Source organism: Falco biarmicus, chromosome 1 (assembly GCF_023638135.1).
Source record: "Falco biarmicus isolate bFalBia1 chromosome 1, bFalBia1.pri, whole genome shotgun sequence".
NCBI classification, from domain to species: domain Eukaryota; kingdom Metazoa; phylum Chordata; class Aves; order Falconiformes; family Falconidae; genus Falco; species Falco biarmicus.
Genome location: NC_079288.1, coordinates 19,685,752 through 19,739,994, shown reverse-complemented (window position 1 = coordinate 19,739,994; position 54,243 = coordinate 19,685,752). Strand labels below are relative to the sequence as shown.

At 37.8% G+C, this 54,243-nt stretch overlaps 1 protein-coding gene and 1 long non-coding RNA gene across 4 annotated transcripts; one reads left to right on the top strand and one right to left on the bottom strand.

Moving 5' to 3' along the window:
- Window positions 1-614: 614 nt before the first annotated feature.
- Window positions 615-50,828, bottom strand: LOC130160038 (uncharacterized). 3 transcript variants are annotated; one of them, XR_008825925.1, is made up of 8 exons: window positions 50,281-50,828; window positions 41,007-41,274; window positions 36,195-36,338; window positions 35,326-35,476; window positions 34,186-34,249; window positions 32,494-32,547; window positions 23,464-23,567; window positions 615-1,356 (listed from the first exon to the last, which is right to left on the bottom strand). It is a non-coding gene; the product is annotated as an uncharacterized LOC130160038 (long non-coding RNA). The 3 variants fall into 3 exon arrangements; XR_008825930.1 differs by lacking the exon at window positions 36,195-36,338 and having other exon boundaries at window positions 50,281-50,827; XR_008825929.1 differs by lacking the exon at window positions 36,195-36,338 and having other exon boundaries at window positions 616-1,356; window positions 41,015-41,274; window positions 50,281-50,826.
- Window positions 23,514-47,408, top strand: FOXN1 (forkhead box N1). Its single transcript, XM_056361896.1, has 8 exons — window positions 23,514-23,633; window positions 25,361-25,864; window positions 28,128-28,238; window positions 33,966-34,093; window positions 34,904-35,000; window positions 41,094-41,301; window positions 41,837-42,364; window positions 44,366-47,408. The coding sequence occupies exons 1-8, from the start codon at window positions 23,514-23,516 to the stop codon at window positions 44,629-44,631; spliced, it is 1,962 nt and encodes a 653-aa protein (XP_056217871.1). The 3' UTR covers window positions 44,632-47,408.
- Window positions 50,829-54,243: the final 3,415 nt, after the last annotated feature.

Here is a 54,243-nt window from a genome sequence, read left to right as displayed (position 1 = left end):
AAGATAAAAAGCAAGTCCTGACTACTATTTAAAGGCAGCACAGCAGACGGTTAAGTTACACCCAGGTGTGTCTTCCCTCAGGTGATCCCAAGGGAGAGATGCTAGGCCACTTTTCCTATTTAATGGTGGCAGAATAGCTGGTTAGATTACGTCTTAAGTCATTTTGTAAGCTTATCATCAAAATGTTAGGATACAAAAATTGTAAGCCTACAAAGCTGTTTATGATAACAAATAGTGCTGCCATCACTGCATAATAAAATATAAACAATGTATTAAAAATAAGCCATTATCCCACTACTAAATTAAATAAGAATATTTAATCAAAGGAATGAATTTATGCTCTGGCTGTGCACAAAATGAAGAAAGTTCATAGGGAGAACTCCTCACTGACAAATTTCCAGATCAACAAGATGGTTCTTGCCAATTTTAAATAGCAGGAGGAATTTATAACGAGGTCAACAGTGGTTTTCCATGTAAGGGAGCCCAAGAACATTTTATATTAAAATTGATCAAACATTCTGAGTTGGACATGAAGTGTCATGCACACCTTTGAGCTCAGCTTATCCATCTCCAGTGCTCTGCTTTGAAAAGCACTAGCTAGTCCAGGAAAAACTTCTGAGACAAGGATCAAACTGTGGAAAGATATTTATATTTTTCCAACTTCTATTACAAAATAGCCACATATATCCAAGATACAAAAATACTGCACTACAGGAAGCAGATCATGCGGGACGACTCTCCCTAAGGAAAGGAAACAAATATGGAAGCAGGCTCTTGAGCCGCTCATTCTGGGCATATTACAAAGACAGTCATGCTAGTTATGCAGACTGTCATTTCTTTTCCCGCTGCAGTACTGCCTGTATGGAAGTACCAAACAGCACTGCCACTTTAGTAATTTTCATTGGGCAGCTGAGGTCTCATGAAAGCAGATAGAAACCATTTCCACCTGCTAACATTATTACTTCAAACTGTAGTCTCAGTCAGACATCACTGAATTGGTGCTACTGACGTGCATTTTGAATATTTACTTTGCAACCTTGATGGCTGCAATTGTTTTGTTTTCTTCTTAACCAAAAAACGAAAGATCAGATCTGGGAACAGAATTCAACAGTTTAGAATAGCTGCCAGTACACCAAATAAACACCTCAGTCTTTCAGTAAAAGCTCAGACCAAGAAGAGATATAAAGTTAACTTATTACAGTATTCTAGTCTGTGTCTAAGTGTCTAACAAAACTAAGTTGTTTCTGATGTAAGCCTCTTGATCTCTTCTGTTCTTTGCTTGTGGCATACGGCTTCATCTCCTTAAGAACAAACTGCTTTAGTTGAACAAAACTCTTCAAGTTGGCTGCAAGACAGCTGTAAGGAAAAAAAATACAGACTTTAAATTCTACAAAACTATTTTGCCACTCAGAAAGAGAAATACTACAAAGCAGTGCTGCTAGGTGAGTTGTGCTCTTTATGTTCACTAAAGTAGATGTTGGTATAAGGCTGTGATACACATTGGTAAAAACAGGAAAAGTCTGAAGCCAGTACTGGCATCCCCCTTTCCTCTAGGTATTTCCTCCTGATAGTAATCCCAGGGAAGAAGAGATAATGCTTGACAGTCAGTGGTTCACTTTCATTCAGGATCTTATCTCTGCACTGCAATCGACCTGTGACGCCAGCTCAAGTAAACACACCCAACAAGTTAATGTTAAACTAGCTAACTTAGGTACCAATAACTACATAGCTGCAGCAGTCTGGATTTCAGTGCAGGCTGCAAAGCTCGCTACAGAGACTGGGTTAATAATCAGGCCATTAGCCTACTTTGTCTCTGGGCTACTGCAGTTTGTGCCTAAGTTACTAACATAAAACCATCTCAGATTTATCTCTCTCAGTCATCAGAGTAAGAATCGTAAATGGATGGTAGTGCAGAATTTGGGAATAATTAAGTAAAGACGTCGTGTGTAGCCCAAACCATCTCAGATTCTTCCCCACCAGCTTTAGACATGTAACCCTGAGGAACACCAAATCTGAAAGCCCTTGGAAAGGATAAGTAATTATCCAGCACTATCTCCAAGATCTTCCAGACAGGAAAGAGTATATCCACCAACACTCCATGCCCACTATCTCTACAAGATCCAGCAGATAAATTGACAAAGCCTTCATTTCTAGTATCAGAAGTTCCTGATGGATCTAATAAAATCAAACAGGCAGACTCTTGGTAGGAAATAATTCATCACAGGTAAAAACATGTCTTTTCTTCTGCCAGTCCTATTATTATGACACGTGGATGCTGTGGTAGAGCTTTTCTATCACAAATCTGGTAAAGCATTCTGCAACAGGAATCACAAAAAAACTTCATGAATAGCATGAACTTAACATGAATATAAATATGTCCTCCAAAGCAGAGAGCATGTTTTTATCAAAGCTTCAAGACCTTATTCAGTATCTTACCATAATCGTGGGAGATAAACATGGGTGTACCTATACAATAACCTGGGGGCCGCAAAGATGTTTCTACTGTTTTGTGGAATGACGATAATTATATTTAGCACTCATTCAAGGCTTTTCATCTTCAAAGCACTTTACAAACATTAATTAATCCTCACAACACCCTATGAGGTAGGTAAGTATTATTATAGTAGGTGTGATCAGGTTTGTGTAGGGGACTGTAGAGTGTGCCCAAAGCCAGGTAAGGGCAGCAGAAATACATATTCCTGCAATTGCACATTTAAACTCATATTCCTCTCTACATATCTGCACACAAAAAACAAACCTCTCCACATAAATATATATACATACATGCCCACACAAATGCATACACTCCTCCAATCTAGTTCTATTTTTATGACTGTGCTAAGGCACTCTGGTTTTGGGAAGGAATATTACCCTGAGTGTACTGGTCTTGTAGTGTTCCTCTTACATTTAAATGGTACGACATGTTTTGACACTCTATGGTGGAGCCACAGTTCCTTTCCATTGTGAGAGTTGAGGCTGAACAAATGCAAGTTCTGGTAGCTGAATGCTTTCTGATAGCATGGCAAAATCCATGCCAGGAAAGAGTGTTTTTAATAACCACAGGTGGATAATAAGTTTGTAAAACACAGTAACAGATGAGTATTTTAAATCAAAAGAAAAACAGAGAGGTTGAGAGGGAGCACTCTCTTTCCAGACAGTTAGAGCTCAATACCTGCCCAACTTCTCTGAAGAATTACTGAGAGCATAAGGAAAAAAAAACTTGCAGCTTAGTCATATTTGTATTCTTATTAAATGCAGGACTGCCTGAGGCGAACAAGAGCTGATATCATAATTATTGGCTTGCCTAGCCAGCTGCCTTCTCTCACCTGATGTAAGATCAGATCTTTCCAGCCTTTGGAGACTCTGTACCGCTGAGCCTCCACTCTCTCTGCAGGGCTGTTTGAATGACCTAATCCTGTCCTGGAGCAGCAGCACGCCGTTTTGCTTCAGTAAAAAGGTAAGAGGAAACCTCTGACAACTTCATATAGCTTTTTAGAATTCAGCCGTGAAAGCCAAACGGAAGGGGGAGCAGAACTCTTTTGCCTTGGCTCATCTATTTAATCTGAAGTCCCTGAGGCTGACTTTGAAGAACTTTAGGCTGAGGGAAGGGGAAGGTCAGCAGCTACATCCCATTCCTCAGCAACTCCTATAGGTATTTATCAGCTGCAAGTGAAGGGCAGCAAGAGAAGGAGTCAAGAAAACACCAGGTAAGTTAATAGATCCATTGGTCTAGTACTGGGAGAAGTGAAGACTGTAGGTGATTTCCCAAAGGGAAAAAAATAGCTTTTCTTGTCTCCGGTGTATACCAGCTTAATCTAAGCTACTTTCTGTTCCGTAGTTACAAAGAAAGCTGGAAGTGTTTACCTTTACCAAAAAAAAAAAAAAAAAAAAAAAAAATTAAACAACAGAAAGACAAACCAAAAAAAGTATTTCTAAAAAAAAACATTGGGAAGTCTCATGTCTCACAGATGCATAATGGATTTGTTTCAAACTTTGCCAATGACAAATCAAAAATGTGGGAAGTTTATGTTTTGATATCAAGCTTGCTTTTACTACGGCCTCTGTTTTAAACCTGTTACTTTTGCCTCGTGTGTTTTGTAGTAGTAGATAAAAGTTTTATTCTGGACTTACTCCTATATTGAAAGGTGACTCAAGTGACATCCAGACAGAAGCTAGGATGTGTTAACTGCAGAAATTACTAAATTTGAGAACTGCAAATGGGAACTTGTTTCTTTATACACAAGTTTCTTGTTTCTTATACGTGCAGGCAGTATATCACTTTCTTTTCACTTCTTAGTTTCAGACTGTTAGATTTCCAGCAAGAAAGGAACTGTTTGTGTTACAAACACAATAATTATCAAACCAATAAATAACAACTAGCCATCATTCACTCTTGGCCCTCCTGCAAGTTTACTGGACATCAGATTAAATCTTGGGGAATTAGGCTTTATTCTATAAATGTTTCAGTTTGGTTTACCTGAATCATATGTATCCAGCTTGAATACTGATATAAGCTAGTTTGAACTGTATATGCTTTAGGCTGAAAATACATGTATTTTCTTCATAACTAATTAGGAGCATAGAAGAAAAATATTTAATATCTAGAGTGCGTATTTCTTAAGGAGTAAAGGATTGTGTAGTTTGCTTTCAGCCAGTTGGTACCCTGTATTATATATGCAGCCAAGAAAACATGCAACTAAAGCACATTGTTTACCCTACATCCCGGCGAGGGGAGATGAACATGGGTAGAAGTAGTTTGAATGTAATGAAATAAATGAAAGTAAATGAACTAAGGGACTAATCCTGGTAATTTGAGCATCTACACTCACCTCAGATGTTATAGTGTAAGAAAGTACTGGCTTGTACATGAACACAGATACTTCCATAATATTGCTGTGTTCCTAGATATAACTGGACCCACATGTCAGTTACTGAGATAGGAGTCAGTCAAGTACTCCGGGGAGTAAATGGAAATATCTACATGCCACTGTGATAGGTGTAGTACAGGAACCTGCCAGGAGCACATGAAGACACTTGCCATTACTGCAGAACACTGAGGTAAAAAGAGGAAAGCATAGAACGAGGGTCATCTACATGAAGCAATGTCTTTCTGATCCATTCCTTGTAATAACAGGCTTTTCTAGGAGAATAGCTTGCTGCTCAAATACAGTTTTGGAAAGGGATAATGAGAAAGACAGATAATAAAACCCAGAAAATTCACTATGTCCTTTCAGAGCATCTATTTTGTAAAAAACAGAAATAAAAAGAAAATATAATTGTTTAGGATTTCTGGAAACTAAACATTAACCACAATAACAACATTCCAGTCTCTTTGGATGCAAAGTCCAGAAATTTAACACAAGAAGTGGTGTCATGCACAACTACTTTCAATCACAAAATCAATCCCATAAGTTTCATAGGCTGTTAAATGACCAAGGACAGGGAGACAGTGATACAGCCTCCAAAAAATCTGAAACAGAAATTTCAAAATCCTGCAAAAAATATTGACAATTGATTCACATTAGAACCAAAAGGAGTCTTTGATTACAATCCAGAGTGACCACAGACAGATCTGAAGTCAGAAGTTCTGCAGTAATCCATGCAATAAAATTTAAAATGCATAAAGTTGCAAAAAACCCCCCCAAAAAACCCCCAAACAAATAAACAAAAACCCCAAACCACCATGTACTTAGCCTTTAAAAGGTAGGGACTCAAAGCACTGCAGAGTATATAATGGAGAATTTTTACATGTACTATTTTGTCCTGCCTATAAACCAAACAATTACAGATGCAAAATATTCTAGCAGCTTACACCCCACATGCAGAAACTTTGGAAGCTGGCTCTTTCTGACTGTGTCCATTGGAAAGCAAGGGAAAGTATTGTTGTTTCAGATGGGGCAGAAGCAAAACAGTACTTGGTAGGTCAGTGTCTATAAGCCGTAGAAAGTGTAAATGGAGATAAATTGCAAGCAGATAGGATTGACTGTAGCCATGTCCTCTATCAGTCAGAAACCCTGAGCTTTATGATTTGGGTCAAAAACTCCTCTGCTCTCCTGCATCTCCAAAATCATTCAGTTGAAACACAAAGAGATTTATTATGGAGATAATGCAGATTAAGCTAGAGGTACAAATAAAATCCTCCTCTCATACATCTGTGAGTATGGCCAGTGCCACATCTTTCCAAGGCATTTCTTCATTTAGCTAAGATTTGAAAGCAAGGTGGCAGTTCTTAGAAGCAAGGTCGAAAGAGGCTGGAGTACCTTGAGTAGGAGCCCACTAATGGCATCAGAATGGCATCATTCTGTCAACTTTAGGAAGCAGAGCTGTGAGGTGCTGCTCTTTCTTCTGAGTCACTACTGAATCAATCCCCTAACATGGTGCTAACAACAGGATACTGCTTACATTAGGGACTAAAAGCAAAGTCTTGGCCAATTCTATGTATCAAAGACACTATGCCACTTCTAATAAGATCAGGGAAATAATTAGCCCTTTTGCCACATTTCAAACATAAATTCAAGTCATGCCCTCATAACCATAGCCAGCTGCTCTGCTACTTCCCTAACTGGCTCCTCACCCCATAGACAAACATCCTGGGGTTTCGTTGTTTTCTTTTAAATCAATTAAGTCCTGTACAACACCGTTCATTTTTTGCACACCTCTTGTGCAACTAAGTCTTCCTGGTCATGTGTAAGATATTACCAGGGGTTTCTTCCATAATGCTGAGAAAGCTGAGAACCCTCACTATAATGCAGCATGCTGTGCTTGCTAGCTTCTTGCAAACACGCTCTTCTCAAGTGGCCTGTATGCCACTATTCTTCCTTCAGATCAACACTTCAAAGAGCCATATATTCCAAACAGCTGGGACAGAATAAATTGTTCTTTATTTTGTTCAGGATGCAAGACCTTTAGAGTTGTCCACAGAACAACAATGTTACTTTTTGAATTATATAAACAAGATAATAATACAGAAGATTATTATATGTATTTTACCTAAATTCCCTAACATTTTTAAATGAAACCTGCATTCTTTGTGCCCTGTTAAATGTTGCCAAATACTGAAGGGAGCTGCTAAATGTGTGGTTAGTAAAGTGATCCTTGTATAGCCTTTACAAATCTCAACAGTGTCTTTTGAGGCTTAGTAAATATATGTAAAATCGTTTTAAGATGTTTGGATGAGACAGGGCTACTGCAATCCACAGCATTATTATCTTTCTGTTGGTGAAGTGCTCAGAAATGAATGAAGCATATAGGGTGAGGTTCCATCAGAGTCATGTAATGAAGCTAAACATGCTGTCATTTTAACCCAATTTGTTTCCCTCTGTACTGCTGCCTCACCAGTTTGTTAGAGCCTCTCAAAGGAGCTCATCTAGTGTCAGCTTACAACTTCCACACCTAGCCCGTACTTTACTCCTGGAATGGGTAGGTATCCCTGCCCTGCAAACTCTTAACTGCTGGTTCAACAGACCTGCCAGGACAGGTCCCTGCAACATTCCCCTCTGTGGGCAAATGGTAGGATGCCAGAAATATTAGACAGGAACCTGTTCTCCCAGGAATGTAAGTAATTCATAGAAGGAAATAATTTACTATTTTCCCAGCTGGAATAATTAAACAGCTAGGCACTGTCCTCCCGAGCTGCAGAAAAGAAGAGCAAATGAGAGGGGAAAAAAAGTGCTGGAATGTCCTTCAATATAAATTCTCTTCCAGACTAAACAAACTTAATTCTGTAAATCTTTGCTCATAAACCACATTTTCTAGGCATCTGACCATTTTCTCTCCTCTCCTATGGACTCCAAATTGGAGTCCATTCCTTCAAAATGTGGTGACTGAAACTGGACACAAACCTTCAGCTGATACTTTACCAAGACCAAGAAGAGTTAACTTCACAAGGCTCACAGAATGTATTTCTGTAAGCACCTTATACGCGCTAGCATGTATGCCTTTTTCATTACGGCATGATGTGGCCGATTTAGGTTCAGCTTGTAACCCATTAAAAACTCGAGATCGTTTTATGCAGAATTGCTACCTAGTCACTTCTTGTCATTCACTATCTGCAGGGTTTAATATTCCTGCCTAGATGTTGAACTTCATTATCATTGAACTGCATTTTATTTTCTTCAATTGATTTTTCCTGACTTTTTTGAATATTATCCTGTCCTTTAAATACCTATGCAAAGCCTTCCATCTTCATGCTGTCTCCAAATTGGATTAGTGCTCCTCTCTAGTCTATCACTCAAGTCATTAGTGAAAATACCAAGCAGCATCAGACTCTAAGAAATCCACTCAAAACACCCTTTCATTCTGACAATCAACAGTTAGGAACTACTCTTAATGCTCTATTCCACCCAGTTTTACCTCCTCTCTCCTAGAGTTTTATCTAAAATAAATTCTCTTGGTTTGCTTATGAGAACAAAATGGGAGACAGCATAGAAGCCTCACTAATGTCAAACGGTATTACCTGTACACCTCCATTTCTTGCAAGGCCAGTATACAGGGAAACTACACTGGTATGAAAATTTCTTCTTAGCAAATTTATAATAGCTTTTACTTTTGCCTTTTGTTTCCTCAGTTTGGCATTTTGGTGGGGTTTTAATTTTATACTTTTCTGGGAATTAAAGTTAAATATGCCATCTGTAATTCCCTCATACTTTCTAGTTTCAAGACAGGCACTATATTTACCTCCTTTCAGTCTTGTATATGGCACTCATACTCAGTGAATTCTCAAAGACCTGCAGCTCTGCAGTAATTTCAGCTGATTCTCTAAATTCACTAGAATGAAATTAATTGGGGCCACTGAACTTGAAGACGTCAAAAAGCCTCAGCCCTGTCCTCTGGGAGTTGAGAACACACATATTCTTCATTGTATGAGATCACAGGCAAACATCATTTAATATTCCAGAATTTCTCATACTCTGTCTTGGCATTGCCCCGTTAGTTTTCCATTGTGCTTTAAGGTCACTAATTAATGTATGCCCTACTTTTCCACCCAGGAATAGATTTGGGATGGGTTTTTTCCTTTGAAATGCAGAGTGTCTAGAGAGCACCTGAGCTACCATATGGGTTTGAGGTCAGGTTTGTGCTATCTGAAATCTGTTTTGCTGAGGCACAAGAAATATTATTGTCTAACACCTTTCACATGAACCTTTCAAAGCACTGAAAAACTACATACTAGGACCACAGTTTTCAAGATTAGCCATTAATGCAAGGTCCTCTGTTTGAGATAGTCTGCATATGGTCTTCCGAGGTGTTGAGCAATAATACCACTTATTTAAATCTATGGAAATTCACTGTCCATAAGTATGTATTAGTTCAGTACACAGCTTAAAATACCTGTACTTCTATGGAAAAACTCCTTGCCTCACAAAATTTTCAATGGTTAAGACTCACTAGTAATCTAGTAATGGCTTCCTAGATTTTTGTCCATCCTCACATCAGTGAGAGCTCCTGCAGCCTAACTTGACATGCATTGGCTCGCTGTAGTTTTCAGCAGACAAACTTCACAGCTAAAAAACAAATGGGGCACAGCATAATTCAGTCACAACTTTTTTCCTCTCTGACTCTATAAAAATACAACAGGGGACTGTTTTCAACAGGGAAAAGATGCACAGATAAATCTGACTTATATGTGCAGAGTGGCTCAAGAGGAGGGCAAAGGGGACTGCAAAATTTGGCTCAAAGTGATGGTGTTCCTTATTGTTGAAAGCCTCCACAGAAAAGGTAATTTTTAAAAATAAGACAGTCAACAAAAATAGGAAAAGATCTGTTATAGATGAATAGAAGATTTTCCCACATATAACATTGCCCACATATAAAGACACTGTTAAGCTAAAATTTAAGAGAGAGTGAAAATATAGAAGATGGAAATATGCATATACTGAAACTGAAGGTAGGATGGACCAGGAGTGAACTCCTTGAATTTAACAATATGGATAATCAAATCTTATCATCATGGAATTTTGAAGAATAAGTGTATGATGGATCTATGATACTTGCTTATAGTTCTGGACACTGTAAGAATCAAGTTTCCACCTTTATTTCATAACTACCAATGCAAAAGTATGCATTCTTGGCAAAATAAAAATTGTGATTCTTGTACACTCACTATTCCAGCAGCACTGAGTTTCTCAAAAAATGTAAGATATGCCAAGAATCACAATTAAAAAAGTGATAACTAGCAATATCTAACTTGGAAATAGATAAAAGAAGGAATACTTTACAGAAAGACCAAACAAAGAGAACCCAGAAGAGGAATTCCTTTGTCCTAGTTTAGCAAGTTGGATTTGATGATGTGTTCATTAGTGATGTTTAACGTTTAAACAAACATGCATGTTCATTGTAACAGACACAGGGCTTAAATTTCCCTGACAGAAGAAACTAGGCTTGGGCTTTTTATATTTTAGCTGTTTTCCTGCTGATACTCTTCTCTGCACTTTAATCTAGCTGAACGGGCATTGAGCAGAGTGAGTTTGAGTAGATGATCCCCTGAGGTCCCTTCCAGCCTCAGCTTTCCTGTGACTCTGAACCTTTCCAATGGTATTTCTGCTATATAGATCTTGTTATGAATTGGAAACAATAGCCGTGAAAACCAGGAACCTTATAGCTCTGCTCTACAGACTCCCAACCATGGAGAAAAATGGTCTTTGACCATAGCAGGAGATCTGCTATAGGAAGCTACTGTCACCACACAACAAGTTGACAAAGCAAGGTATGAGATTGTTTCCAGTAGCTGGCCAGCCTCTTCACCGGCAAAGAATAACTAAAGCTGACAAAAGCTTCTCACAGAAATTCGTTTCACTCAGCCTCAGATAAAACCAATCCCAGACACAAATCTTTTCCTTCACTGTAAAACACATTCTACACTTCATAACTGACAGCTACCACAATATAAAATTCTGGGTACAACAGGAAAAAAATATTAAATCGGAGAGCATAAATATGTGAATGCAAAAAAGCTTAACGTAAAACATTTTCTTCAATGTCAAGACATTACTTCATGAAGTAAATAACTAAAAGGCCTCCAAGCGACATGGTCTTTGTTCAAAACTCTGCTTTCCTTTGCTGACATCTCTCTTGTTCTACGGAATCTGTAACACTATGTTCTGTTAGTCCCCCAAAATACTATAATATTATAAAATTAGTCCTACACTTGTTCAGTCAATCTGAAAAAGCTAAAATGCTGGAATGATTGAAAAAGTACATTACACATAGAGGTCTTTAGGAGGAAGTAAAATGTTGAGCTGTTGCTGTTATCGATGTTAATATAGATTTGCAGGGGTTTTATAAAATATAAATCTATTTTAATATATCAATTCTCTTTTTTCTCTGAGGACAAAGTCAGCAATAATATAAAACAGTACTTCTAGTCCCTTAATGAATATTCTTTATCAGCTGTGCTTTAAGCGTTGGAAGCAAACACCTATAAAAAGTTTAATTTGCATTATTGTTTTATGTACAAGAAAACAGAATGGTTTTTGTAACATGTTTAGTTTTACATCTCTTTCTTTAATGTGGTAATCCCCTTAGATCGGTTAATTATGTTTTATGTATCACTGAAATTTAATATTTTAAGAGGAGAAGAAACAAGCATGGTTTCAACCTCTTTATAGCTAGTTGCTCCCAAAAATGTAAGATTCCATTTCAGTAAAGCAGTTAATTTTTCACTAAGGAGAGAATGGACAAAATCCCTGTTAGAGGGGGCATGAATCTCCCAAGAGGAATCTCTTGTGCTTCATAAGCTGCATGGTGATGTGTGTCAAATGCAACATGAGTACAGGGGAAAAATGCAGGACTTAAAATGATTACTATTTAATTTTAGCCTTTTTCTTGTTTCTAATTTTCATCTCTATTAAGAATTTTGTAACAGGATCAAGGATGTGTATATAATTCAATACACTTGCTTAAACAATACTTCCTCAATGAAACAGAGACTGTTTATTCAGGCTGTTTATTGCAAAACTGTTTCTGCATACACAGTTTTTTGATGTTTGCCATTTCTGTGAAATTCCTATCCTTTCTTTCAAGGGTGTTATTACCTCATGTTTTCTGGCGAAAGAGATTTCTGTTTTCTAAAGTCATTGAGGCCTTGCTGTAAGTGAGAGGCAGGGAAAGCTACTTATTGTGTAATAGAACCAAATTTCTCCTAAAGAATCTGTGAACATCACATTTTCTAGTTTTTTGTCATTTATTTAATCTGGTTTTCATTATTTTTTTAAACATTTTGCTGTAAGATATTTTAATTAACCGTAATTTGGGACAGAAATTATTAAAAGAGTATTTGTGGTCTCAGTTATCAGTATAGTAGACATGCTTACCCTAAAGTGTGAACTTGGTAGATGGATAGACACACAAACAGAAAGAACTCAGAATTTGTTAACAAACAGAGGAAAGTAGCTACCCTATTTTGAATGCATGAATAGCTCTTGAAGGAGATTCTCTGTTGCTTCAGATATTCATTAAAGAGTCAAAATATTTAAGCAGGAGAAAGACTACTAACACGGTCTCCATTTCTTAGATACTTTATTGATTAAATACTTTTGAGATTTAAGACCTGAAAAGGTGCACTTAAGCCCCTGAAAAGGGGTATGCATACCACAAATTTGTGCATTTTCTTTTCAGTGGTTTTGCTGAGCACAGGGACCATTAAATACTTAGTACTTGTTCAGTCAGATAATGGCCAAATGAAAAATCAATATAAAAGCACCTCACATTTCACAAGGCAGATGAACCTGGCTAAAAAGTTCATCCTAGATGAACAAATTACATTATTTTGCAAAAATTTTGCAGTGAGCTTTTGCCAAGCTGGCTTGAACAATGTGTTTTTAAACAGCCAGGAATGAGCAGAACTGAGGGAAGAAACTTGGCTCTGTTTTGGTCTTCTTTTAGAAGAAACAGTTTTCACCAAGCTTGAAGAATTTTCCTGAAAGAGTTAAAATAGATGAAGAATTAAATAAAATTAACTTAAAAATCAAATAGCTGCTCTTGCCGCTTTTGCTTTTAACAATGAGGAAGTAGTGTTTATGAAGCAGAAATAGACTCTAGGAATAAATTAGGCATTAGGAAAACAGGTGGGTGTAGCAGAGGAGCGAGCACTTGGAAAGTGGGGAGGGTAAAGGGGAAGAACAGTCATTGGTCACTTTGCAGTAAAGTGGAGAGAAGGCTAATTGGGTGAACGAACTTTGATGCAACTTAGTCTGTCAGGTATGTCCATATTTACAGTTTTTAGAGACCCTTATGCTGGTGGTATCTTATAACTGTAAATAGGGACAGGTTTAACTGTGCCTATTCTCTCACAACTTCCCTCTTTTTCAGGGGAACTTCCTTTGTATTTATATTAACAGCAGACATTAACTTTTCCAAAGCTTACAATGAATCAACATAATCCTTCCTGGGAAGTTTAATGCCTTCATGCATGACTTCTTGTTTTGTTCACCGTATTTGATTTAGTTTTTCTTCCCTCTCCCCGCTTCTTTCAGTCTTTCTAATTTCAAGTCACTTGTATCTCATCTTGTTCTCAGCAGTTATTCTTTCCTAAAGGATTAACGTATTTGTATGTTATTCATTTTGCAAAAAAATCTCAGGCCATATTTTCCTATAAGGTTCTTTAATCTCCAGACTGTCCCTCATTTATTCTTCAGTCTGTCTGTCTCTTGCTCCTCCTGGCATTCCAAAGACAATGCTTTAAATTACAAAACTAAGTTCTCAACTTGATGCTGGGGTGTGAATGACTTTGTAATTTTGGGGCAGGAAGACAAGAGTGTTGGGATAATCAGGCATTTGCCTTTTTATTTCTTCACCTAAATTTTTTCTTTCTCTCTTTTCCCTAACTAAAGTGCTTGCTTCTGCAGGTAGGTAGCTACAACTCTCTGGAAATATGTTACCTTTTAGACTGCAGGGAATTCATAGCATTGAAACACAAAACATTCTCTGGGTTTATGTGTTTAAAACAGAGTGCCACGCAGCGCACATGATACTGAAATGCATCCATCCTGGGTGAAACCAAAGGCCCACCACCCAGCCCAGTATCCTATTTCCAGCAATGGACAAGACTTAATGCCTGGAGAAAAGCACAGAAACAGCAAACAATAGCTTGCAAGTCACAGACCTCTTAAGTCAGAGCTGTTGTCCATCTGTTTAATAAGCCACAACGGATTTTCCTTTCCATTAACCTGTCCAGCCATCCCTTGAATCCATACAAATTTTTACATCTACAGCACTCTGTGGTAGGGGCTTGCACAGGGCAGCTACACGTTGGGTAATAAAGAATCACCACATTTTGCTAGTTTCTGGCATTCAATGCCAGTTCACCCTCTCCATAGCACCTGTGATTTAATATATCTCTTCCATTTTTTTCACCACCATCAATCATCTTTTTTCCAGACCAAAGCCCACTTAGTCATTCCACATATGGAAGCTGGTGTGGACCTTTGATCAGACTTGCAGCCCTTTCCTCAACTGTCTCCTTTTCCAGATGGGGAGACCCAGAACTGCACGCTGTTCAAGACAGCAATGCATCATGGAAAAAACGTTTAGGCTTGTTCTGGTTTTCCCTCACAATTCTTAACATTTGATTTAACTTTTGTGATTGCTGTTATCCTTGAGCTACTGTTTTCATGGAACCATCCATCACCACTCTTTCCTGACTTTTAATGGTCAGCTAAGTGCCTTTATTTTTTATTTCTTTTTAAAGGAAGTTAGGATTTTTTTCGGTAAACAAGGTTTTTGTGCTTCTCTTTAGGTTTATCTGTAAGGTTAAATGCCCCATCACTGAATCTCATAATGTCTTTTTGCTGTTCCTCCCAGTCAATCTTCATCATATCTATTCAGAATAACAGTTATTATCTGCAAATTTTGTCATGTGCTTTTCACCTCTTTTCCCATTTTTTTGGTGAATACAAAGTCTCAGCAGATCCCTAAAGATCACCCCCAGCACTGGTGACCTCCTTCCTCATGCAAACCAATTACTCAGCTTTACCTTTCATTTTCTATCTTTTAACCAAATATTTATTCATGCTAAGACCTTTTCTGTGAATAGTCAGGATTTCGGTGGATAGTTCCCTTAAAACCTTGTGATGAAGCATCTTGTCAAAAGCTCTTTCTGGTAACCTTAGCAAATTATCAGGCCAAATTCCCCTGTATTCCTGTTTGAAATACTTTAACATGCTAGCCAGTATTGATGGCTGCACATACAGAAACTACACTTAAGCTTTGTGGACAGAAAGGCTATTGCTAGGAGTTGAGGGTGGGTTCCCTCCAGAGAAATAAATATCATTCTCCATTACCTGTTCCTCCATCTTTACTACTTTATATGCAACATTTTTCATGCATGCCTAGGAATAAGTGTCAGCAGAATACATCATTTCAAATCAGCTGTGCTTCTGTGAGCTAGCTGAATTAGTTACTAGTTGCTAAGTAGATGCTGAAAGACCTTTGATCTCGAGAAGCCCAAGTAGGAGCTTGAGTCTTGGGGGTTTTTTGGGGGGGGTTTTCTTTTCAAAGGTTTTTCCAAAAACAAAATACTTGAACTAGTGCTGCATTACTTCTGACTGCATACAATTTCTTTTCTTCACTGAGAGTCTTAGAGGCCTGTGTAAACTACACTGCATAACCCAGACTAAACACGTAAAACAAGTAGCAACTGCAGTTTGCACTGATTCAATGTAAAACCAACAGAAACTGTTCCAAACAAAACTGTAACTTAAACCAGCTTTGCCTGCTAACATTAAGAACTCAGAACAGTGATAACAGGTGAAATTCCCCTTTGTATACATGTATCGTAGTCAGACATTTCCAAAGCAAAAACTCCAAAACCACTTCAGTTAAACAGCCCCTGAACTTGGTTATCTGTCACTCTGCTCTTTCCCTACTTAACACATCACTGCTCAGTGAATCAGTCATTCAGAGTTTTTTGGTTTTTGTTTTAACATACTCAGCTTACGACTGTGCAAATAAGATTCCCAAATCCATTCCTCAGATCAAATAAAGGTAATTACAGAGCTTACTGTGGGCGATTCCCAGTGGGAGGGTGGGAGTGGCCACGGGTGGGGCTGCAAGGTGAATACTGTACATGCACAACAGAGAAAATGGGAATGTACCACACCCATCATAAAACATGCTGCCACAGCCAGCAACAGAAACCATTAGGGTGGATCATCATACACACCTTCTCATAAAGACAGAAAGATGGCATGAGATCCCAAGATGAACTCTCAAGTCACAGGGAGATGAGCATGACTCACAGAGAGAGAAAAGGAACGTAAAACAAATTATGAGACTACTGAAGGATCTATGCCATGTGTCCCCCACGTTCCCCCTATACGATGTTCCCCAAGGAGGATTATTAGCGTATGCCACTTTGCATACAGCTCTTAACCTACCAATAGGTAATTCATGGGAACAGTTTACTATTAATCACATTTATTACACCAGCACATAAGCAGCAAGGAACAGGGCCACAATGCATTACATGTTGCGTAGCTGACAGTTCCTGACCCATGTTACTTATATCATTCTGTGACTCTCACATTCTTTGAAACGTTAACCCATCTCATCTCTTAGCATTTGTCTTTAAAACCAACTGACGGTTGCCATTCAATTAAAATTTAATGGTGAACACTAAAAAAAGAGATTGTTTAGAAAATATTGTGGATAACCTGTAAATCACTTTGGAAACCAGTAACTAGAATAGCCATAGTAGAAGGGAATGGGACACACCGGAAGAGATCAAAAGAACTAATAACATGATAGACAGAAGTAAAGTGACTGTCATGGTTTAGCTCCAGCTGACAACTATGTACTACACAGCCGCTTGCTCATGGACTTTCATTGCAGGGGGAGGAAAGGAAAGAGAACAGAAGAAGGAATACTTAGAAGGAGACAACCTACGTAATTATAGCAGAAAGGAGGAAAAAAAAAAAAGGTTATGCGAAACAGGGCTATAAAACAGGTGAGAGTGAAGCACAGATGCAGGGACTGTGAGGGATACCTGGAGAAGAGCAAAATGGTAATTCCCTAATATATTCCTCCAGCTTTCAGCAATCTATAGTTCATTAATTTTTGAGCCAAAGAAGCTATCTCCTTATCTACCATTCAATTTAATGGCTATAGCTACTTTTTCTTTCCTTCTGCCTATGTTGGTTTTTTTTTTCTGTCACATGATTGTACTGAAAGCTTTCCATTCTTGTTGCATCTATACATTGCCACTCCCCAGACCTGCTGCAGAGTAAAACTTTGAATTCAGCTCAAAGAATTCAGTTACATACTTGCTATGATCAACCCGTGAACAGACTATGCCGTTATCTCTTGTGCTGGTTTGACCTGTCAACCAAGCTGGTTATTCATGAAAGAATCACACAGTTTCTGTATCATATTAACTACTTCAACTCTTGGAACTGTGTCTGACTTCATGCTTAGATGTCTTGTGTAAAGCAATGAAATTTCATATTCCTCATTCAGGAAACAGCACAATCATTCATCCAGAAAACAGGACAGAGTATATGCAAAGGATAAGGTTTTGAAACATACCATCAGAGTTGCAAAGCTGGTAGGGAGAGCTAACATCTTTTTTTATTCAGTTAACTGGTGTAGTTGGAAAGATGTATTAGTGCTTATTATGATGAGGAAAAAGGTGTGGGGAAAACCAAGGCCAAATGACAAGCTCATTTACCTTAGCTAAATTTTTGCATGCTTGATTTCTGTTCAGTGCTCAGTTCCCTTTCTGCTGAGCTAATTATATTGGTTCAACACCAAAGTGAGGGACTTTTCCCTGTCAAGGGCTTCCCAAATGATGGGTCTGCCCAGTCTACAAGAAATACAAAAGTTCTTACAGTGTTGTTATCTCAGCCATACTGCATGAATTTCTGCCATGTTTTCTATTTATGCATAAATGAATACTTTAGCATTAAAGATAAAATACAAACCCAAAACAAACAGGATATGTAATGCAGCTGAGGAGAACCCCCATGATCTGCTTTTCTCTATTTTGAGTGAATTGCTGTATACTTGGAGAATACCTGCTGTGTAAACTCCATGGTTTGCTTACATCTTGGACACTACATGTAATTTTCATCCTCCCATCCCAGAAAGTTCAACTACAGGTTGTTCAGGGAAGGGCTGCAGATATAACCAAAGGTCTGGAATGGCTTCAGAATGAGAAATTAGTAAGTAAGTTTTAGCCTGGAAAAGAGGAAAATACAACAAAAATGTAATAAATCAGAAACAAAAAGTCCTCTGCAGGGATAGTCACATCCCTCCTTCCTCACAGCTGGTATCAGAAGTAATAGATGCAGGATAAAATACAAGCAAAAAAGAACAGCTAAAATGTCCACGTAAGGATGGGAACCTGGACTAAAGACTACAGTGACAGTAACATTGCCTGTATATTTTACTGTGTTCAGCCATGCAAAGAAAAGTCCTGGATCTGCTTCTTAAAATACTTTTTCCATACAATAGATTTAGGACAAATGCCTTTTATTTTTTCTTCTTTTTTTGTTTGAAAAATATTTGTTTATACAGATAATTGTAGTATTTTATGATAATGCTCCTATAGTGGATTAAAAACATGCTGCAAACACTCCACTTTTCTCCCCACCTACCAGGAAGCACCTGGATATTTTAAAGCTCCTAACCAATCCTGCTTGAGTGCACATCTGGACATGGTGGCAATTACCCTAAGTCTTTATATAGTACATCGTGATCACTTGGTATTCAGCCTTGCCTACAGGTAGCCCTTAATGAAAAGAAAGAAATCCTGATAATTCAGGAATGATCTCATAAAAAAATGGGACCTTTCTTTTATGTGAATTCAGTACCTTGATGTAGGTGACCTGAAATTTTGGTAGACTTCTTAATGGTCTGTGATACTGCAGATCACTGTGCTGCCTATTACTCTTAAATTTTTCAGAGAATTGCTAGTTCCAGGCTTCTGCTTCATCTTCATCATTTTTCCATTTGTCATTACATCTTTTGCTATTTCATAATGCCACGCCACTGTGTTTCTAGCACCCAATTCCCTTTGGTAATATTTGTCTTAATTACTACTACATGTGGATGTTATCAATTTACTTTGAAATCTCTAATGAAAATAATAAATTACTTTAGAGTTAATCCTAAACCCTGAAGTACCCCACTAGACAGCTTGCCCTGTTCAGATTTATCAAATTAAGTTCATCATTATTCTAGTCGTGTCAGTTTACATAACAAGTCTCAAACCCAAACTCCCATAGAATTATTCCACAACCAGGTCTACTTAAGTAGAATCTACATTTCCACAGAGTTCTGAAAACCAACTACCTACATGTAAACTCATGCAGTGTTGTAGCATTCAGGTTAGTTATATCACTCAGAATAACTATTCCATAAGAATTGATTCACATGGAGAGATGTAACATCAGGCAAGCTGTAATGCAGCTGTAGCCAAACCCTCTTGCCTCCCTGACAGTTACTGTTAAGGGAGTAGCAAACACATCCCCTGTAATATGATGCAGAAAGGGTCTCATGGTCACAGACTTTCTTTGCCCATACTTGAGATAATTACTGCTCTGGCCCTGATGAATTAAGCTTATTTTTCATCTGCTCCCACTAAATATGCAAAAGTTATTTCCAGAGATAGCTAAATGTGGGCAGCAACCACTAGCTAACCAGGACAGAATTGAGCTCAGAACCCTTGAATAGGAAAGCAAAAATAGCATAGTTAAATTAAACAAAGACTGACAAACAGATCTAAATTCAGAAGAGAAGAAAACACAGTCCTTAGAAGCTCTGTAAAAGCTATTCAAGTATCCTATAATCAAGGTCCAATACATACTATAAAGCAAGAAAGCAGTAAGAAATTGATGTGGCTAAACCAGCATTTACTGCTGTGCAGATTGAAATCTTGCTCCTGAAAATGTCTTCTAAAAATAGGGCAAGCCTTAGTGACAAGAATGTTAGAGATGAACAAAGCAATTACAGCTATCACCAGCCATGATCCAGCACAGCCTTTGGTGTCAATCTGTCAGGAAAGAGCTTAGAAAGGTCTTGCATTCATTGTAATCCACAAAATTTTCTGATTCTCATTAATAAATTCGTTTTCCTCTGAAAGTCTCCCATACAAATAATTACACTTAGAAATATTCCTCTATACATGGCAAGCACTAGTCACAAATTTTTGGTCACTTCTACAATATTTGGAACTTGGCATTATTAGGAGGCAGATTTCTAACTATAAACTGAGAAATGGAATTCTAAAACATCATGGCTTCTCTGATTCCTTTCTCATAAGAGACTCGGGGGAAAAAAAATCTTTCTTACTTTGGAAATCATCAGTGTGAATTGGAAAGGAAAAAGATGATTTAGTGTTTTGGGGAGGGGGCAGAGATGAGAGTAGATCACACAAGCAAGTGTCAAGCAGGGATCAGTGAGATGCCTAAGGCATGCACAAAGAATGAATTATGGATTGGGGAACATCCAAACACACCTTCCTTTCATGAAAACTGATCTCAGCCCCAAGGGATGGAGATGGCATTTACAGTAACATACAGCGTTTAGAGCAGTTCGGATTGCTTAGACGGCCCAGTGCCGAGTTCTGGTGAAGTGTATCACCGGCAAAATGCCCTCCAATATCCAGAAAAGACACAAAACCAAGAATTGTTTAAACTATGGATTGCTGCCACAGGACTCCAGTCATGCAGAGCTAATAGATCAGCTGCTGCTACCTTGCTTATCCAAACACTCAGCTGAGGTTACAGTTTCTCATTAATTTATTTTTTTAAAGATAGTTATCTTATCATAGGAGCCTAGGGTTGTCACGCAACATTTACAAAAGTATGACATGGGCTGCGGAGAAATGGTTCCAGCTACATCTGGGATAATCAGATACCTTTTTCCAAATCCAAGCATCATTAAACAATGCTTTTTATCTTTATGATCTTTAACACTTCCTACATCTAGTCAACCCACAATTTCCTTAAGTTCTCTGTCTCCAAGGAACAGTTTATGGTAAATGATTTATTATAATCCTGATTATCGACAACCTTCACTGACTGTAATTTCTTCTCTCTTAAAGATTTGTCAGTAAGTAGCCTGATTTCCCTTTGCTAAAATCTGTATTAACAATGCAAAGTGGTCGATGGGGTTTTTTTGGTAATGTATTATTTCTACAAAATATAGTGTCTCTAAGGGACATTTTAAATACTGTAAATGAGATTTAAAAGAAAGCAAAGATTTTTCAGTATGCTAATTTGGCAGTTTCTACTTATCTATATGCATAGCCTGCAGTGATACATATCAGTGAAAGTCAAATTGCATATGGCTTTTGGAGCAAGAAGTTTGGATTCCAAGAAAAAAAGCCAGAAAGTCAGAAGTACATGGCCAGAGGTTTTTCTCTAACAGGAAGACATACCCACAGCATGCCATTTCTAGGATAAGGATAACTTGGAGAGGCAGTTGTTACTGAGCTCCTGAAGAATGGCGCCTGTCTTAATGTGAAAACTGAGAACAGCACTGTGATCATAGACTTGGGATTTTTACCTGTATGGGAAATCCCTCTGAAATGAATCCTCAACAAAGGCATTAAATAAGCACCATTGAATGGAGATTATCAGCTTGACGTTGTTTTGGTACAAGGTTGCTTCTCATTTAATACCCAGTAAAACACTTCAACTATGCAGGGGGAAATTTTTATAGTATGAAAATGGCAGTAAGACTTCTCCTTTCCTACCAGCCTCCATGAGACAGCAAAATGAAATTCATAAACAACCTGGGAAAAGTCTTGGACAGGAGGGACAATAATAATTGGCTTCTCGTGGACCTTTTGTATTAACTGTCCAAAATAACCATGATATAGTCACTTTGTTTTCAGATTGCCTTCAGTAAGCAGAGCCAGACCTTTCTGACCTGCTGAATTAACCCTTCTTTTTATCTGGTTCTGTCACAGATCCTAATGGTACACATGAGAACAGAAAAGCTTCAGGCATTACTATACTCTGCCATCAGAGCTTTTTGACTTACCTGTTTTCTTATTTTCATTAATCTGATTTTCTTGAAAACAAGCCTCTCCTTTCTCTTCGTTTGTGATCATTTGTCAAATGTCTCTTGCAATGCAAAAGTCATTAGGCAAGAATCATAACTGTACACAAGCTTTTAATAAAATTCTAATGCTTAAGACCACAAATTAGGCAGCTGGGTTGAAAAACTGCAGTATAAAAGAGAGGTCAGACACAGCTTTGTATAACCTGAAGATAAGTGGGAAACCAGCACTAAGAAGGCAGACAGTGTGAAACATTTACAAACATACACACACATATATTTCCTTGTTGTCAGTTTTCCCACCTGCTTCTTTCAAGATGAGCATCAGTTAGAAGTATTTCTCCACATCAGCCTCCAGTTAAGCTACTGGGAGGAGAGTCTGTGCCTAAGACGTTTCTGAACTTTATCTAACATCATTTTTTCCTGATATACTACTATAGGTCTTATACCTGATTTCCAAGCCCCATTGTGCTTTATCCCCTCGGGCAGTGCAGTCTTACTCATCATAAATATAGGTATCTCTTTGAACTATAAGGGCAAGAAAGGTTTTCTACATTTTTAGGTAATACATCTTTGTTAACCAAACCTAATAAACCTCTTAGTTATTTACCTAACAGCCATTCAAACACGTGGCAAAGACCTTGCAAATTAACTCTTGAAGTGGGTTTTTTCCCCAACTTGTATACCTGAAATCTAAACTATGAACACAAGACATCTTTACACAGGCACACACTTGGTGCAGCATTATGTGTGTGATATAAGAGGATGCAAGTTCTTCTTTTGTAGTTTTACTATATAGATACAGCGAACAAGGATTGGGGAAAAAAACATGGTAGAAAACAAAATACTAGCATATCAAATTTATTTCTCTGAATCCAAAGAAAGCTATCAGATATGTCTCATATATCCAAAGATCAAAGATCAGGAACTTGAGAGGAGATGTAACTAACAAAAATAGGTATGGAATGATGAAGTTATTTACATATCTCAGATACATTTAATCATGCAAAACAGAATGAAAAGGCTGAAGGGATTGGTACTAATAAAACAACAAAAGCAAAAATAAAGTCTGTAGCAACCAGTCTAAGTAATGATAGCAAAAACCTCTTTTATTGTATATAGTCCCACTGTAATAGAAATGGACCCCATTTGCTTTCAATCTCTCAATAAAGCAATAGTACTAAATTTGCATAACCCCAAAGCAATATATTTTCATTAACTTATGAACGTATAGCAAAGTAATGACTTCTTTTTATAAAAATTGTGTGGTAAATCCATATAAACTCTGCATCACATCTTCATTGTAATTGCATCTACAGAACATTTCTTTAAGAGCTAAAAAAAAATTAAAATTCAACTGTATTAGGAATTCTTGCTCATTTTAAGATAAGGTATCATTCAGTCTAGTCATTTGCATGTAACAAGATAGTTTCTTCTACATTTTAAGTTTTAGAAAATACTTACTGTAATTTGATTTTCTCACAACAGGAATCCTGTCTGACGTGGATTTGGTAATGGTTTCACTACTCCAGGATCAATCTAATATTAAATTTTCTTCTTCGGACACTCTGGAAAGGGACCAACAAGACCTCATGAAGACACAGGGGGATTCAGTATCCCCAGCTCAGCAAACTGTGAGTAAGATGGCCCAGTTCTATTCCCTTTCTTCAGAGGCACAAGTTCAGATACAATATTCAGCAACTGCCTTACTAAATCTCAGCATACTTAACTGGTAACAAAGTAAACACTGAAAGTTTTATTCTTGAAGAGTAGAAACCTGAGTTACTCTTCTAGTTAAATCTTAAGCTCCATGCTAAATTTCCTATTTGATTGCTTAAAAAATCCTATTACTTTAAAACAAATCAGGCAATTCATCTAGTAAAAATGCTACATTTAAAGAAATCCTCATCCTGTTTCTAAAATGAATAAATAAATTAGAAGACAGAGACATCAGAACCTCTTTTCTACTCCCCACCAATAGAGTATACCTTCAAGCACTTTAGAATTCCTTGGGACATTTTTTGGAATAAAATGATCTCTCTCCTGTTGCCTGTATATTCATCATAAAAGTACAGTTCAGAATAGTGGTTTTCATCAAACAATGGCAAAATAAGCTTTCCCATACTCTTATTATGAAAACTTCAGATGGAGAAGTGGAAGCACTGCCATTCATACAGCTTTAACTAAATATAGAAAGTTTTTAAAATTCTTATTTAACAAAAGATATCATAAATACATGTATTAAGGCTATAGAGGAGAGCAAGGAAGTAAGAATTCAGAAATTACAAGTTTGTGTTCATTTGAGATGCCAAAAGTGTCATGAGGTCGGATTTGCTTTCTGCAGAATCCATGACAGAACAAAACATTAATAGCTTTAACACACAGACCCATGTGCAAATGAAAAAAACAGTTCTGCCATGTTCCACTCTGCAGAAAGCACTGACTTTTATGCAAAATTCCCTTTGGGGCTTCTTGGAATCTGATTGCTCCATGAAGGCATATATTCCTTTATCTGTTCTCCTAAAATACTATAAGACCAATTTGCATTTGGAGGGGGAAGGAGGAAAGGGGCCACTTGATAATCTGGTTTGACTTTTTGTGTAACACAGAACATTATATTTTCCCCTCCACTGAACACAATAACCTACTCTTGACTTAAGCATGTCTTCTCAAAAGGCACCCAAGTTGTTACTCATCCTTGATGTCCGGGAAAATATGCATAATTTCTATGCTGAATGTGTTCAGCTTCAGGATCCAGACACTGGTTCTCGTTAAGTCTTTCTCTTCCAGATTAAAGAGCGCTTTAGTAGCTGTTATTTTCTTTTTGCTGAAGTGCAAAAGGGAAGGGAGGAGATGAGACAGGAGGAAGGTTAAAATGTCTGCCTAGAGCCTACCTGTCTCTCAGAGCGAGTGTGGCTATGTTAATGAAAGGAAGTGATGTAACTAGCAACATATCTGGCAGCTTGTAACACCACCAGAGAATGAGATCAAGCTTATTTGACTAAACTTGTATATGACAAGACTTGCACTTATCATATTCCTGCCATTTAATCTTTCATCACTTGATCATACATCATCTTTTCCCTGACATTGTCAGACCAACTAGTCAATAGTAACCTAAGACATCCTGTTTTTCCAGGTTAGTTCAGTCTTTTCAATGCTTGTATCAATTTAGTTTTGAACAGTTTTGAATACCAAGTAACCAAAAACCCTTTAGATCTTTTAGGGTGTGAAGGTGGCTAGGACTAGTAATTTTATACTTCTCATCAATAATATATTTTTAATGTACTTTTTTTGTAAATAATTAAAATAAGATATTTGCTCATACTAATCCTAAATAAATGCCAATAATTCATTGCAGGATAACCCCACTTACAACTGCCAACCATATGAGTCAGACAGCAGGACAGAAAGAAAGAGCTCAGAGTCTTCTCACAGCCCCAGCCCTGCTTCTCCGGCCCAGGACCAAATTCACGGAAGATACCCTACAAGCCAAGGAATTCACTGTGGCAAGAACAAATTTAAAGCATCTTTCAGTACTGAAAAATTCAGACGATATAGTTATGAGGAAAGTACTGTAGGAAGTTATGATAGGTTTCTCAAGAGCAGCAGAAACCCCTTTCACCCTTACAAGAGGCAGATCAGCGAAGATGTCTTCCAGGAAGCACACCAAGCCCTCCCACCAGAAGGTTCACCGTTCAAAAATGCTAGAAGCATTGATGGGTTTGAGAGTCTACCAGGATCTACAGGTCCTGACGAGTCAGAGTCATTTCCTACACACATTCCGAATATCTCTGCAGAACAACCATGGTGTAACAGCCTCCAATACAGCACCACGGGTCAAGATCATGGTTCACAAGTCATGGTCAGTATTTTTTCTCATTTTTTTTTCCTGTTTTCAATGGCAAATATATACTTTCGGGATTATTTTATTATTTCTTAACATGGCTAAATGGACATTTAGTCTCTTGTCAAGTTGCAGGCAAGAGCTTGGGATAGGCATCCATATTTATTTGTCAAAGTTCTCTATTTTATGGCCTTTCCCTACTGAAAAAATCCTCAAAGATGCACAAGGACAAATGATTTTCCACTAGACAAGACACATGCATCCTAACAATCCAAATCCTTCCTGACAACAGGGTTTGTATCAGTAATTGTCATCAACTAGTATTTTCAAGGGACAAAAGTTCACAAAACAGTATTTTTCAAGCATGAGAACATGTATATCAGATTTGTTACAACACATTGGCTGAGCTGTATTTTTCTCAACACAAATAGAAGAGAAACTCTAAGACATCAGTACTACTTACAATGAAATATAAGATCTGTTCATGGTATGTGCAGTGCAAAGGTACCTGGGCTAATTTACATAATGGATAAAGGCAAGTGCCTATTTGGGGCAGCACAGAGATCCCTGAAGGGCAAGGTAAATTACCCTTCAGTATCTGTCTCCACCAGATATCTCTACTGTGATCCAAAGTAGTAAAATTGTATCTTCATCATCTAGTGCAGACAAAACCAGTGACTACATCTGCCAGGAGAGGGCCCTAACCACTGGTTCTAAATTGCTGTGATGCAAAGAATTTAAGGGTTACCAAAAGAAAGAGGGGTTAAAAAAAAATAAAATCATCTTAATTGGATTAAGACAATTCACCAGGGAATGGCAGGATGTTGTCAGGGTACATACCTGGAGATTGAAGCCATTCAAGTTAAGGAGGAAATTGAACTAGATCTCTTATTTCCTGGATAAATACTCATCTAGGTCAGATGAGTTTAACACAAAACCTATAAGCAGTTGATGAAAAACATTCCCATTTTCTTCCCCAGATCCCTGTGAGATGTAGAGAATGTCAAGATTAGCACGGCAGGAGCCCCTTACCAAATACATGTGACTACTCAGGAAAAAAAATTTCTCCCACTGGTTCAGTCAGCATGCAACTTCAAAGCTCTTAAATAACTTACACACTGCTGGTGTAAGTTATTTAAGAGCTTTGAAGTTGATATTTCTGAAAAAAAACATCATCTTATGGTCACCAAAATAGCACGCACGTTTATTAATACTGGATGTGGCATTTGCTTGGTGCCAGGATATCAAATCAAGTCTAATATGTACCCCTACACTACTCTATACCATAAAAGATGGTCATTATGGCTTTGCTTTAAAACAGAAGGATAAGTGTTACTAGCTCCTTGAAATAATAAGACGTCTATAACACCAGCTCTCAGAACAGAATTCCTGTCCATGGGTGTTAAGTGGGGAAGGAACCAGATGCACAGATAAGGACGCTGTTTAAGACACACCATTCCCTGCACTGTTTATTACCAGCTAGAGCTCTGTCTAGCGCTCTGCTTAGCATGCAGTTTGTTTGAATTGCTCTTCTAAAGCAGAGTGTTACCACACAAACCATATGGTACACTCAGTGTTCTAACTAAAAACCAGCAACACTTAACATCCAGGAGCCTGAGCCCTTAACAGAAGATTCAAGCCCTATGTGGAATCCAGGACAGGCAGCTGGACAGACCTTTGAGAAATTAAGACTTGATTAACCTAGTTATGTTTATTTCCACACCTGGGGGGGGGGGGGGGGGGGGGGGAGGAGGATCACATTCTTACTATATTTCCTGTATCTTGATCAAATTCAGTAGTCAGCCTAGTTTGATTCTTCTCTGCCACCTCTTTCCTGTGCATTATAAACCTCGCTCTCTAGCTAATGACAAAACTCCAGCGCCAGCTTGAGGTACTGACAGTCTGCAAGATAAAACCAAGGAGTATTAAAAAAAGAGAGAGAGAGAGACATATGTGCATGCTCAGGAATCCAAGCTGGAGTATGGGGTTTGTGTAAGTAGGGAAAAAAGATAAATGGAAACTGCTATTTTCTCAATTGCTCTTTGCATGGAATTTGGACTGGGATTTCCTTTTTTTAAATAGTTAATAATATGAACACAGGAAGCAATGTTTCTTCTTGCACCACTAGAACATAAAACAAATTCTGTGTAACACACACCGTGACAGAATCAAGTCCAAAAAAGTAATAAGTATATTGAAAGACAAATCAGAACAATGACTAACAGTTCTATTCTAAATTGACGTGTTTTGTCTTATAACTCCTCCCTTAAATATTTTCCAGCAGGATTCAGACATCAAGCTCAGGACATCCCCACTAGAAGGGCAGCCCGGTTTATACTGCTATCAGCCTCAAGTGCAGCAGACGTATTGCCCCTCACATCCTTTCCATCAGGTCAGTACAATATGCAGACCAAAATCCCCTGTATTTCTAGCACCATAATGGTATGGTAGTTACGGTAATAACACAAAAAGACAGATGAAACAATACCTGCTTAATTTGTGTTTGCAAGGCCATGTTTGGATACACACATTTTGCTTATGACAATGAGATCTTAAAAGCAGCACATCTAAATGCATTTTTCAATCATCATCCAGAAAACAGAAAAAAACCCACCACCCAACCTTGTAAAAATTAAATCTTGGAACTGCTTATTTATATTTTTACCATTATGATCAAGAAAGTTGGCTTTGAAACCAGACAAATTATTAACATAACCGTTGGCATTTCAGGATCCCAGGGAATTAACTGTGCTTTAACTTCAGAATAAAAAACTAAATAGATGTGGCTGTATACTTAAAATTCAGATCAAACATAGAAAAGCACTTGTAAAGCAAAATTTTAACAGATGATGCTCACTTTCCTTGTGCTTGATGGCCCACACATCTCTTTTGCAATCTTTTGACTATTACATCATCCCCAGTGAAAGATTATTCAGCTGAAGCATAATTGACAATAATGCTGATGATGCACGAGAATGTACAATATTAAGGTTGCTCTTTTGTAATGTAAGCATATTGTTAATGCTAAAAATGCACAGGAGTAACTGACACCTTGTTTTTCTTGAGTGTGTTTAGGTGTCATTTGAATACATATCAGTTCATATTTTCAAAGCAGCACACATATTGTATCTTTGTAAAACCAAACATACATACCTTAATCTTACATGTGATCCTAATACGTATTTATAGAGGCTGGCAAGTGAGGTCTACTAAGCTTGGAAAACTTGGCATAGAGGGAGACTGCGTACCACAGAAAGTAATTTTCATTACTTTGAAATGTATTTAAATAATTTCCTTTAGTTATAAATGGTGGTGCTGTTCAATGCATTGAAATTTTTCTTTTATGCTTAGTTATCTGCAATGTACAAAATTTTCAGTAAGACAGATAGTCGAGGAGGTAAAAATATGCTTGAAACACCCTATTAACAAAAAAAAACCAAACAACAACAAAACCCCAAAACTTATTTAAGGTGAAATTAAGGCAACAAGGATTTTTCAGATAATCAGGCAGAAATCCATATACAAAAAGAGCACAACTACCAAAACTCCCAACCATTAGAACTGAATTAAATTAAACTTACAGGGAATTCATAGATAGAAAATACTTGAGCATAAAAGCTCACACTTGAGTTACGACTCCTTTGATCCCAGTGACTGATGACTGATGTTGTGAAATCAACTATACTATCTTATTCAACTTGCTCAAGAGGTATAAAAAATGTGACTAACAGAGCAGTGATTTAAAACTGTGCAAAGAAAAAACAGGTTACTCTATGTTATTTCATAGGGATTGTTAATTCATATGGTGTTACTAGTCTGAGTCGTTGGAATAGTAATCATACCATTCATCACCAGGATTTAGTCCCTCATGAGGAAAAAGAAAGGTTATTTTTGGCATGATGTAATTTAAGAGGAAATTTAAGTAACTTCTGAAAACAGATGCTGAATTACCATAAAAAAACCAAAAATCTTGGAATTTTATGATCATTGATAAAATTAAATCATCTGTCACAGATGACTTTTTAGGAATTTCATTTGTTAGTGCAGCAAGGCAGCTCAGAAAGCATCTTCAAGGACCCACACCTGCATGAAGTAAACTTCTAAAATCAGGTTCCTGTTACTGTCATCTTTCTCCTCCTGCTCCCTCAGCTGTGGCCAGCCCCTGACCACTAACTGGACTTTGTATTTAAATCAGCTTAGGAACTCAGGGGCATGGAGGTTCTTCAACTAGGTGTTGCACAAGGACAGACCAATTTGCTTAGGGCGTCCAGGTATTACTGAAGTTCAAATAGTTTCAATATCAAGGATTTTTGTATCCCCTGTCCTCAGTGGATTGCCTTGTAAAGCTTGAGAAGTGTACAGATGCTGTATAGGTGTGAGAAGGCACAGGTAACAGAAAGAAGCGGTTCTCCTACACTGCATCAGGAAATATGGCTAGAGAACATCTCACTCCTGGGTTTTTCTTTTACCTATCTCCCCAGCATTCCACTATCCAGAATTTACTGAACCATTTTTTCCCCCCTATAATGTGGCAAAAAAGTAACTCCATTTCAAGTTATCAAACCCACCATAACTATTTACTTGTTTTTTCTTGTTAGCCTAAAACTCAATAGAAGGGATAAAAGTTAATAACAAAATTAAAATAGAATGAGAAGAAAGGTGATATTACACTACCATTCTAACTTACAAATTGATTTTATTATTATTATTATTATTTCAGAAGCAAAGGGTCCTAGATGGAAGATTAACTTGACACAAAAGCTCTGCTGCAAAGATAAACTAGTTCCCCACTGAGACTGCAGTACACACATTGTGGATGTGCCATACATCTCACACGCAGTATAAATGTCAGGTTTGTGTGGTGCTTTAGCAGAAACTCCAGTTAGCTTGTTAATTCATTTGAATATTTTTTAATTTCTTTATTCATTCTGAAGGAGGCATCCTTCCCCGTCACTGCTGATTTGAAACCAGTACTATTACTATACATTGGCATTAACCACATTCAAAAAAACTACAAAAATTAAAGCTGAAATACACCACCTGCGAGCTGCTAGGCAAGATACAACAAGCACTAAGAGGAAAGTCTTCCATCCACCTGCAGGCTGGCACTGTGACAGATCTCTTATACGCAGCAGGTTTCTGTTAGACTTTTCAGTATTTGTGCTTCTTAGTAGGAAAAGCATGGCAACATGTTCTACTACTCAGAGGAAAAAAACAACAGGTATGAGCAGCCAAAGTCACAACAGATAGAATTGCTGTCTGTGTGCCATAATCAGATACTGGGAAAAGAAAGAACATGTGATACTAGACTGAGAAGAAGTGGAATAACATCTTTTGCATGAAGCAGCTCCAGCATTAATACTTTACGTTTCAAATTTGAATGGAGCAGTGCAATTTAAATCACTAGGAAGTAACACTCAGGAGAACAGGCCCTTTAGCCTGAAGTGAAGGATGTTCAAACTACACCTCACTTTTCATTAGAGGGATGAGAGAGATCAAACCCTTTGCTAATTTTGTCCAAATGATAAAATGGCCTCACCTTCCCCTTTGCTGGACACAACACAAATGGTGACTCACAAGAAAAATTACTTCTTATTGACCTGAAAGAAGTAGCAGACACTTACTGAAGTCACTTACCCACCCACCATAAAACACGGACATCTTTCATGCCAGTTGACTGTAAAACCAGCTCAAGCCTGTCATACCAGACCATTCCCCAGCCTCTGTATCCCTCAAAAAGGAGTAATGAATCCAATAAAACAAAAATAATCCTTAAAATGCCCAGTTCTTGCCTTTGGTGATGACATCACAACCAGCCCCATCTTAGTATTCGTTCGGTTCAAAGAGCCACTAAACCAATTAAAATCAAAATTATTGTATGAATTGCCCACTTTTCTGCTCTAGTGAAAAAATATACACACGGAACTGCACAAGGAAATCAGTTCACAGCTGCTCTGGAGACTGCAGTTTTGCCCAGTATTTAGTTCAACAAGGCAGGACATGATTAATTATGTACATCTCATTTATTTCATCCTGCTTACTGTAGCAAACAAATGAGTGTATTCAGAATGTTTTTCCACATTCCATTTCAGGCAGTTCAATGTTAGAAAGGTACAAGCAGACAGACAAAAACCCAAGCAACAACAATAAAGTTACTGAGAAACTGAAATAAATTATTCACAATCCAAAATAAATAAATGAACTATGAACACTTTGCAAGCACATAACCTCTCGCAGGCTTGCTTTTTTAAGGGGACAAAGACCAAGAGCAACAGAAGCTATTGGTCTGAAAATAGGAATGACAGTAAGAAACTGAAGAGACATATAAACTAATTGTCAAGGAAATTTTCCCAAAAAGTCTTGCAAGCTATATTTATAACCTTTCAAAGGAACCCATAAAATCATCATGACACAGGACTTCTAGAGCTAAGCAATAAAACACTAGAACAGGGCTCAGCAACCTTTGAGTACTAAGGAAGGCATGCAGGTATATTTTTTAATAGCATATGACATGACTCCTAATTTTGGCCATGCCCTAGCCCTGGCATCTGGAAAGATTCATCTGTAAGAGGCAGGAATTCCTCTCACACAGAGCTGAGTTCAGTGGGAGCCTTTACCTCATGGAGAGCCAACTGATGGTATCTTACCTTAGCAGGATAGTGTTTCTTTGTTCTTGAAAGTTGCTTGCCAGCAGGTTTAAACTATAATTTGGAAAAGAAAAATATGTCACCAGCTGCTGTGTTAAAAAATTGAGAGCAAACCTACAGAAACTGATGCAATCGAGGCTATCTATCAGCATTATCTCCCCTCTTTTACCTATTTTATTGCATTGGCATATTTCTATCATGGCGATTGCATGATAGGCCAGCCATTTCTTTACTGTGTCTTGAGGGCTGGACAGGCGTAAAGATCTCTTGAAGAGATAGCTTAGCATTTCAGTCTCATGTAGCATTCTGCTGCGTTTCCCCAGGGGTGGGGTGACGGTAACATACATGCTATCCGATTTTAGATGTCCTGGCTATTCCTTCTAGCTTTCTGATATAGAACATGGGGGGGGGGGGGGGGGGGGCGGAGCTAAAAAGCTGCTTGAGGTGGTGGTTAACAGCATAAACTCCTGGCCTCCTGGAGAAGCCTGTTTCTTGTCATTGACTGAGGGAACTGAGAGGAAGCAGCCTCACAGCTTCAGTGTGAGTCAGGCAATATGAAAACTGTCTATGAGAAATGTCTCATACACCACTCTCCTGACCCCTGGAATGACATTACTAACTTATTCTATAATAATACATTTGCTTTATATATACTCTGATGCCATCTACTAAAGCTTTTGTTGTTATTTTTGGGGGGTTTTACTGCCTTGCTTGATAATAGCAAATTCAACTGATGCTTTGGGATGCTAATTTCTGGGAGTCGATTTTATACACTTTGAATTTTTGTCTTGTTGTATCCCTCTCCAGCTAAAACATGAAAAACAACAGCACACAAACCCAAACAAGGCTCAGTCAAAACTTCACTTTCTTCTTCTTTTTTAGTGGCTTTGCTTAATAGGCTTATTTTTCTATGGTGCACATTGTTTGTTTTATTTTGATTTTTTTTAATGTATATAAATAAAATTACAGCATTAATTGACTTGTCTGCATAGTGCAATGTTCAGGGGAGGCTGAGTGGGCTAAGGTACTTCAACCACAAAAGAGATGGATGATACACTTTAGGTCTATAAAATTATGAATTATCTGGAGACAATTAAAAAGGTAGTTTCTCTTTTTTCACAAGAAATGTGAATGCTATGCCAGTACCATAGCAGGCAATAATAAAAGAAAGTAGTTTTTTACATCCTTCAATTTGGAACACAGTGCAACAGGATCTGGTAAGAGCCAACATACCAGTGAGCTCCTCCTCATATGTGTCCTGTTTCTTATACTTCTTAAGCATTGACTAATAATATTAATGTTTTCGAAAACCATGATAAAAAGACTTCAGGTCTGAATTGGCGTAACAGCCATTGAATGTAGGCAGAGGACAATATCCTCAGAATTTCATAGTTTAATACTGTTTTTAAGAAAGAAATGTTTTTGACAGCTTGTTGCTAAGCCAAGTAACATCTCGTTTATTGTATCACCAGTATCCCTCAGGAGGCAGCTACCCTGTGACTTATATTACTTCATCACACTACCCTTACCAAAGAATTGCTCCTCAAAGCAGTCAAGAATCCCAGCAGCCTCTGTTTCCCAAACCCATCTACTCCTACAGGTAATAAAATATTTTTTCAAGTCCTAGTGTTACAGGAAATACACTGTTTACCCATGGCCTATTTCCAGCATAATTTGCAATAACATACTTACTCGTATTTGTCTTGTTCCCAGTGCGCTCTGTCCTGTTTGTATGAATCACAAGATGTTCCAGACTCTGGGGCCAAGGCAGAGGGAAATGAAATGTTGTAAAGCATGCAAACAGTCTTGATCACCCCCATAAAAGCTAGACATTTCTCTAATAAAAAAATCTTAGGTGTTGCAAATTTCATCAGTGCAAGACTAATAACACTTAGTTGTCTTTTCTAGGACCTGTATTAAAACTATTTTTTTTCTCCAGTTACTAGGGGGAAATGCCTAGAAAACATATCAGATATGCAAGTCACCACACAGGTTTAGTCCCCAAATAGCAGTCTAATAAAGTAGATCAGATAATTAAATTTCCATTATACGTCTTGTCACCATCAATTTGATACTCTCTTTGTGGCCTTTATCAGTTTGAGCTTTCAAACACAACCTTAAATAAGTACACAATAGCAGGACTTGAAGGCTGTGGTCTTGATTCCACTTTCTATTACTTTATTTTAAACCCAGGTTGGGCCTTCTATATGCACTTCGAGAGCTACCTCTGGAAGTTAAGCAGTGTAAGGAGACTGCTTGTAAACAACTGAGTGGCAACTTTAAGCATCATCAGTATTCATGCTATGATAGTGAAAGCCAGCGTACCTACACACACTGAAAAATAGGGGGTTTTCTACTTCTGAGGAGTCAAGCAGAACAGGCTAAAATACTTTTCTTTCTCTCCCTAAAGCATCCTGATCTTCATGGCACTCAAAAACAGCAAGACAGGGAGTTTGCCAGTCAGTGAGATTTACAATTTCATGACGGAACATTTTCCTTACTTTAAGGTGAGTTCCACAGGGAGGGGGGGCAAATCTCTCTCTAAGCTTACCTGGCAGCAGAGGGAATAAGGGAGGGGATTCAGTCTATGAGAAGGAATAATTTCTTAGTAGATTAATATCAAATCAATTATACACGATATACCTTCATGATCATAAATCACCCAGCATTTTAGGCCTAGGCAGAAATGTTAACACAATATGTGGTAATATTTAACACAAAAAGATATTAAGAACTGTTCCAGCTTAGAGTTTGTGCAGGTAACAGTGGCCATTCCTCAATAAAAACTCATAACAAGGATAAATATTTCTAAAAACACATCCATTCCTTCACCTCAGATCTCAAATACAGGCAGAACTGGTCTTGTGGCTTCCTCTGCCATCAACAGCACCTCCAGACTCGTGTGGAAGCAGAGGTTCAAGGTTATCTTGCTCTGTTCTGGAGCTGGGACATCCGTCTTAGGCAACTTCATCACTTGCATACACTGTACAAAGTATAAGATGTGATAAATGGTACTAAGCTTATAATTACACAGTAATGTTGGTGAAGGTAAGGTTGTATGGTTTGCAGCAGATACTATTGAAATTTAAATCCATGCTATAAAAGAATGGTTTCTTGCACTTGGAATGCAAGTGGAAAGAGTTAGTTAGCGCATGATCCAAGAGCAGAAGGATTACAGTTCAGGTTTTGAAAAGAGCTATAATAGAATCACCAACTGCTGCTCAAGACAGAGCTTTATGATGCTGATTCTTCAAAAACTTCTCACTGGAAGTCCAGATCAGGTGACCTGCAACTGCTAGCAAGGCCCAAAAAAGAAAATAAAGCATCACAAGTCTGTCCTGTTTCCTATTGCAAATAAACACACAGCAGTTAAATTTAAAGCAACTACAGAAAGGCAATTGAAACATTTGTATTAAGAAAAGAACACTAAGAATAACTAAAAATAAATGTTCTGATACAATTTTGCAATGGTTTTGGACCACTGAGGGTAAATAATGCCCACCAAAAAACAAACAAACAAACAAACAAAAAAACAACCACAAACCACTTGTCAGTAATCAGAGGAAAAGAGCACACATTATCATGAAGAACTGTTAGGATCCATTACACTTCTGTATTCCCAGATTTCCTCCCAAAGGAATCACTAGCTACTCAGTTATTTGTTACAAGCAAGAGAAGAGAGAAAAAATAAAGAAACCTACCCTCACAATTCAAGAAGTATTCCATCACAGCATGACTGGTTACAATCCACAGAAACAAATCTGAAGCACTCTAACTTTGTTAAGTCACAGGGACACAACTGATTTTTAGGCTAAACACACATGAAATTAAGCAATGACAGTAATCTAAACAGGGAAAGGAAGAAGGATAGAATGACACACAAGAACACAGCAGCTATACATTTTCTTCATTTTCAGAACAAGAATAAGTGTAAAGATTTGTATTTTGTCCCTAACAGAATATTAACTCTATTTTCCATGCATTTACTACTAGTTGCAAGAAATATTAATAATCCAAAAGAAAATAGTTTGAGGACTATGAAAAAGGTCCTGGGCCACATCATCTTGAAATTGATGTTTTGCAAACTATGCTTCTTAGCATAACGCACAAATCATGTGATCCACAGCAAAGAAACACATTCTTATCTGATTAGTTTTCTAGAAAAATAGCACAAGTTTCAAGCAGAGAGGTGGGAATATTAAAGAAAAGTTTTGCAGGCATGTCCACATTTATTCATCAGACCAAACTGAAATTAATTCTCCTCTGTCTTACATCACAATCGATTATAAAATTCAGCAGCAGCTTGCAAACCAAATGCTGCAGCTGCCACCATGCACAGAATTCCTCAGACACAAGACTGTGGCTTTGCTTGGTGTCACCTTCCTGGTCCTGAAGTTAAAGTTATTCTGACACAGCAGAAATGATAGGGTGATATACATCCTTTCCTCAACTACATATTGTGTGTAAACATTGTGGATCATATATATTGTGATATTTTCTGTGAAAATGTATAGATGTGTGTGTGTTCATATGTCTGCCTGCATGCATACATACATACATACAGATGTGTGTATACGTATGCTCATCTGTACAGTAGGTATACTCCTGCCACAGCTTTAAATAACTGGTTTATACCTAATCTAAATTTTTCCCTTCTTATCAAAACTTGCCTGTTCCACAGGGAGTGGGTTTTGGTGGTGGGTTGTTTGTTTTGGGGTTGGGTTTCTTTTTTACAGATTCTCAGGTCTTTTTCTTAATTCTTTTAAAAATTGATGAGAAAGAGGTTACTGCTGTCATATACCTTATAGTAAAAGAATGGTGCAGGGAGTACTACTGCCTTCGCTGTTTTGAGACGGCTTTATTTTTGGATTTTACTTACAACTACAGTCAAATGATTGAGTAGTTCCATCCCAAACACCCTTAAAATAAGCAGGGGAGCATAAGCAAGCAATTATTATGCTTACAAGCACTAAACCCTGCCTACCTCTGGTCTTTACAGCAGCCCAAAAAATTATCAGTATATGACAAAAGCTAATATCCTCTATCCTCCCTTTTCTGCAGTCTTCAGCAAGACAAAGTAATATAAAAATCAGTGAGGAACATTTTATTGTTGCTACCAGAACTCACTAAATAGCAGGAGACAACAGGGGGAGGGGAAGCAATTTAAGCTGGAGAGAAACAGAGTACAAGTGTACACAGAATCTTGCTGGGAGACATTAGATGATACAAGCCTAGTCAAATTAACTTGTATTCGCTGCCACAGCAAATTTAGTTTCTATGATGCAACAATCTCATTTCTAGTTGAAACAGAGCAATCCAACTCCTACGTCCTAAAAAAAACATCTACGCAGCTAAAGTTGAATTACTCTTTGATGTACCTCTCCCTTCTCTTGAGACCTAGATTTAAAGAGAAAGGGTTTTGCAAGATCACTGAACTCTTTAAACTTCAAGAGGCGGTCAGGATCAATGGGTCTGTACAATAATATTTTTCGCCTGTCATCCTTTTTTTTTCTTTGTAGTGATTAGTGAGTCTAACAGAAAGCTTTAATCTTGTTAATTGGAGTTATTGCCAGTGGTCCAAGAGGTTAGAAAGCTCTGTGCTCTGATGGAACTTAAGAGCAGCAAGTATTCTCTTGCAGTGTCCAGCTCCACACGGCTTCATCCACACTACGCTGAATGCAGCAATGGCAAAAATGAGCTATAGCAAGGAGATTCCAACTATAGGAGAGCACCTTCAGTAGCCAAAGCTCAGTTTATTAACAATCAAATGTTAACTTAAAAAACTGGTGACAGAGTTGTAACACACACACACTGCCAGAGTGTTCCTTCAGGGCCTACCTAGGTAAATGACTATTTTTTGCTGCTCAGCAATACCAAGTTTAATGCAAGAACCTGTTCAACTCTTGGCAGCAGTCTCCAGAATAAATCTGTGTACTTTTCGCTCTTACGTTTTTAAAACTATCTCATAGTTTACACCCCCACACATTCTGAAAACCTCTGAGAAACACATGCCACTCCCAACTTTCTGGTGCTTAGCAGAAACACTAATTATCCTGTCTAGATACAGACAGAGGTATATGTAGCCTCATGTGCAGAGCAAGAAACATGAATATTCTTTCAGGTCAGCGTATTCAGTAGCTAAGCACACATCTTACCTAGGAGGAACAGTTTTATTTACTCTTAGAACTGCCAGAAAGCAACTAGAATATGATCTGCAAGGCAGAAAAACTGATTCATCATCTTTAGTATTACCCTGTGGCAGAAAGAGTTTTAAAGGGGGTTTTGTTGGTTTGGTTTTTCGGTGTTTTTTGGGGTTTGGTTTTGGTTCGTTTTTTTTTTTAATAGGAATGCATGTGGTCTCACCTGTGGGACTGGCTAACAGAATAGTGAAATGCTGACATCAGGCGGGCCAAAAGGGTAGAAACTGCACTGCTATGAAGGGAAAATAGTTTCTTTTTTAGTAAATAACATGTGTTTAACTCACACAACGAATTAATTTTCTTAATGAAGAAAGCAAGTATTAAATTCGACCCTGAAATTCTTCAGTAAGGCTTTCAATACCTTAACCCACAAGATAGTCCTTCATAAGCTAGGAAAGAACAGATTTTACATTCCCGATAAAAGTAGAATTTATGTCAAAGTATGTTCAAAAATTCATATTGTATCATGTGAAAGCAAAAATGTACACAAGCACATGCATAAAAGATGGTCTTAAAGGAAATTTGTTACACTAGACAACAATTAGAGAAACTATCAAAAAGCTGTATTTCCATGAAAGAAGGGTCCCTACTAATAAAGTGTAAGAATGGAAAGGAAACAATGGACATAAAAGGTATATTTTAATTTTTAACCTTTTCAAAAAGGCTATGGAAAATCATTATTTATTTCTTGTGCTCTCTGTTCAGTAATTTTCTGTGGTTGATAGGAATAATTATAACGACAAATATTTTGCATCCATGATTATGAATCAATAGTGGCACATAGACAACTTCACACCCACCTTTCAGAGTTGTTTAATTTCTTTTAATTCTTATGACACACAGATGAGGATTTTTTGGAAACAAGAAAAGAAAAAGCATCCAAAATTGATTAAAAAAAAAAAAAAGGCCTCACATACACTAATACTGAAGATCATTCTTTGTAATCCGATGAGCTCTAAAGTCTCTCTCTCTTGAGATTTCTCATCTCTGCAAATGCAGACCTCTTGGAAAGAATATAAAGAATACCATTTGACTGACACAGGTAAAGCTACAATTTCATTTTTTTTTAACTGGTCTTAAAATGACAGGGGAAGTCTAGCTGGACTTGCACTTGCATATATCACAATGAAGTCGGGTTTCTCAGGTTGATTCCTACCATTATGTAGCAAGTCATTTTTCCTGCACTCCCCCACCTTTTTTTTTTAAGATTATAGTGCAGTGCCTATGAGCTAAGGCTGTTCTACTCAGATACACAACAAACAGCATCATAGAGAACCTACCAAAAGAAAAGCAAGGAAGTGACACATCAGGAATGTACTACAGGAATCTTCTGATATGAATGTGCATACTAATTTGCAAAGCCTTAATGTGATGAGCACTATCTTGCAGCTGCAGGACTAAGTAAGCAGAAAGGAGTGAAATCAAATAAACAAACAGCAGAAAAAATTACATGCTATAAAAGAATACAGTGCCATTCTTTCAAGATCAGTATTTCAGACTAGCAAGCGAACAGGCATTTCCCATCAGAATCTGAGCATGACCATTTTGCTGGGTATTTCCCTCTTCATCCCTTACAGCAACATTAATTTTCAAAGTTCTTTCACAAGCAATCAGGAGAAAAAAAATATGTAAAAATTAAATTGTATAAACAGAGGTTTTGCACTAGGTTATCTTTTCTTTCCATTCTTGCAATTCAATGCAAAACTGTCCTCAGGGAAAGGAGGGAATTTTGTTTCCCTCACTGATCAGAAACAACATAATAAAACCAGACAAATCATTTTAATGAAACATAAGTCTTGTCCATTTTAAAAAAAACCTTCCAGCTTCCACTGCTGAGTTAAAAACAAATGCAAAGCAAAAAATGCAGTGATCTGATGTAGAAACCTGTATCTCATCTGCAGGACTTGTGATTAAACCATTTGGTTATGTAATTAGCTAGCATACAAAGTTACACCTACAGCAGCATGCTAAAATTCTTCTGAAGTCTGCCTGGACACTTAGTTTGAGTCCAAGTAGCACATAGTCTTTCAATGAAGTGTTGGAAAACTTTCTAGGTGTTCCAAAATAGATTAAGAGAGATTTCCTGTTAGTTCTAGAATATAATCCTTTACACACTTAATTCTTGTGATTTCCAAATTCACTCTTAAAAATTCAGCAGCCCCTCTGACAAGGCCAACCTTCTTGCTTGGAAGATCAGTTACTATTTTATCTGGTTCCTTTCTCCCCACATAACATGACTATAACATTTTGTAGCTTCCTTCTAACATGCAAGGTTAATATTGTAGAAAGTATAATATAAACAGCATTTCTTACCATCTCACCTGTCAAAAGAGAGAAATATATTTGGTGAGGTTTTTTTTTCCTTGATGTTCCATTCTTAGATTGGATTTGTTTTTCTAGACAGCTCCAGATGGCTGGAAGAATTCTGTACGCCACAACTTATCATTGAACAAATGCTTTGAGAAAGTTGAAAACAAGTCAGGCAATTCTTCTCGGAAGGGCTGTTTGTGGGCTCTGAATCCAGCCAAAATCGATAAGATGCAGGAAGAGCTTCAGAAATGGAAGAGGAAAGACCCAGTTGCTGTAAGGAAGAGTATGGCAAAGCCAGGTCAGTAATACGTTAGCATATTAGTTCTCAAACACTGGTACCCAGAACTTTTCTTTGCAACAGGCACCAAGCTGTATAAGAGAATTTATACATGATTTAGGAAAACAGAATTTTTCTGGGTTATAAAGTGTTTGGCAAAACAAGAGAAAAAAATTAAAAGCAGAATTAAATAGGACCTAGTTTTGCAGGAGTGCTTCCAAACAGGCACAAAGAAGCTTCCCCCAAAAAAATCTGTCTTGATATCTCACTAAACTTTAAGATAAAAACAACACTGAAATACATACTATAGAATAAAATCTGAAATTAACTGATAAGTATCCAACCTTTAAACAAAAAACCTGCGATTTATTACATACCTACTTGGAAATGATAATTTAGAAAAATATTTCAGTTCTTATCATCTATGGGCTAGCACTTCTGTTTGCCATTCCACTCACACATTTCCTGAGGAACACCAAAATACTAGCTGCAAGCTATGAAAATTAAGGCTCTGTTAGGAAAAAGTAAGTCACAGACTTTTTTTCTTGTTTTGTAGAAGAACTTGACACACTGATAGGCGACAAAAGTGAGAAGCTGAGACCTTCCATCATGTCCTGCAGTCCGACTGGTGTTGCAAGTGCATCCCTTTCCAGGCAGATGGCAGTCCAATCCCACTCCTTGTGCGAGCCATCTCTTTCCTCCGGGGTACCACAGCCATTACAGAGTATCCACGCATCAGGAGCTCTGCATGTCAAGAACCCCTTACCAAATTTGCTCGGGGGGCAGCAGACTGCGTGCTACACATCACCACAGGGGTTTCCTCCGATCTCAAGTACGTTAATGCAACAGTCACCTGACCCTCAGACCCTATTTCCTTCTGGGGAGGCTCAGAGTGAACTCCGAACTCAGCCCAGCATCACCCAGGATTCTCCACTGCCGGCCCAGACCCCCCCCACCTGCGGTGTGAAGATGCTGACAGAGCACTCGACAGCCAGGACAATGCAGGACACGCTCATGCAGGAAGGAGATCTCAGCAATGATATCGATGCTCTTAATCCATCCCTGACTGATTTTGATCTCCAAGGTAGATATCTAAGGCATTTTTATTTTGTAGAGTTAGGTTTATTACATCACATCCCAGCCTGCATAAGATGCATTTATGCTCTTCTTTTTTAACTACTTGTCCTTGCAACTGCTACAGAGACCAGCTTACTAGGTTACGTTATTTCACACAACATGGAATCTTTAAAAAGTTTCCCAAGAAAGCTACAGATTGACACCCAGCGTTTAAAATAATAACCTGCTTACTCTTGACTAGGACTGCTGATATTTAATACTGCAATACGGTATTTAGAATGTGGGTTTTTTTAATTAAAGCATATTTTCCACTGAAAACTACTCAAGCACAACTATTCAGTGCATATCAAGAGAATTATCACGTGAAGGGCACAAAGATAAATAATTTTGATTGAATTAACATGTTGACATTTTTATCAATATTTATTCAAACACCTTCCACATTTCTTCTCAGAGAAATTTTACTGTTTACTCCTTCTCAAGACATTCACATGATCTATGCCCTGAACAACTGTATTTTCTGAGGTGTGTTCTTAGTCATGTAATACTGACAGTAAAGTTTTTTATATTAAATAATCAAATCATCTTGAATAGACAGGATTTTGAACACCAAGAACATAGCTTTCCATGCAAAACTATGAAAAAACCTAGCAAGTTTATGTGTCTGTGTGTATATATTTATATATGTATACATATAAAATAAAACCTGTGAGTTCCAAATGGTAAAGCTCTTCCTGCACCAAATAACGTGCAAGAATTGCCTTCCTGCACAGGCAAAAAATGGTACTTTTTTAGGTTACAAAGCAACCTAAAAGAGCAAAAAAACATAGTCTTAATAATCTACATGACTCAGTGCCTGCGTGTGCCTTACCATTGTACTGTCAGAAATATTCCACAATCCGGCCATGCCCAGATTGCTTGACTGAGATTAACACCACAGGTTTTTGAATTCTTAGCTTCTTCCTCTTTCAGGCAGACAGATCTCACGTTCCACTCATTTCCCTGAACCTCTTTCCATTTTGCTCAGTTAATCCGGACCATACTCATTCGTATTGTGAATATTCTGTATGCTTCACCAATATGGTACAATCCCAACTTCCCTCTGTCCTCGCCTTTTACCTTAAATTTTTTAACCATATCTAAGCTTTTTACTTACTTTCTTTTTAAAATTCTCAAATCTGAAATAAGATGTGCTAAAATTTAAGACAAGGCCTGCACACTTGGAGCAAAATCATTATACACACACACACACAGAGTAAAAAAAAAAAACCAACCACCAAACACAAAATCAGGCTTCCAGCAAAAGGGCTAAAAATGTTACCCTGTTTGATAGTCTGTAGATGGTGGGTATAGCTTTGGACCAACAGTCTGCCTGCCACTGCCCTCCCTGAAAAAATCTTTGATGACGCATACGACAAACACAGCCCTCCTGCAGCAACTTATTTAATGCTTTCACTGGGATAGGCATGTTCAATGGAAAGACAAGAAACTTTTTGGTATATGTAAGAAAAATGCAACATTTCAGATCTTTTGATTTGTCAGGTCAATCACATATCCAGTACTATAGCGTGCAATTCAGAGACGGCTACACCATAAGAATACGAGAAGGCCAGTTGTAAAGTAATTTACAGATTTGCAGGTTTGTCCCATAAAGTGCCATTAGCTCTTCCAATATCTTACAGAGATAACAGAGGCAATTTCCTTTTTCAAAATTAGTGGGCTTTTTTCAAATAAAAGTTATGCTCCATAAGGATACATTTGCAGCAGAATCTTGCCAATTACCAAGCAAAATAATTTTCTTAAATTAATGCTGCTTTCTCCCAGATTTAAATTCATTAGGGAGACAGATGAATAGTAACTATTAATCTTTTTCCTTTCTCATTCCTAAGTGATTACCAGTACCTACACATACAGCACACACAACTGTATAATTACCAACTCCTGTAAAACAATGTTTCAAAAAGCATGTATAGAGAAAGTCAAATCAATCCATTTTGTTTTGTTATAGGAAATCTTTGGGAGGAGCTGAAAGACGACAGCCTAGCTGTGGATCCCCTAGTTCTCATTTCATCATCCCCAATGTCTTCCCAGTGTTTCCCTTCTCACTGCCAGATGGAGAACAGCAGCAGCAACAGCAACATCCCAAACGGAACTCCACACAGCAACTTACCCGACCTACAGCTCACTACTCTTTACTCTGCCTTTATGGAATTGGATACAGTGTCTCCTGCCTACCTAAGTAATTCTGGATCCAAACCTATAGCACTAATGTGAACCACGCACCAATCTAATTATTATAATTATTTTGTCTAAATACAGTCCTAACCATCACAGACATGTACCTATCTGATGTCAGCTGAAACTGTGTCCACCGGAATAAGAATAATCTTTTTCCAGAACTCACCTGCAGGATATGTAGCTTTACTATGATAATTTTCTACAGACAGATAGTAAATTTTTTTAAAAACTATTTAAAGATAATATTGTTAAAGGCTAAACTGGTCAACACCATTTTATCAAGCCACTCATCTTCTGCATCTTCAAGAAACAAATGACTACAAGAAGAAAACAAATCATTGACTTTATTCTTTTTTTTTTTTTTTAATGAAAGCTGCTTGCAAATGAACACAGAAGTCAAAGCACATAATAATCTAACTTATTTATTGGAGCCAATGATGGCAACAACATCTGCCACAGACCACTCAAAAAAAAAATATCTGCATATTAAAACATTTATAGTGCCCTTAAAAGAAGTTCTGGGTTTTGGTAAACAAGACTATAAACTGAAAATTCTGCAAGTATTAGAAGATAGAGGACTATCTGCTGACAGACTAAACCAAAGCAACAAATATACTTTAGTGAAAAAGTCTAAGTTTTACTGTGTTTAAAAAGAGATTTAAAACTCTGCTTTTTTTAATAAAAAAGAACAAAACAATTTAGTAGAACTTTTACTTGGCTGGAAATTATTCAAATTCATTCCTCTATTTTTATCCACATAAACTGAACAGTAAGATGAATTATTCAACCATTAAATTAACATTTTGAAAAATGCTAATAAAGAGAGAGAACAATAATAGTTGCAATTAGCCAAATCCAGAGAGCATCTCTATTTTAACATCCGGCTGACATCTGATACATCCACCAGGGTTCATTACGATGCTGAACTAGCCTTTGCATTAGGACAGCATATGGTTCCTAACACACTTCTCTCTCTGATTTACCATAAAGGTGCTGCTTGTGATGTGACTGAACAGTGTTTTATTTCAAGTGAAACAATCTAAAACCAAAGCAATCTGGAGCAGGAACCTTTAACAACACCAAGGAAAATAGTCTACAAACAAACAAACAAAAAAAATGTGTCTTTAATGACATCTCTACTCCCATATTATGGAAATCACAAGAAACTAAGGAAGTTAAAACTTAAGTCACATTGGGTCACTTACACTATGAAAATCAGCAAGGATTTACAAGGAAAACCATAGACCAGGTAGAACAGTGATAGTACTGTTAAAATAAATGCATGAAAGTTTAGTTAGCTGCTTTCTCACAGCCAGGTGGGATTACTGCCTGTTAGGAGTGAAGCCAAACCCAGGTTCAAATCTACACCCTCAACCATGCCTACTAGCCTAGACTTAAAATCAGATTAGGGGCAGACGGATAGAGAAGATTTAGGAAGAACACATGTGATGCAACTTTGTAATCCCTCACGCAGCTATCAAGAAATCCTCACTTGACTTGAGCCCCTCTTCCTCTGCATTCCTGCAAACAGAATATGCCGAGTGAGAATATGCAAACTCAAGCTTGCAAAGCTCTTCTATTCAAAAAAACAGCAGGAAGAGAGTTGTACAAACATAACAGAGCTAGGTGAATCAATTCTTGACCAACATTTAGATAAAGAAATAAGGAAAAAATTAAGTATGCCACATCACTAGAAATGTGCATACTACATGATAACCCTAAAGCATACAGTAAGTATAAAGCTGCTGAACATTATATTCAGTATAATTTAAGAGTTACCAAGTTACAAATAAATACCTACCAAGTGCAAACTTTAAGAGCAATAATACTATCCTAGCTACCTTTTTTGGGGAAAAAAAAAAAAACAACAAACAAATATATAACTTAATATAACCATGCACTGAGGAAAAACAAAACCAAACAGATCCCCTGCCCTGCACTCAGGCAGCATGTTTTTGCACCCCACTGGCTCTCCAACACATAGCTACTATTATTCCTTAAAACATGCCAACATCTCTTAAGCCAAAAATAACAATAAGTGGTAAATAATGTTATCTACAAATATTAGACCATTTACAACAGATCTGGCTTGTGCTGAGAGACTAGTTTCCCTAGCTCTGTGCATTTGTATGCTCTCTGACTTTGTCAGAAGACAGCACTACTCTGCCAGCACCCCCACTGCTCAGGTAGGACCATCTGTGCCAGACCCTCATAAATACATTCACTTAACTTCAGAGAACAGCCACTCTGACATCAGTGGGACTTCTGCATGCAGTTACCTACACCCTCAAGGACTTCTCAAGATAAAACCCTCTCCATTTAGAAGCCCTTCACTGCAAACACCAGAGTTGGTACACAGATCAAAATTTTCAGAGGCCTAAGGGAGTGACATACTCAGTTTTCAATTACTTTCAATCACCATTTGCATCAAATTCTTATTAGCCTTTTTTACAATCATTACAAGAATACATACTGAGTAGCATACCGTGAACCACATTATGGCCAGTATACAGGATGTTACATTTTGCAAGATATTACCCTACAGAATTAATGGTCTTCCCAATATTTTATATTTGGCAGAGAGAGATGATGACAAGAGAATGCATGAGAATGTACCAAATGAAGTGTATCAGGAAGGTCCATCACGCTAAAGACATGGCAAAATTGTAATAAAATATTTGTGATTAAAGCAAATCCACGGCAGATGAAAAACCCATTCAAACCAACAGTATGATTCTGGACCACACTTTAGATGAGCTGAATATCTGCTACAGAAACTCCAAAATCACAGATTTTAATGAAGAAAAGATAAGGTTCTTTTGTTGTGTTAGAGACTTATTCATTGTAAATTTGTATGTGTTATTCATATCCTCTGTGATCTGTGTTTAACAGGCTAGGGCATTCTCTCACATGCACCAATATATTCCATGCTTGTGACCATACACATGATCACAAGGCGGAGGGGAAAGAAGAAATAGAGAAGGAAATCTAAGCACCATACTGTATTATGTATTTTTCTTGGCAATAAGTCTTCGAAGAATTATCAGACATAAAAAACAAAAGGGAAAAGAACACTCTAACATCTTTTTTTGTGCGTGTTTTGCTTGACTTTCTTGACATACTGTAGCTACACAAGAGAGGTTTGTCTTCCCTATATAAAGTTATTTGTTCCAAGCACCTTAAAGTATTTTCTCCAATGCATTCCATATTTAACATGGTTGGACATTTCAAAGAAGTTATAAGAAAAATAATGTAATGACTTTTATTAAAAAAAGAGTCACATTTTAAAAAGACTGCAAGTTATTAACTAATATAAATTGTCTGGGTTCCCCTTCCCACCCCCTTTCAGGCTCTTGCATCTAGAATTTTATTGTCTTGCTTCAGTGATTCTGGTGATTCAGGTACATGCAAAAGAAATCCCATTGAAATATGGGTGCATGAGGAAAAAGTCATACTATAAATTACAATTCTGGAACAATTCTTTTTTTAAAAAAGTTAAAAACTATATTTATTTAACTACTTTTGTTTATATAAGAAGAATAATCCTTGTACAATCCTTATCTAGTACTTAAAAAATAATTTTTGACACAGTCACTGATAGCACAGTAGTAGTTTTCTTAGAACTTGTAGAGCTGGTGACACCTTAAATTGCACCTACCATAAATTAAGTGTTTTGCACACACTGCAAATCTATTTAAGATAAAATGATCTTTAATGCAAATGTAAGTAGTAGTCTGAAAACAGGGGGAGAAAGAAAGAAAAGAATGATGTTTTCCCAGTCCAAGGCTAACGACATTTGCTTAATCAGCCTAAACCAAACACATTATGCAAACAGCTATTTCTGTCTAGGGAAAAAAAAATCTTAACTGTAATTACCATAAAAATACCTTATTACCAAACAGAAGAAAGTCTTCACTGTTTCCCTCTCCAGTATATGATTAGGAAAAATTTGCACTCTAAAGTTTAGGATTTATTAGTTTAACCTTTTTTTTTTAATTGCATCTTTCATTCAAACTTCAGAAAATTCAAATAGCAATTTATATTGAAACTATGTTTGCAAGCTCTTTTTTCTTGACATGAGCCCAAATTTACAGTTATAAGACTTCAGGCTAAAGTAGGCTGCTACCCATATGTTTTCCTCTTCTTGGTATAAAACCTGAAGACTCATTTGCTTTCGTTGATACAGTTCTTTTCAGATACCTGCATACCTTTAACCCTGGCACAGCACCGAGCTACTTTAAAACAACAGTGATTAATAAGTATTACAGAACAGATAAAGTATTAAATAACACATCAATGTTACTTTGTGTCTCTAATTTTGCACACAAAGCTTGAAAAGTGCAACTGGTCTACTGGCTTTTGCAAATAAGTTTAAGCTACTGGCTGAAACAAATATTTGGATTCCAGAGTGCTAATGTTCCATTTTTACACTTAAGACTTCCAGATCTGTGCATAAATGTGTGTTTAGACTACTAAATATCAAAACCAGTAAACACTTTTACATAAGCTTTTTCTGACTTCCTAAACCATTTATAGTCTAACACAAACAAAACCAAAACATTCACTAGCTGAAGAACTACATAATTCACCAGGCATCCCCTCACTGCAATAATGTGAACGGAATCTTAAAGTAGCATCTCCCATGTGTGGCCATAGCAAAAAATTTAATTGAGAACTACTGATTTGTTCCTCACAAAAATAATGAATGATGGAGTTAGTTCATAAAATAAAATTTAAATCCAGTCCTTTCAGAAGCCAAAATGGGCAATTATTTTTTTTTGTCCAGATAAAGAAACAAACATGCACAAACAGTATTTGTTTGCACTGAAAATACTGAAATTACTGAAAATAAACAGCAGTAGGAACACCACTAATGCATACTGGATTTATTCCTCTGAGTGCTACTCAGTCAGCTAGCACATTGATGAAAAATTTAGGTATCAATATAACAAATGTTGAATGATTATGAACTGCCAGATCTCAGCAAACAGCCATCAGTGTGAAACCATTACCAAACACGAGCCCTCCCCAGTGGTGAAAAGCTGGCAGTCGGTGCTATTCAGCATTTTGTAACAATGATTTTTTTTGTCTGTTACCGACACGTCAAGATTCCTTTCTGGTACCCTATGGTTACAGATTTCCGAGCTTAGGCTCAGCCTAGCGAGGGGCACAGAGATAAGCAGGAAGCCAGACAACCTAGCAGCCTTTACCAAGATTAACCTCTCCAAATAAACACATGCCACAAGATGCCAAAGGGCGCTCGGAAGCAGCTTCCAAGATCCACTGAATTCACACCAACTTTGCTGCAAACTGTTAGCAAGCATGCTACACGCCTCAGGGCCAATACTGATGTGCAAACCCCTATTAAACCTCCGCAATTCAGCCATCTGAGTAACAAAGCCCCAAAATATTTTGCTGCTTAGATAAATTGGAGACTTATTATTCTGAATCTATCGATTTTTGGCTAGGGCACACAAGAGGAGAGTAAAACCATTAAAAATTTATTCCTGACAAAACCAATTAGGCCCAGCTGCACAACAGAGACCGCCGTTAGTCGCATTACTCAAACTTCTTATTCACACACCCGTCACCAGAAGATTAATTACGTCAACTAAGAAGCAGCAGGAGCAGGCGGGTGGATGACAGACTCCCAAGCTAGCGCTGAGGTGATTTACCGACACCCACCTCGCCGGCAGCGGTTTCCTGCCGCCCGGCAGGGAGCACCCGGGCTACCGCCGCTTCCCGCGGCCCGTCATCTCCCGTGCACCGCCTACTATCGCGATATGGCCAGGCCAGCCGACAGGGCCCCCGCCGGCGGCTCCGGGCACGGGGTGAGGCGGCCGCCTCACGGCGCTGACCGCTGGTGGGGGCTGGCCCGCCCCGCCCGCTGATTGGCCGCCGCGGGGGTTTGAAGGGAAGGGCGGGAAAAGCCGGTGGGCGCCAGCGGGGTTACTCCGCCTCAGGTCGGCAGCGCGGTGCCGGGCCGCCTCCTGCGGTGCCGGAAAGGGCGCGCTTCGTGCGCGCAGAGTGAGAGGTGGAAGGCCCGGCGGCGGGCGGGGATGAGTCATGGGCTCAAAACAAGGCAGGTGTGGCTCCGCGCTTCCTACAGGACTCCTTTCCTTCCCCTTCCTTTCCTTTCCAGAAGCCTCTGGGGAGGCGGCTGCCCAGCAGATTCGTGCTGTTGGAGCGGCTGCGAGTGGCCACGCACCGAGCTCTCTCGGGTAGAAGCAAATCACTAACAACAACACCACCCCACCCCCACCCACCCACCCCCCCAAAAAAAAACCACACCACAAAACAACAACAACAACAACCACCACCACCACTGGAGAAGGGAATTTGCATAATCTGGATGAACAAAGAATCTTAAGATCTTGCTCAGGCAGCCAGTGAAGAATTTAATTTCAACCACATGAATAAGCCCAGCATGTTTGTGCCTGTCTGAGGCTCCAGGCCTAAATGATTACTTCAGGTATTTATTATACTTGTCTTTAACTTTATGACTTTAGAATTAAAAAAAAAAACAACAAACAACAAACAACCCCAAAACCTATGGAAAAGTATTTTCTACCAAATACCCAGTTAATCTAAGGAGATAAACTGCAATACTTTTAAGTGCAAGCTTTTTCTTTGGCTGGAAATTATCTTTCTCATTTTAAATTATCTTGCAGAAGTGTAAACGTTAGCTAATGTAATAGTCTTCATTATTTGTCACCATAAGATATCTACATGGTGACACTTATGCTTGTGTTTCCTGCAAGCGTCTGTCACCAGATAGCCACAGGAAGCATACGCGTGTATTTCCCAGCTGCAAAAAACACTTCTGGACTGTTATTTCAAATCTAGTTTATGACAAATGCCAGCTGGTTAACTCCTGGGCGGAGAACATCTTTAAAAGGTACATGACATCTTGGTGTTAAAGAGACTTGGTGTATCTGGGGCAGAAAGTTTTATTTCCTCTGAATTTATAATCGGGTCTCTGTGCACGTTTTAATTTTAGGGGACATGTGTACCCTCTGTTCTCCTGACTTATGAAACTGTACAGACATCAAAGTAGTCAGCAGGTTTAATTATATAAGGTTTAATTATTACATACAAGGGTGGTAAGGTATGCATCTGGGAAATAAAAACATGATTTTCAAAACAAGATGAATGCCAGTGAACAGAATAACATTTGTGTAACTGTGGTATGCTGTAGCTTTTGCAAAATAATTCATAAAGAAAATGTTTTGGGTTTGAGTTTTGGTTTTGGTGTTTGGTTTTTTTACTAAAATAGGGTCTAGGTATTTCTAGCTTTCAGGTCTGGTGCATGTAGCACCTTTCATAGCTGAAACTGGGTCTGCTACGTATGCTCAAAAGATACTTTGTATGCCTGTTTCTTTGCTTGGCTGCATGTGGGAGAAAACACACTAGGCAGCGTACGCTAGCAATTACTCCATAAAAGTAATAATGATAATTTACTGAAAGCTTTACTATCACTGCCAGACATTTCCCCTTGCCCAGGTTTGCTACTCCAATTTTTTCTTGCCTTTATTGAAAAAGCAAAAGCTACGTACACTTCTATAGCCAAGCAAGTACAAGAAGTACAACTGTGCGCATAACTGTTCCAGTAAATATGGTAAAACTGGCATATTCCAGTGATTTGCCATCTGGAATAATTTTTTACTCTTTATAGCTAAACTATAAAGATTATAAAATACCCAGTTTGATATTCCCCTCTTCTGATTGATTCTGTCATTCAGTAGGAAAGGAAGAACTGAAAGTGTTTAGAACTCCTCTCCCATGTGTTAACTTCCTTTTGTAAAATAGATTTCGTGTTTTCTATATTACTGTTTGTAACTTCCCTGCCTGTTTTTATTTCTTGCTCCAAATTACTTTCATATGCAAGCTTCATTATCATGGTTTATGCCCTCTACTAGAATAATTAAATTATTCTTAAATAAAACAGGCCCTTGTTATTTAAGGTCCCATGTCAGTTTTCAAAATAATGGCTGGGAATCATCCAACTGCAATTATGCTCTACCTACCTAAACTCTCTTTGTAGTTTTAATTAAAATACATTATCCAGCATGATTTCACCTCCTATTTTAAGTTCTTGTACAGCCCTGGTTAAGGGGGGAAAAAAAAAAAACCTTTGTAAAGCAATACTCCTTTTTGTGAACTTAAATCGGTAGAATAAATACTTCTGTTTTATCCTAGCATGCAATGATAGACTTCCAAAATCTCTAAAATTTTCTTTGAAAAGAAGATACATTGTCTTTAAAGGTATATGCTGGGAAACTTGGAATAGTATCTCACTAAGAAGTGTTATTCCTAGTTAAGAAATGTTAAGGGAATGCAATTTACAGACAGATGAATGCACTTGAACGGTGACAAAAGAATTAGAAGCATGGTGCGAACACATATGGTTTGCCACAATAGCTAAGCAGCCAAAAAATGCCATAAGAAATAAGACTCTGAGGAGGGGTACAGGAATCTCCAGGATGATTAGGCATATTTATTAATAAATGAGACCAACATACTAGCTAAGGAAAAAAAAATGAAAAAGCATTGTTAATGCAGTGTATTTCCGACAGACATTTAACACTGGGAAATTTTCTCTTGAATAAAATTTGGTGTGGTTTTTTTTTTTTTAAAAAGGTTCTGTTCATCCTCAGAAGTTTTTTAATGAGTCCAGGTAGTTATACCTGAGCATTGACGTGCGGAATCATACTCCACAACTTGAGGAGTTATAAAGCAGGTATGTTTATTGTGGTGCAGAGTGCAAGCAGGATTGCTCCTCCTAACTTGCACACTTAATTTTACTCATAATACATATTTATATAGTGAAGTTGGTTAGTTCTGCCCTAAGTCTATACCTACAAACTAATTATTGGTTAGTTGCTTTCTTGCTTCAATTTAAAGGTACAGTTCATTTTAAATTTACTACACATGCTCCCCAAACGGGGGATCCATCCTCTTCAGGGGGGCCATTTGAGTACAAGGTCCCAATCTCCCACTACCACAATTATTTTACCCTAGTGTCCTTGAGTCTTATCACTTCAGTAGTTTCTTTTCTCTTAGCAGTTAGCACGTCCTTGTTAGAAGGCTCCTTATTTACCTTCTTGTTGGGTTCATCTACATCTGTACTAACTGTCCCTTCTTGAAGTGAGGAGTGGGCCAAGTTCCTGACCTTCTCTTGCAGACAGTGAGGCTCTTGCTCATGTCTTGATGTTTCTGTTATCTATGCAGCTCCTGTCTGCAGCAGAGTTTTAGGGTTTTCACTGTATTTTCTTGCATCAGCATCAAAAGCAGATTGTTTAACCTCCCTTATTAGAGGTATTAGTACTGATTTTGCTCTTTCTTCTCTGTAGGTATTCAGTGAAATCAGCACCTAGTCCATTCAAGAATTCTAAGAAAATAGACCTGATGCTTCCAGTTGTTTGAGTAATTCTGAGAGTAAGCTTAGGCAGGAGAAAGCCTCAAACCACAGAGAACACGTACAGGCAAAGCCAGAAACTATCCTCCAATTTAGAAGTGCTTGTAAGAGAACTGATGTCAAACTTTTGAGTGTATCTTCATTGCAGATTTCAGATGAATGATTGCTGAACAATAGGCACATTACAAACCTGTGCTCTAGTCATCACCTTATTGCCGAACTCAGTAGAG

Coding starts and splice junctions, on each gene's coding strand:
- FOXN1 (XM_056361896.1), top strand. CDS start 23,514: ATGGTTTCACTACTCCAGGATCAATCTAATATTAAATTTTCTTCTTCG. Junction 23,634..25,360: donor TATCCCCAGCTCAGCAAACT/GTGAGTAAGATG, acceptor AATTCATTGCAG/GATAACCCCACTTACAACTG. Junction 25,865..28,127: donor ATCATGGTTCACAAGTCATG/GTCAGTATTTTT, acceptor AATATTTTCCAG/CAGGATTCAGACATCAAGCT.